The sequence below is a fragment of the Magnolia sinica genome, chromosome 3 (genome assembly GCF_029962835.1).
Source record: "Magnolia sinica isolate HGM2019 chromosome 3, MsV1, whole genome shotgun sequence".
Taxonomy (NCBI): Eukaryota; Viridiplantae; Streptophyta; class Magnoliopsida; order Magnoliales; family Magnoliaceae; genus Magnolia; species Magnolia sinica.
Window position 1 is genome coordinate 12,167,048 of NC_080575.1, and position 70,658 is coordinate 12,237,705.

Here is a 70,658-nt window from a genome sequence, read left to right on the forward strand (position 1 = left end):
TATATATTACAATAAATGGTCTTAAATGTAAATAAATAAATAAAAACAAATCCTCTATATGGTCTACTCCTAGCACGAGTGGCGTCAAAAGGCTGAATGTTCCTAATGAGAAAAGAATACCAAACATAACAGAAAGAAAAAAGACAGAAAACTTGGAAAACTACTCCTTATAGTGAACTATTAATTTATCTGGAATTGTTCTAACAAGTTGGTCAGCTGCAAATTTCCAATCAGCAGCACTGCAAAAGAAAGCAAGAAAAAAAAAAATCCACTGTGAATGGTTAAGAAAAAAGAAGATTGAATTTGTGAAATACCCAAAAATAAAAAATAAAAATAAAAACAAAAATATGAGTTTATAGTTCTTAATTTGGATATTGTGTCTAACCAAGCTCATATAACGTGAAAAAGAAGAAGAAGAAGAAGAAGAAGCAGCAGCAGAAGACGAATGAGGAAAGAAAGAATAAAAAAATAAATAAATAATTGGGGTATGAATGTAAACAATGTTATTGATCTTGTGAAGGCATGCACGCTGCATTTGGATGCCCAAGTGAGCTGAATTGTGAACAATCAGTTTAATCAAGAGGATATGACGAATGCGATTTGTTGTTTTTTTGAATCTGTTGAACCTGATAGTCATCTTATCCAAATTTTAAAAAAAAGAAAAAAAAAAGAAAGTCTTTCAATGCCATATATAACCATCAGATTGTAAAAATCATAGAATTCATGTTTACCTCTGCTTTAAATTCTTTTCAACTACAAAATCAAATTAAAAGACCAGCTCTTCCAGTATGAATCGGAATACAACACTGTCTTGAACTCCAGATTGATGTTGACTCAAAATTGATGTTGGCCATGAGATGGTTGAGGAATTAGTTACTTGCATATTGACAAGGAGAATTACAGAACCACTCCATCTGTACAAAGTACATGAACGGCAGAGATCTCAAACATGTCACCAAGTGGTGGGACATAAGAGGTAACTCCCCACAACGCAGAATTCCAAACAATGCCAATTATAGAAAACCAAACCAAACTAATTATGTTTGAGAACCAATAGCAGTGATGTTGTAGAGATAGGGCCAAAAACAGAAAACTACACCTGAGTTGTTGAAGGATGAAGCGAAAGGTTAAGTACAGGATCAACAAATGGCCAGGATACAGCCATGAGCTACTGGAAACATCCTCATCATCTTCATCATTTACTTCAAACTTCGACTTGTCAGATTCTTCCTCATCATCTTCATCTTCTTCATCAGCTTTAGCTTTTGCTTTGGATTTAGTTACTATTACATCTGACTGAAGAATAATATATTCAGATGCAATAGTATTTTCTGTTTACTGCATTCAGATAAACAGAAGTCCAAGACTCATGTCAGAACCTTCATTGAAGAGGAAGCCAAGTAAGACAGTGATTGGATGATGATTTAAGAAAAGCATCTTCTTTTCTTTCTTTCTTTTAATTTGAAGTAACTTGGAAAATGGGAGAATAAGTATTCAGTTCATGGAGGCCTGACTTATTGTTGTTTCCATGGATCACCATCTGCAATCTGCAATATGAGGAGATTAACTGGTTTGTTCTGCCTGAACGGATGCAAAGACCTGCAAGGGAGAAAAACAACTTAAGTTGTACTGGAAGGGAGATCCCCATCTGAATTATTGAATAATGACAAGAGTACAACATTTACAAAAGCTATACAAATTTATACTGAAAAATATATGGCAGATCCATGCTGAAGCTTGGTAGATCCCCATTTGAATTATTCAATAATGAAAAATATAGCACATCCATGGATATGTATAATACTCTACATGTGGGACCTACAAACTCATCTGAATGAAAAATACAACAATGAAATTAAAATTCCAAATGAAATCAGAATTCCAAAGAAAACCCTATTCAGCTACAAATTATACGAGTGAAGCACTTAAGAAGCTCATTCACACCATTAGTGGAAGATACACCTCCTTTAATGCTAGGAGCAATAGTAGGCTTAGTTAGCTGGAATTTTTCCAATTCATCACTTGCAATGGATAACTCATGATCTGCAGCTTGAGATTCAAGGACTTCCTTGCAAATGCTACTCCCAGTCCCAGGAGCCATGCTGACTAATTCACAATCTCAATTTCACACAACCCAGACAAACAATGGCCAATGCTATGTTATAACATTCCAACTCCTTCCTACAGCTGCACCTATCCGGTGCAACAACCTAAGAAAATCTTTGCTCTCACATAAAATAAAATACATGATTAATGCCAATCCATTCACTGCTGCAGTGGCAAGAACTGTTGCAGTTGCTAAGCCTTGTGCCACTTGGCTAGGATATGCACAGTTTCACAATCCTGTTTGTCAAGCACCTAAGGAAAAATAAAATAAAAAAGCAGATTTGAGTCCTCTATGATGCACTAATCACAATTACTGGACTATAATTTTCTTACCAACCAAATGATGTAGTTGCAGTAAAAACAATAGCAAGCCTATTGAACTGAAACCATAACATTATTTGTACGAAACTGTTCATAATATAGAAAATTGATATTTATTTGTTGATAGATAGTCTTTAGCAAATCACATCCATATAAGAATACTCAGCTTTTGATATCACTGTTCTCTCACATAAACTTGTATAAATTTAGCTCAGTCACCCTTCTCATGCCAAAATGGAAATTAATAATCACCACGACCTAAACTTAAATAAAAAGAAACCAGAGACATACATCACTGCCATACAATTCCAATCCAATCCCGATTCATGAATTAAAGGAAATTATTCAAATTTCACACTTACATTAGGAATAACTCACTGAAATTCAACTGATTAGAGGCTTTTCGAACTCATATATATAGAAACTCTGCTGTACTCATAAACCTAATCGACAACAAAGATCCAAACAAACAAAGGACCCCATTTCTCAGGAACAGTCACAAGCCTAACGCATAACAAAATCAGATTTTAAAAAAATAAAATAAAATAAAAAATCTGCAATTTCTACTGTCCTCTTCTACAGCTAAACCTTCCCTTTGATAAGAAAAGAGAAAAACCAAAACAAGAAGCCCATTCTACATATCAAAAAAATAAAAATAAAAACTAAAAGTAGATGCAAATTTAACAGAATCTGATTAAAATATTCAACAGTTTAAACCATTCCTAAAATTTTAAACTGGTAAAAGTCAAATTCAAAGCTGTTGAATATTTTAATCAGATCAAACACAAAGAATAGGATCTTTTGGGTTTGCAGAGACAACAATTGTTGCTCATTTAGCAATCATAAGTAATAGGATCTTTTGGGCCTGCAGAGACAGTTGTTATGACTAATAATAACGAATGTTAACCATAAGGGAAAAAAATGAGGCGAACAATTCATATAATCCAAGGCACCTATTATGCAATATATAACCCAATATATGCAAGCAGGCCCTGCTTCACTGATTTAGAGCATCGATCTGATGGGTCCACCAATGAAGGGGATGCTCCAAAAGTATCCAACTAGAAGACTATACTCTTCTAATCAGCAGCCCACAAATAGATGGTTAAGGAAAAAAATGCAGCAACAGTCTAGAAAAAAGGCCAATGATTGAAGGGTAGGGGTTTACCCCGATCAGGAATACTCTTGAAGGGTGGGGCACATTAGATTAACGGTCTGGATCACTGAACCATGGGTCCCACATACAGACTGGATGAATCAGGATGTAATACATGTCAGAACACCAAAATCTCTTCTTCTTCTTTACTTTTTATTTTTACATATAATGAATTTTATGCAGAGATGCAATGAAGCAAGAAGTCATCTGCAGAGATAATTTGAAGGAAGAATTCGCCTAGATTTCATGAGAAAGAAATCAGAACAGGAGAATATTATGCTCGAAAGCTAAGAGAATATAACAGAAACTCAAAATAGTAAACAAAAAACAGGAATCCAAAAATACAGTGAGTATCCTGTTTAACACAAGCCAATCAGCTCTAACCACCAAAGATGAAAGGAACCTCTTTTCAACCAATATGTCAATCGACCCAAGAAACAGATGGCAGACTAGAGCCACTCACATCAATGGGACAATAGATGTTCAGCTGAAACACCAGATCGATATATACATAATTCTTCACAGACACAGCCCTGTTGAGTGGTTAAGGATCTTTCCAATAACTGACAACTTCAAAATCTAAAACTACGGTTCTTTCCATAGAGATTGACACAATTCAATATTCTCAAATGATATATATATATATAAAAAAAAAAAAAAAAAAAAAAAAAAAAAAAAAAAAAACGAAAATGGAGAAAAGAGAAACCTCAGAAACTGACTCCCTTCCGGATCACTGCCACCTACCATGGCAAAATCCAAAGCATAAAGTCCCAAATGAAAAAATCAGTAGAATTCAAACTGATAACTCTTCCCTGAAATCCTCGAAGCATCAGATAAGAACCTAATCGGATCGGAATCAAACACAGCAGAAATAACGGAAATCTAAACCGAGTATTTATAAAAATAAAATAAATAAATAAACACCTGAAAATTCTGACTACATAATCGAGTGCAGAAAACACTCCACCCGTCACGAAATCCAACAAAATTCAGATCGAAAAACTGCAAATCGAAGTATCGAACAAATCAGAACTGTATCACACAACAAATCGTTTCTATGTATTCGCATCAAACAACATAGAAAAATTCCTAATTAGGATTTCAACATTGAATTAGGGTTTTCACATAGAAAATCCCTAATTAGGATTTCAACATAGTAAATCCCTAATTAGGGTTTCAACATTGTAAATCCCTAATTAGGAAATCACTAAGGTTGAAATTGATGAAATCTAGACTCTTACCTGTTTCAGATCTTCATCTAAGCCTTGAAATTAATGGCAGCTCGCACACGCGCGCGCGCGCGCGCGAGAGAGAGAGAGAGAGAGAGAGAGAGAGAGAGAGAGAGTCGTGGTAGGCAGAAGCTGAGAGTCGCGCGAGAGAGAGAGAGAGTCGGGGGTAGGAAGAAGCTGAGAGTCGGGAGAGAGAGAGAGAGAGTCGTCGGGAGAGGTAGAGAGAGGGAGAGTCGGGAGAGGGACAGGGAGAGAGAGAGTCGTCGGGAGAGAGAGAGAGAGAGAGTCAGGAGCGAAATGAAAATCGCCTGTTGTTTTTATTTTTATATAGAAACATCCGTGGCCCGCTTTTAAATAGCGCCGCTGCATGGTGCAGCCAAAGTGCCGATTTTACCCATTTTTGTTGTAGTGCGAATGAGTAGAAGTGAGTCTAGTCATCTCCATGAATGTAAGAGCAAGGATGAAAAAGAAAAAAGTATCATGATTGAGATTTGGAGCATGAAGAAATGGCAAGAGAGAAACCTAGTTGCTACTGGAAAGAGAGACACACTCCTATTGAAAATTAAGTTGCTATTGGAAAGAGAGACAACAGATCCACACTTCATCATCAGTGTTAGGGACGCATGCTCGTCAAAAATTTAACAAAGTACTGGCACAATAGAGCAAAAATTGCTACCTCGAGTATCAAAGACTTCTGTTTTTCAAAAAGAAAAAGATTTTATTTTATTTTTTTAAAGAAAAAAAATCCAAATTCTGTCTAAATCACATCGCAACTTGCAATGGCCCCATCAATTTGGATGTCCTTAAAAGATATGGTATCATAAACAAGTTAAGAATGAAAATTACATCTCACAGACATTTTCTACTAGTGCTTTGACAAGTGATCGCTGCCCAATTTTATTAGGTACATTAAAACCAGTCCATCCAATCCATTTTGCCTCAAGCTCTTTCACACGTATGACAAAATGTGAGAAAATGAACTGATGCTCTAAGACAAAATGTTTCCTAGTGTTTGCATAATGCATTTACTGAAACCAAATAGTCTATCACATTACTGCTCATGAGAGATCTAAAAATCTCTAAAACAACATCTCACTAAAACGCCAATTAAGTGACGGGAAGAACATTAAATTAGTAAGTACATGTAGACACATGTATGCATGAATGCATGGATGTGTACTACCAATACCATTCACTCACCCACAAAGTCAAACAGTATGAATTCGTACATGCATATACATGTATGAAATTATGAAGTACAGAACATTAGTGATCTTTTTCCTTAATGAAATCGCCTTTTTTCAATTTTAAAAAAAACTAGAAATTTCTGTCCATTTTGGTGTTCCACTGTAGTGGATTTCCCAATCCTAAGTGGAATAACAAAACTTAAGTGCTTTTGGATGCTCAATTCAAATGGATTGCAGTTCATTGAATGTGAACTGATCCAATTACTACTGCTCTTCTTTGCATATTCTTTACAACAAAGTGGAAAATGAAAATTTATAAAGACCTGCTTGACATGTATGTTACATCTAATTCTTTCTGGACGAAAAATATGTCAAATCCAATTGAAAGGTGAGTCAATCCATAAAAAATAATGTAAATCATTCAAAATATTCCAACTCATGTGGGCCTTCTGATGATGTGATTAACCTGATTTTTGTCACGTTATCGTCATGGTGTGGTGCTTACATTTAATGGGTTGAATGTTACACACATATCAGGTAGGACCCACAAGTCTTGAGTTTCATTACTTTATAATAAAAAAAAATACATTTTTTATAATTTCAAAACTGAAAAGCACCTCCGCCCAATTTCTAATCTTGGAGCAATTGTTTGGTAAAACATAGATTCATCGGGAATTTTGTATGGATTTTTATGGGAAAATTCTCCCATCTATAATTCCTAAGGAATCAATGTTCTACCAAATAATGCCAAATAGGTTTTCTTGAGGGATGAAACTTAAGACTTGCAAACGGTCGAATGCATGTACCATGCTAAGGTGATATCATGATAAAAAATGCAAGTCAATCAGATTATTAGATGGGCTACAATTAAATTGAGATACTTCGAATGGTGTACATTATTTTTTATAGAATGGCTTAACTTATGATTTGATCCTTCATATTTTTATTCATCTGATTTGATCCTTCATATTTTTATTCATCTGATAATAATGTTGGTGTGCATTTATTGGATAGGTTGGACGTGAGACACATCCCTCTTGGGCCCTACAACTTTTCAATTTTCAAGCAAAGGGTAGAAATGTAATTTCTCCTCTTAAAAAGCAATGTTAAATCCAATTTCCTAAGGAATTTTGTGGTAAAATTTTCTTAAAAAATGTTATTATAAATTAATAAACAATCCTATACCAATTTAAATATATTCTTAATAATTATTTCAATGAAAATTTCAAAATTTTCATGTTAATTCAAGGATATTACTTGGTGCAAGAAGAGACATGATGAGGCCGATCAACATCTTCCTCAAAGGATAACTACAAATCCACAAAGTTCTTTAAACTCCTCGGAGGATCTTTGAATCCACGAAATGTAAAAGTAAGAATAATTCTTAATAATTCAAAATAGATTGATTGATGATATATATATATATATATATATATATATATATATATATATATATATATATATATATATATATATATATATATATATATATAACACTCTTTAGACAAGGAATTCAAACCTAAGGTAGAGTTTTAAACTTACACTCTAACTCAAGCACCCTAAAAATGTGAGTTACTATACATAGTAAACTAGTAAACTAACTATTTATAAACTACCTCTGTTCCTACTAAACTTCATGGTTTTCATCCAAAATAGTAAATGTCCAATTTGGCCTAACTACGTTATTCTTGTAACTTTTCTAAGTCATTTTCATGTTGAGCATGACTTCTACAACTCAAAGGATCAAAAGTTATATTCAATATTAATACCTACTATTTATAATAAAAACAAAACTAAATAAGACTTTTAACTGTCGATTTGATGAAATCTCGCAAATTCAACATGGGCAACCCGACATGGCAGGTTGGTTGGCTTAAGTAGGTCATCCTAGCCCGAAATCATACATGATATTAAGTCGAAAAACTCATTTCGATTTATGAGATACAACTGATTTAATGTTTTGAAAGTCCGGATCGTTTCCTCCGGCAATCATGCATTCTCTGGTCCATTTTTGCCATGAAAGTATCCCGCTCTACCTCAATACCCCATAAAATTGCAAAAAATTGAAAACCACGTGCATTTTGAAAATATTTTGACATCATCCAATAATATCATTTCATATTTTTCATAAAAATAAAGCAAAATCTAAGTTATATTCGTTGCATTGGCGTGATTTGTTTGTCACATGACTCTTTACAAGTGATGTGGGCCCATCCGTTTTGTGTGTGATATCCAACCCGTTCAGCAGGTACACCTAATTATAATGATCAGATGAACTAAAAATCACAAATCCAATATCAGGTAGGCTGCATGCATGTGAATTTTTAGTTTTCGGTATGATGTAATTTTTTATTTTTTATTTTTATGTAGTCCATCAGTGACTGGATCACCTTGATTTTGTTCATCTGATCATAATAGTGTTGTACACCTGTTAGAAGGATTAGATGTCATACAAGCAACAAGTGGACCCTACAACCATGAACTCTGTTATTCTTTTGAAGAAAATGTGGACCGGGACGTTTTGATCATTTCAACCTCTAAAAAGCAGTTATGACATTTCAAAAAATATAGGCACTTTTTGGTAAAATTATAATTTTTGAGGAACTCGATGGTAAAATTTAAAATTTAAAATTATTTTATTAATTTTAATATATTTTATATTTTATTTTATGGTAGTTTCTCTCGCATGCACTACCTTGGAAATTCCCATGTTGGGAAATTGCCAAGAGCTAGATATGGCACTATGGTCAATGCCTCTATAATTGTCAGAAATGAGCCCATGTTTGTAATTTTTGACATTATTCTATAGTTGGATTCTACTAAAAAGAAGAAAGGTAATGAGACATGGACGTATCTCTGTCTTTTCAAACAAGATGATTTAGATTGACGGTGGCTCGTTTTGTTACACCCAAGTGAAGAAAATTGATGGCTCAGATTATCTGATAAGTATGATTTTCGAAACATAGACCATCTGTGATAATTATCACTCGATGGATGGTCCTGATTGATAAATCAACGGTCCATGTATGTTTTAAAGAAATGGCTCTACAATATTCTGGTTCTACCATGTACTATACGATGGACTTAGAGCGGATTGCAAATTCGAGCGCATAGATATACTAATGTGCGGGGATGTGTGGGCTCCACATAGATGTCCATGGAAAATCCTCTCCGTCCATCTGTTTTTAAAGACCATAATAGGATAGATTTCTAAAAATAAGGCATATCCAAACTCAAATGGACCACTACAAAGAAAACAGAAGGAAAGGAAACACCAACCGTCGAAACCTTCCTGGAGCTGACCATGTTGTTTATATACCATCCAAACCATTCATTTGTTTATTACCAATCAGATAAACTGGATGAATAAATATCATTCTAATTGAAAACTTCCGTCACTCCAGTCATTCAATCCCTACTGTTTCATGTGGTATGGCCCACATGAGTTTTGGATATAACTGATTTTTAAACTCGTATCTAATGTGGTCTTTAAAAACAGATGGACGGAGTGGATTTGTCATGGATTCTCTGTAGACCCCACAAAGCCCTGGCACATGAATATCTTTTTGCCAGGGAACACATGCAATCCGTTCTCCAGTTTGCTCAGGTTTTCCGGATTGTAAGGCCTATGGTTCTACCATCTCTCTACATGACACGTGGCAGGATAACTATCGATACGGTCCACCCTTCAGGTAGATTACATTCCAAAAATTATATATTGCCGTATTGACGTTTTCAATAGAGTTTAATTCATTGTAAATATGATTAGATTTTTTTTTTTTTTGTTTTCTACCGTCACTTTAGATGTATCCATGGATCAGAAGTATAAGATTATCCAATAGGTTTTTTTTTTCAGTAGAATTCTATCCATACGATATCCTAAGATATGGACCGACCAGATGCCCACATCACTTTGTTATATGAACTGTAGATAGATGTCTATACCATAATCTGGTTGTTCCGGCTCTAACGTATCATCATCTCCTGAATTGACATGCATGCATGCATCATATATTTCCTCGATTTGCTTTCTAGGAATGCTAATGCATGATGCCTATCTTCAAGCGCTAATCACAAACGCTCAGTACATGCCTAAAATGACAACGTTATGTTAGATCCGGGACGTTCATTCAATAGTGCAAATAGATATTGTTTTCTATTTATAGAATCCATCTGTAATTTTAATTAGGTGGACCACGCAATGAATGTAAAAATGGATGGTTAAAAAAAGATAGCAGAATGTCTACATTCAATATGCATGTGTCGCTCACCCGCTTAGGTAGTTGCTTGGAATTTTCGAATAAGACTTCCACACTGAGGGGCCCACATGATGAATGTCTCAGGGCCTGCACACGTATCATATATTGGTACATGTGGGGGCGTCAACTGTTAGCGCTTGAGGATGATGGGCGTCTGGAATTAGCGTCAGATGCGGAAACGCTTATTGCCTACTGACAAGAAATCGGAGGACGTACTACCCTTGCCCGTCCCTAGCTCCTAAAGGGCAGTTCTGTGGTGGGGCCCACCGTAATTTATCTGTAAATTCAAACCGTCTATCCATTTTCTCGTATTATTTTAAGTATAAAAATAAAAATGAGGTAGATCCAACCCTCAAGTGGACCACGCCACTGATGACTCTTGCATTGAATGCAAATGACATTTAATGCTTTGTTCATTTTAATGCAACTAGGCTTATTATTTGACGTGGTCCACTTGAGCGTTGTATATGCCTTTTTTATGTTCTTGCATTAAAATAATCTAAGAAAATAGATTTACGGTTTGGATGTACAGATAAATCGCTGTGGGGCCTGCCAACCGAACTTCCCGTTCGGAGTTAGGGACGGGCGGGGGTAGTACGCAATCCGCGTCCGAAATGGAATTGCGTACACGATACACACTGCAGTGCCAGTGTGCCACTAGCGACTCGGGGCGCGGATTGGCTACTGACAGGTGGAGTAGCGGGACTGCTATTGAAGTGACGTCACCAAGTTCTGTTGGCCTCACCATGATGTATGTTCTGATCCACGCCGTCCATCCATCCGAGATATCATTTTAGCGTGACATCCAGAGAATGAGTCACATCTAAAGCTCTAGTGGAGCCCACCACAGAAAAAAGTGGGGAGAGTGACACTACCGTTAAAAACTCCTAAAGGCTACAAAAGTTTTCAATCAAGTTGATATTTGTGTTTTCCCTTCTTTTATATCTTTTTTAACTTTTGAACAGGTTGGATTTTGAAAAAAACATCATGGTGGGCTTTAAAAAGGTTTTAACAGTGTGCATCAATCTTCCCTCAGTTTTCTGTGGTGGGATCCACTAAGCTTTGGATCTGCCTTGTTCTCTGGTTCATGCCTTAAAATAATATCTCCAATTGAATGGACGTTGGGATACAACACGTGCATCATAGTGAGGTCCACAGAACTTGGTGACGTCACTTCAGTAGTGAGTCTCGCTACTCAACCCCTCGGTATCTAATCAACGTCCAGCGGTGCTCTGTGGGCCCACCATGATTTATGTATTTAATCCACACGGTCCTTCCATTTTGAAAACTCATTTTAGGCCATGAAGATCCAAATCTTAGGCGGACCAGGGTTCTCACCTGATCTGCTCCCAGCGGGCAAGGGTACCGCGAGCTGTGGCATTGTACCTGGGGCTGAAAGTCAGGTGGGTTAGACCCGGTAACTTAAGGTTTCCATATCTCAACCCTAATCCAACCCAATCCCATCTCCACTTGGGAATTCTCAACCCAATCCCAACTCCAGCGGGCTTCATCAGGTTGGTCGGATGGATACATGCTAATCATTTTATTATTAAATTAATCTATTATATTTCAATACACATTTTATTTTTTATCTATAATTTTATTAATTATATATAATTATTTATAGTAAAAAACTTTATTTTTTCTAAACAAACATGCTAAAATATATGACAACTACTCTTTTAAAAGTCTAACTTATTTTGTTAGATTGAGTCATTGGAAATGACATGACCAATGTGACCCGACATCACTGAAATTTCCTATATCTTCTACCTAGATGATTGACACTCAATTATAATTTATAACTTATATATATCAATCAGGTTGGGTCAGGCAACCTGAGACTTATACCCGATCCCAATCTAAGTTTCATCAGGTTGGTGTTTGTATAGCCCAAGCCTAAGGCCGAAACCAATACATCCTGCCCAAGTCCAACCCAATGTTGGGTGGGGTTGAACCCGCCCGACTTTTAGCCCTAATTGTACCATCTTTAATATACATGTACAAGGCATCGATACTATAAAAACTGTAGGCCCAAATCACTGAGACAAAAATTAGGCTGGTGGTAGATCAATCTGTTTTTTGAGAAGGATGATCTTCACCAACATGGATAGGGTACAACCGCCGTCTGTCTCGATTGATTTAACGTACATAAAATCCATACTGTCCATCAAGTGCACCACCCTTTGTTAGGTCTTGATCCAAAAAATCTGGATGATTCAACTATCAGGTGGGCCACTAAAAGAAATTTCTACCTAAAACTTCTAAATCCTTGAAGCATGACCTCCTGAATTTTAAAATACAGACCTTCAATAATTCTTTCGTGAACATCATGATGTAAATGGATTTGATAATGTACAAACACCACAACGAATATTACACCAAATCAGTCGGATGTGGACATTTCTTCCCCCTATATATATATTTTTTAAATGGTGCGGCTTACTTAAGTTTTGAAAGATGATGATCTTTTGAATTGAATGGTTAAAATGAGGTGTACCAGATGGATGGGTTGGATCTGATGAAAGGTGGACCTAAATTGGGTACTGCTGTCGTTGCCACATGAATGATATTGGTGGTATTCGACCGTCCGACTATTATCAATGGTAAGACCCACACGTAACATGTTTGAAAGTTGTTTGGTCTTTTATGCATTCGCATACCCTTATCTTTAATGCTGACTAGCTATCATCAAATTCTCCCCCACATGGCTTAGCTCCAAATACCAGGTAGGAATCTTTTCCTGGAAGAGAATGGGACACCTGCAAGTGATCCGTTCTCATCGAACTATACTTGTCTGCATGGCTGGCCTTTTCAATCATGTCAAAGATCAGCATATGTGGAGCCTACCAAGGTCGCAACTCCTCTTTGTAACAGTGATACCTTGTGTATGGGATACTTAATAGGGTCCATTTCTGGGAATCCAAGTTCTGTTTGTATCTTTGCATCCTGCACTGCAGGCCCACCTGATAAATGACCAAATTTCGTTTCCTTTAATAAAAATATTGATAATTGACTGACCATGATTCTCTATATCTCAAATTAAACTGTCCAAGAAGCCTTTGGAGATTGTTTATAACCCTATAAACTGTTAGGAACTTTGATCTAAAATAGAAACAAAAAAACAGCCCACTTAGCGGAAATAAAGCCAAGTGGTAACAGAAACTTGGAACAATTTAAATACACATAAATATTCCTAAAGACTAGGACTTTATTCTAACAGAAAAACAGCAGTAAACTCCTTCATAAACACATTGAATATGTTGTTTGTACTCAGCTTATCATGGGCAGATCAGATGACCTAAAAGATACATGTGATAGTCATGTAAACCTTGATGTGAAGTTGAACTTTAAAGCTAATACGTTAGATGTGTATCTATATTAGAAAACATTAAATGCTAGAAGAGCAAACATTAGAGGTGAAGATGTTGTTTATACTGGGCTTATCATGGGCAGATCAGATGACTTAAAAGATACATGTGATAGTCATGTAAACCTTGAGGTGAAGATGAACTTTAAAGCTAATACGTTAGATGTGTATCTATATTAGAAAACATTATATGCTAGAGTTTAAGAAGAGCAAACATTAGAAAAAAGTCTTACCAAAAGCAACCATCTGACAAACTGTCTTCATGTAACTTGTTGAGAAAATAGTAACAGGAGAAACCAAAATCAAATAAAACAAAAGGATTGAACTTCGAACAAGGCTTGAAGTACATATCAGAAACACTTTTCTTAAAACTTAATTTCCCCATCTCGTCAATATGTGATCATTATCGGGGTTTTTAGTGAACCGCATTCAGTATATGGCAAGTCTTGGTGGGGTTCTGAGTGCAACAATCGCGAAAATACTACAAGAGGAACTTAGTATACAGTTTTACAATTATGGCAGACACTGAATTGTGAAAAATAGAGAACCCACTGCACATGCTTACGAAGAGATCGAACAACAAAGATTCTAATAAAGAATTTTCATCACTGAAAGAGCAATGAAATATGTGATTGTTGTATTATGTTGTCGATTTACATAGAATTTCATAGTGTATGAAAAGCCATGCATTTCTACAAAGAGATGGTTTTGAAAAAGCTATTCCAAAACCACTTAAAACGATCATGCCTTTTATAGAGCAACCATTTCTCATGACCAAAACACATAATTGTCGGATTCTACAAGCTAAAACTTCGAAACGGTCAAATTATGTTGGCTAATTGGCATGACATACTATATGTACTAGACTAGACGATTGGCACTCGCGAAACGATGCACACATGTGAAGTACACCACTAGTACCTCTACAGCCCCACTGCCCACACCCATGCCGCACATACTTAAGCGTCAACACGTGTTTCAGTGTTCTACACTGGAACACACAAGCTAGCCTTCTTCTCTCTCTAGTAACCAAGTAAGAATGCCTAATAACTCAAAATTTATAAACCTTCTAGTTTGTTCTCTTTAAATGATGTAGATTAAAGATTTTTAGAAATTTTATTTTTTTCAAATAAAATTTGGAAGGAAAATAAAATTTAAAATTATTTGAATAGGTTTAATGATAAAGTGCTCTAACATTTCTATTATCTAATTTAACCAATCACAATTGAGATAAATCTCAACATCTTATGGCAAGACAAAAATGACCATAAATAAATTAATGACTTAGGGAAGTGTGCACAATCATATGACTTGATAAAGAATGTCTTTTCAATAGCTTAGGAAAGTGTGCAAAGTCATGTAACCTACCGAAAAAAGTATTCTCCTTATGATATAATCACGTTGTTTGTTGAAAACATAATTTCTCTTACACATGTGGGCTAATGCAATAGACTACACTTATGTAAAAGTTCAAGAAGATTTACATAACCAATTAGCCCAACTTCTCACACTCTCAAAGACTACTCAAGGTCACCACCACTCTAAGTATATAAAAACAACTAAGAACAAAGAGCACATGGCCCTCGCCAACACAAATCCATAATGTACATCTATCCTTTTATTATATTCCAATTTAGCTCCCCATCACTCTTTTGGTGCAACACTACTCAGAGCATGGAGCCATAGTTTTTATTCTTAGGTTATCTCTTCACCTTTTATCTATGGCATCATGTTGACTCACAAGGACGGCCGCTTGGTTCGAATGGAAGATTGTAGAGCTCTTTTGCTATGTGTTAGGTGATTTCGCAGTCCATCTCGCTACGAAGTTTAGTGTTATGCTCCAATTTTAATTTCTAGCACCCATTCACCGTAGATTGAATCTGGTGTTGACAACCTCCGTCGTATCCTGATTTTATCTCCTAGCCTACGACAAGTTCTAAAAATGGAATCCCACAAGGAGGATTTTAGAATAAATTATAACTCCAAGCATAATCCAAAAAACACCATAAATAATATACGTATCCATAATCAACCATTTAAGGTACAATGTTGATAAGGTAAATATAAAATAACCCATAACATAAATAAGGAGCATGCTCTAGCATTGACAACAATAGTCTTTTCCCATAACCTACAGATTAAACAACGTGCTAAGCTTTTTATGAAGCTTAGTAGGAAGCATGCATATATGTGCATGCAGTGCTTGTGATAGCTATATTGCATCAACATATCAATATCAGAGTAAGCAAAAATGATGGAAGTTAGTCATATAACTAACCATACCAGGGCTATACAATATATGCTAGATAATAAAGTGAATGTCGTATGTTATCATAATAGACATGATACCAAAACACAATATCACATACTAAATAATCGAGTCATGGTGACTAGTATCGTGCACCAGTAGGGGTCTCGCACCCTAGGCTACAACCCATATTCATCACATACCTATCATGTGAAGTGACACCAACATGATATACTCATGATCCCGAATAGTCGCATACCTATTAGGTATCGTAGTCAACAATATGTATGTTACTTAAATTGGATTTACGTATCTATAATCCTAAGTGTATAAATGTCAATCTTGACATTTAATCCACATCTCAGTGCGGTTCTCTTTTAGACATCATTGGCGTCTCGTACACTTTTGACCCTGAGTGCCGCCCCATCACACCTATAACCAAACGAATGAAAGAGACCTCACTATCCGTATCGTTAGTAGTATGTCAAAATCCACTTGGCTCGGCGATATCAAACCTATGTCGGAGCTGGTCAGATTCAACCTAGCATATGCCACTTTTCACCAAGACGAGTTAGGTTACACCTCCTTCAAACTGACCCTGACATAGTGGCAGATGTGACTTAATGGTATTTGACCCTCGCGTGCTCATAATTCTACTCAGTGTAGATACTAGAGTATCACATGATCTTTGTTTTTAGGGCCTTTCACGCAAGGACATCCTTAGCGCATAATATGTCGTAATCAAATTTTCGGTGTCCACTCTCACAACATCCAACCATAATAATCTCATAACGGCCACAACCCTAATGTCTATAGGTTATGCATTCAAATGCACTATACAAATGTGTGAATGCAAGATTTCATAATCTAAGTCATGCAACCATGTCATGTAAATCGTGCATATATACATGTAAGACAGCCCCATCTTATGAGGGTCCCCTAAAAAGTAATGATCGTAAAGTTATCAATACAGTTTTATCATACACAAGCAAACCAACACCCATGGCCTAAGTACCAACCACAATCCCATAGTGTACATTATGATACGTTCACATCCATAGTCAGGCATATATACATATGACACATAGGAGTATGAGCATATGAATAAGCATGATATGCATTACACCAAGCATATTATCTGTGTTTACCCTATCAAGCTAGGTATACCATCATATTACCAATCATGACGCATCTATACATATCTTCATTTACACATACCCTGTGTATGCACAACACATTTAGTGATCCAATATAAAGAGAGCATCATATCAATGTTAAAAAAGTGCTATAGCAACCATTAGCTTAAACAACACACTAATCATAAACTATAACGCCACCTTAATTATTAAGGAAGTCATTAATCATCACGAAAGTGCCATATCATTACAAATTATATAAGTACCAAGATACAGTAACGCATCATTTATAATATTTGGGGCCCATTTGAAGCAGCCCAAGAGATAGGTTGGCTGCCAAAATAAACATTACAGTGGGCCTTATTGGTGAGCATTAAATAAAATAAAATAAAAGGAACCAATGTTATCATGTGTGGCCCACCTAAATGATTGGTGCCATACCTTAAGTGATCTGTCCAAAATGAATGGACAGCATGATAAAAACACATACATCACAGTGAGAATCACTACCCAGGCATCTTTACTGGAGACGTTGGATCTGACTCAGTTTGGGTGGCCCCCAGTGGGTCCTACTGACCCGAAGGTACCCCTAGATGGGCCCAACACCGGTGGGCCCCACTGAGGTCCACTAAAAATGGATGGACAGATTACATGTAACACATGCATCACGGTTGCTTTAGGAAGTCTGTCAAAGACTTCAATCCTGGCCTCTGGATAGGTGCCACAGGATGGAAAATAAAACAACACAGGGCCTTAAGACGATTTCAATAGTGGTCGTTATTTTCCTAACTGTCTCCCATGGTGCGGCCCACCTGAGACTTGGATATGTTTCATTTTTTCTCTCACTGCCTAAAATGACCTGGAAAAATAAGTGGACGGTGTGGATTAAACACATACTGGAAAAATAAGTGGACGATGTGGATTAAACACACGCTAGAAAAATAAGGGGACGGTGGGAATTAAAAACATACATCAAGGTGGGTCATAGGAAAGGTTCAATGGTGGACGTCACTATCCCCACTGTTTTCTGTGGTGTGATCCACCTGAGATTTATATATTGGAAATAGGTGGACGGCGTAGATTAAACACATACATCAAAGTGGGTCCCACTAAGCCCACGCGCAAAAGAGCTTCAGCCCACACTTCTCACGCTGGACTGCAGTGTACTCTGAAGTTCCATCAACTTTTTTTTAAAGTGACTTTTCCGCCTAACTTTTGGAAGCGGATTGCGTACTGAGTAAACTCTGTGGGGTCCACTGTGATTTACATATTTTATCTACTCCGTCCATCCATTTTAAAAAATAATTTTATGGCTTCTTCCCAAAAATAAGATATATCCAAATCTCAAGTGGACCTCACCACGGGAAATAGTGTGAATTGAAATTCTACCGTTGAAAATTTCTTGGGGCCCACAGAAGTTTTGGATCAAGCTGATATTTTTGTTTTCCCTTCATCTGTGTCTGTGTAATCTTATGAACAGGTTGGATGACAAATAAACATCACTGTGGGCCCTAGCAAGGTTTCAACGGTGGAAGCCATTATTCGCATTGTTTCCTTAAGTGTGGTCCACTTGAGCTTTAGGAATACTTATATTTTATATTCAACCAATAAAATGATATGGAAAAACAGATGGACGGTGTGGATAACCCACATACATTCATAGTAGGCCCAACTGAGTTTACTCAGTAGGATAAAAGCGTACTGAGTAACTCGTTACGCATTCCTATTTCCTCACTTTTTAGAAACCATCCGATTTTAAACTATTTCTCAAAAGCCGACTACCCATTTAATATACATCTTAGCCGTTTATAATAATATAAGCGCCCAAAGTAAGGGTCACCATCTTGGATGGGGCCGGGCCGTACCTAATCTGCTCTCCCACTAAGAGATTCAAATAGTCTCCATCAATTATTTCATGTCTTGATGGATAGGAGATTGTATGAGAATGCAGGTCCAACGGTTCATATTAGGGCTGAAAGTCGGCCGGGTTGGGCCGGGTTGGTGCTCAACCCTAACCCAACCCAAGGTTCCTATACCTCAACCCTAACCCAACCGAACCCAACCCAACCCTGGGTTGGGAATTCTCAACCCAAGCGGGCTTGGTTGGGTTGATCGGGTTGGTCGGGTGTATATGTGCTAATATTTTTGTTATTACATTAGTTTATTATATTTCAATATAGGACTTATTTTTTGTATCTATGATTTTATTAATTATATATGTGATTATTCATCATAAAGAACTATTTTGGGAGAGAAAAATCTGACATATTTTGTTAGCTTGAGTCCTTAGAAATGACGTGGACAAATGAGACCCGACATCACTTGTGTGCCTTCGACACAAACGATCCACGCTCAATTATAATTTATAAGTAACTTATATATTGATAAGGTTCGGGTTGGGTCTAGCAACCCGAGACCTCAACCCGAGCCCAACCCAAGTTTTATCGAGTTAGTGTTTGTATAGCCCAAGCTTGAGATCGGACCCGATATATCCTACCCGATCCCAACCCAATGTCGGGTCGGTCACGGGTCGGTCGGGTTGAACCCACCCAACTTTCAGCCCTAATTCATATAGTCATTATAAGTTTATGACAAATCCACTCCGTCCATTTGTTTTTACAGCTCAGTTTAGAGAATGGGCCCACAAATGAGACAAACCTGAATATCAAGTAAGCCACACAACAAAAAAAAAAAAAAGTGAGATTGAAAGGCTGTTGTTGAGATATCTTGGGGCCATCGTAAGGCTCATTTTCAGCTCATGATCTTTCTCAATTTTGGGTTCACGCCCTAAAATGAGCTGGAAAAACAACTGGACTAGGTGAATTTCCAAAAACCATCAATCGTAGTCCCATACACAGTCGGAATTGGATTGGCACCACAATCATCGTCTATCAATGTAAGACTTCTGAGGTTTGTTGAACATTTAAGTCGAGGGGGTGACGGTTGCTTAACTTAGGTGGAACCCACCATGATGTTTGTGACAAATCTGTTTAACCACCTCAATTTCCAGCATGGGCCCAAATATTCTGCCTATCCAAATCCAAGTGGGACAAATGAACATGAAAAGGTGGGAATTAAATGGCTTGACCAAAATCCCTATTTAAGAACAGTTGAAAACCGTTCCTAAACCCTTTAAAGCATTCAAAAAGTTTCTTTAAAATATTATATTCACCAGCTCTTATTCATGTATGTACTGGCAAGCATAAAATATTTGAAACGGGTTTAAGCCATATCAAGTTTGGATTAGATGCTATCGTTCCAGAACCAAAGATGCACCCATTCCTAAATTAAGATTTTAGTGTAGTGCCATTGAAACATTCATGGAGCCATGTCATATTTTTTTAATTTTTTTTACAAATCTAACCGTCCTTTTGTTTTTTACGATCATTTTATGACATGAACCCAAAAAGGAAATTAATACCAAGCTCCAATGGATTATATGACAGGAAAGAGTGAGATGAAAGGGCCACCATTGAAACATCTTTTGGCCTTCTTGTCACCACTTTTAACATGTGATCTGCCTTAGTTTTAGACCCATGCCCTAAAATGAGTTGAGAAAACAAATGGACAGGGTGATTTCTAACAACATAAAAGGGGCCCCTTGTACGTTCAAGGATAGGTTTGCACAACAATCAACACCAATCAATGCGAGAGCAGGTGGACATTAGGTACATGGATGAGAGTTGATCGATCATTGATGGGCCACAATTTTTTATGAAAAATCCATTGTCCATCTATTTTGCTACCTTATTTTAAAGCTTTGGACAAAAAATAATACTAATCGAGTGCATAAGCGGTCCAAACGAACATAAAACATTGGGAATTGAATACCTGCTATTGAAATATTCATGGAGCTATAGGATGTTTGTAAAAAATCTATCATATCCATCTGTTTTTTCATATTATTTTATAGATTTGGCCCAAAAATGAGGCTAATACCTATGTAACACCCGGCCCATCTAAAACAGTGTCTTGAGGCGTCCACGTGGGAATTGTCGCAGGACCGCTCGATTAAACCACTCTTGTGAGAGATACCACCAACAAATTAACTCAAGTTATCCCATTAATGCGGGTAAGTTCAATTATGGTTGGACCGAGTGCGGGCCGTAAAGCCGGTTCACCTGATTGTACTTGGCAACTGTCTGTGCAGGCCATGCAACGACCAAGGAATGGCAGAAAAATCTAAAACTTGGGGAGACCGTGGACCTCGCTGGGCTTATGGTCTGACATGAATTACAGACCCAGAGGGCGCCTAGAAATGAAATATCCGTACTACCCAGTCGGTACTTGCCAAGTTTGACTCGCCCTAGCCTTAGCTTAAAGTCTAAATTTTAAATCAATGACCATTTCGCTTGAATTAAAGAAATGGGACATTTCAGCCGTCGGATCTTTTCTAAATTTACACCGAAGACTGAAAATATTTCTTTGTGCCCATCCACAAAATCTGAACCCTGATTGTGGAACGGTGACTGTTGATCGCAAATCGGCCCTTTGCAATAAAACTCCACATCCGTTTGCCTTCAAACATTGCACGGCCCTTCATCGGGCCATGAGGCACCTACCTTACAAATTTCATGGCCAGGGGGCCATCAGGGCAGCCCCAACAGCCAGAAATGGACCCCATAGGGCCATTTGAAGGTCGGACCCGTACAATAAAACCTCGCATTTATTTGCCTTCAAAATTTGCACGGCCCTTCATCGGGCCATGGGGCACCTACCTTACAAATTTCATGGCCAGGAGGCCATCAGGACAGCCCCAACAACCAAAAATGGACCCCACAGGGCCATTTGAATGTCAGACCCGTACGATAAAACTCCGCATCCGTTTGCCTTCAAACTTTGTACGGCCCTTCATCGGGCCACGTGGCACGTATCTTAGAAATTTCATAGCCAAAGGGCCATCAGGGCAGCCCCAACAACCAGAAATGGACCCCACAGGGCCATTTGAAGGTCGGACCCGTACGATAAAACCCCGTATCCGTTTGCCTTCAAACTTTACACGGTCCTTCATTGAGCCATGGGGCACCTATCCTACAAATTTCATGGCTAGGGGGCCATCATGGCTGCCCCAATAGCCAGAACTGGGTCCTATAGGGCCATTTGAGGGGAAATAATAGAACTCATGGCCATTTGGCCCAAAAATCCAGGATATAAGATCTTAAACTCCCTCTCTCACTCATTTTCATAGCAAGTTCCAGCAGCTGAGAGAGGGAGTGAAGAGAGAAAGGAGAAAGAGAAGAGGGAAAGAAGGGAGAGAAGGGGGTTTTAATTGAAGGTGGGGCCCAAGAGAGGTATAGCCTTGCAGCTCCTCTCCCTTTTTCTCAAGGAAATCCCTCATCCACAACTACAAGAACAATTCTCAACTGATTAGGGAGGTAACCACTCTTCTTCTCTAAAAACTCATTGTGTTAAGTTAGACCTTGCATGTATACTAACATGCAAGTGCATTTAACTCCGGACCTCAGCAAATCGACCCGCAAATTCGGCGCCCCTAGGACGATTCCGCAAGATCTCAGCGACCCATAGATGCGGACCATTATCCTTAGGTGGCCAAGTACCAATTTTAGAATAAATTTAATGATTGTGGATGCTAGATTGATGTGCATGCGTAATTTAAAGAAAAATCTAGTTAGGAACCTATATGATATGTCTACCCAACATGCATGAAATGATAAATTGATGTTTGATTGGTCTTCAAATCGTTTGGACATGAAATTTGTGTTGCATATTCATTCTTGCATCTGATTTTTTACATATTCTTCCCTGTTGTATGCATGATTGTATTTTCTTGCACTATGGATGATGTATGATGTTTTATCTCTTAGATAATCGGGCACCACATGCACACACGTCTAACTTATGCTGTTAAGAGTTGTTGCATTTATTTTTATATTCTGAAATTTGTGTGATGTTTTATGCTTGATGTATTGTACGCCTAATCTTATCTATACTTGAAGATGAAACTCTTAGCTGCTTAGAAGGTTATTGAATACAACCCATTCTCTGGGTTAGTCAGAAATATGTGATTTGTTAGGGTGGTCTCGTTGGTTGGGTAGTCCCGTGACTAGACTGACCGATTTAAGCGGACGTGAATGGGCGACGGTAGTAGGACTACGTGGGTTGCTTGCACCCGATGTCATGCGTTAAGTGCTCACCTGAATTTGGGCGGTCTAGTCCACTGACTGACCAACCATGTCTGCTCACACCTGTTTAGAACCTGTAACACCTCTCACCCACTAACGCTCACTGACAACAGATAGAATTGATCCACAGTCTCATGAGCTAGGCATAGTAGAATGGGACACTATGTCTGAGCTGTCAGCTTGCGCTAGGGTGACGAGCCTCCCCGTAGTGATCCGCAAGCGATCCCGCTTTCCAGCACTCCTCACGTGCTTACAATCGGGGGTGAGGAACCCGATGGGATCAAGGATTACGAGGCCCTGACCTGGCAAAAAGGATGAGGGCATTAATATCGTCAGGGTGTACTAGTTTCCCCAACTTGCTCGATGAACAGAATTAACTAAAAACTCGACTAACATGTTCACGATCGCATTGCATTAGTTAGTTTGGCGACTTGACAGTTGAGGTCGCAATGAGAGAGTGTTGGTCATGCGTGATCGTTTGACGAAGTCGCTCGAGGGAGTGTTGTTGTGAGGTCATACATTATACCATAATTCATACATATGATTAACAAGATTATTTAGAGATGTGTGAATGTATGCTTTTCATTAAATTCATCATAGAATTGATATTTAATGTAACTTATGGCTAATGGCACCCACTGAGTTGATCACTCACTCTCACTCTAGGACGGTGTTTTAAAACACCAACCAGACACTTCATTAGATGCAGGTGATGCAAAGCTCGACGAGCCGAATGGGGTGAGTATAAACGAGGAAGAGGAGCTTTCCTACTTCTAGCTTATGGGCGGGTCGCCATAGACTGAGTGGGCTGACTATGGACTGTTGAGCAGGGGATTTAGCGCATTATTCTTTCGGACGTTTCATATATGTATTTTGTCGGGCGATGCCTTGTATAACCCATTGATATTTTTGTAGACTCGTATACCTTAGCCGCTTTCATTTCAGTAGATTAGTTGTGGTTGTGGTTTATGTTCCAGTCGATTCCATTTCTACTCATTTAAATTGGATTATATGCAAATCACTAAAATTAGGTTATAAGTGATACCCGGGAACTTGGAGGTCGAGTGTTTGCACGACCCCCAAATTTCAGGGCATTACAACCTAGCTCCAATAAGCCAATTGGATGAAAAAAGTGGGGAATGAACACCACCATTGAAAATTCTTGGGGCCATTGGGGGCCCAATTTGTAATTTGAATATGCTTCTTTTTGGATTTCGCACCTAAAGTGAGCTGGAAAAATAGATGAACGACGTGTATTTCTCTGAAACAACAAGGTAGGCCCCACATATGGTCGGGGGTTAAGGGGGCGTGCCTATGAATCCATTGTAATGAAGGGAGATTGAAGGTGCGGTACAGTGATGGTAGTTTTGTCAATATCAAAAAAAGGATCCATTCGTATATGTAACCAACAATTAGCGGTTTAATGCCTAATGATGAAAACTATGGGTGGGTTTTGAGAAATAGTTTAAAAGAGAGTGGTTTTTGGTCCATAGCTTAAAAGGAAGGTAGTCAAATGAAAAAATCACTTTTTTTTAATACTTTGAAATGGGTCCATATGTGGATGATTCAGTTCGTCCATTATTTCGGCTAGCTCATGGTGGGCTTAAGAAGACCTATTTTGGATAGATTTTGTGATGTAGAATGGGTTGTGGACACTTTCATGTCCAAGATGGACCAGAGAAGGTCCGATTGGAGGTGGAAGTGATCTGAACCGTCAGAACCTTTGTAAACTCGAATGAGTTATTTGATGTACTATATATGATTTTGGGGTAAGCGAATCTATTTTAGCCACCCAACCCCTCTATGCCATGTTTCCCACGTAGAATTTGTGAGATACCATCAGATTGACTATTGAAAATCCATTTTATTTTCATTTCTACTATTTAGAGTAACTTTTAGTTTGATTCTAACTCTTCATCCTTTGAGCTTTAAGAGTTGTGTCCAACATGAAATGTGCTTAGAAAAATTAGGAGAATAACATGGTTAAGCCAAATAGGACACTTACTATTTTTGGTCAAAAACCATGAAGTCTAGTAGAAATCAGGACTGTCTATAAATAGTAAGTTTACTATTTATACTTAGTCACAAATTTTTGGGGGTTTGAGTTGGAGTTTGATTCTGAAACTTCTTCCAAAGTTTGGTATCACTATTTAAAGGGTTGCAAAATTTGTTTTTATCATTTATTAATCAATTTTCAAATATCTAGAATTTATTTCTATTTTCTTATTTTCCCTCGTGGACTCGAGGTGTCTCTGTGAGGAGTCCAAAGAAGCTCCGTGGATTTAGAGTAGTTATCTGCTTGAGGAAGATGGTGATCGACCTCATCACATCCATCCCTGCACAAATTTAGTAGCATACGAACGTCATATTGGCCGTGAAACAATTTCCATGGCTGACACTCAATCTCACTATTTTCTATTGTATGGACCACTTAAGATTTGGATGTCTCTTTTTTGGCTTGTGGCCTAAAATGATTTAGCAAGTCGGATGTTCAGCTTGAATGAGACACATCCATTAAGGTGGGTCCAAAAAAATACTAGATGGGCATTAAACAAAAAAAAAAAAGTTTCAACGGTGGGCATGACTGTTTCCTTGGTGGGGTCCACCTAAAATCTAAATCTGACTCATTTTTGGGGCATAGGCCTAAAATGATATAGCAGGATGGATGAATAGTATGGATATAATATGTACATCATGATGGGTCCCACGAGTCGGCCAAAAAAACCCACAAAAATGCTCACAAGACTGCAACATCCAGGATTTTTCACTGTTTTGGATTTCCAAAACTCCTTGAAATTTTCTTCTGTAATTAGCTTATAATATCACTTAATAACCATTAACACTCAATGTTAGTTGTACATGGTTGGTACCACTAAAGAACCACACAAGTCCGATTAATCAACTGTAGGAAGCCAATGAATCTGCCCGGATCTTGACTAATAGACCAAATCAACCCCGTTACTCCTTTAGCCTAAAACCGACGGTTCAGAGTAATCATGACATAATCTCTACTTTCACTAATTATAAATAGGCTACACTATGAACATAATTAATCCAAACCCTAATCATTGCCCACGAGAAATCTCACTACCAAGTTCATTTCAGAAATGCCCCGATTCTCCGAACAAGCTCTAGACTGCTTATTGGTGGGCCACTAGTTCCAAAATTATAGAGTAATGTCCGTCTTACTGGGCTCGACATCCATCATGGGAGTCAGACCTGGGTGATGCTCAGAACCGCTCAACTTGAGTCGAAGGACGAGTGTATGAGAAGTACATACACCCTAAAGAAATGAGCTAAAACTTAAGTGAATTGGGTCGTCCACTCTTATGCAAAGTTGAGAATTTCGAACCGTCGGTTTATGACTAAACTTCACATGTGAAGTAAGGATATTTCCCTACTCATATCCGTATAGCCGCGGCCTGATCGACCATCGGTGACCATTAAACAGACTTCTAATCGTATCCGTTGATTGACACATTCAAATAACAGGCCGATTATATTCATACGTATATCATCATTAGGGCTAACTATCCTACGGTGCATATCAATATGTACACCCCATAGTGGGCCCTAGAAGCTAGAAAAACCCTCCCATAGGGTTAGTATAGTAAAAACCCAACACTTAGGGCCATTTGCACCAAATCTGGCATTATAAAAGGGGCTTCTTTGGGGCACCCATCTCCTCATACGAATTTGCCCTAGAAAAAGGAAAGAGAGAAGGGAGAAAAGGGAGAAAGAAGAAAGGAAGAAGAGAGGAAGGGAGAGTGTAGAAGGGGAGAAAGTGGACCATAAATCGAGGTAGGGCCCAAGGGAGTTCGATTCTTGTAACTCATCACCTCTTCTTCAACAAATCCTTCACCTACAACCGGAAGGACCCCTCTCCACCGATTGAGTAGGTAAATCCCTCATCTCTTAAAAACCCTCATGTTGAGGGTGGATTTACATGAGATTCTAACATGCAAGTACATTGTCTTAGGATCCTAGCCGATTGACACCGAGTTCGGCACTCTTAGGTCATTTTTCAAGCTTTCAACGATCCATAGGTGCAGACTATTATCCTTAAGTGGCCTAGCACCAATTATACTATGAGTCTAATGATTTTGATTACTTGGATGATGTATTTGGAGAATCTAGAGAAAGCCTAGGATTTTGATGTTTGTTTGGGGATTGTATGGGATTGTGTGTTTTGTTTAGTTCTCATATGATGTTGTTTGTGCTTCTCACATGATTAGGTTACAATGAATGATTACATGTTCATGTCTTGTATGATTTTCTCATATGGTGTTGCTTTGTAACATGTATGATCCATTAACTCTTGTGCATTTGATCTACGAGACGTAGGAAGTGCTAAACTTCCTCACTAACTCACACAACACACATGCACCTTTGTTCATCATAATGTTAGCTTTGATCGTTAAAATATTTGAATCGTATGTTGAGAAGTATGAAAACATGATATGGTTTATGCTAGTTGATACATTAATAGTTGGCATGTTATAGATCACCATCAAAATTCTTGGGTTGGTCAGGAACATGAGAAGAGCGAAGGTGGCCCCGTTAGTAGGATTATCCTGAGGCTAAACTCATGGATTTGGGCAGGTGCGTGTAGGTGACAATAGTTAAACTACATGGGTCGCTCATACCCGATGTCGTCTATCACGTACTTGCCTGGACTCGTGCGGTCTAGTCTACTGGCTAACTAACCTTGTTTGTTAACCCTGTTTGCTCACCTATGTATGGAACCTAGAGCACCCTACAACCATTGTAGCCCATTGATAACCAATTGAAGCCGATCCACTGACTTGTGAGCCGGACATGGTGGAATAAGACACTGTGGCTGAGTTGTCGGCCTACACTAGGGTGACGAGCTTCCTCGTAGTGACCGCGAGCGATTCCTTTCTTAGCACTCCCCATGTGCTTGAAGTCGGGGATGGGGAACTCGACGGGATCAAGGATCGCGGTGCCCTGGCCTCGCACGTTGAGGGGCCTTGGCATTACAACCAGTTGAGGGCATTAATATCATGAGGTGTATCAGTTTTCCCAACCTGCTGGATGAATGTAATTAATTAAGAACTTGGCTAACACCACCATCGCATCGCACTAGATAGGTTGGCGACTCAGCAGTCGAGGTCGCAATGAGGGAGTGTTGTTCATATATGATCGTTAGACGAAGTCACTTGAGGGAGTGTTGTAGTGAGGGCATGCATCATTTCATCTATCATGCATATGTAATAACAAGATTAGTTATGTGTTTATGAATGATTGTCTTTCATTAAATCCATAATGTAAAGGATGTTTGTTACAACTTAAGACTAATAGCACCCACTGAGTTGATCAGTTACTCCCATTCTGGGGCGGTGTTTTAAAATACCAACCAGACTCTTCCGTAGATGCAGGTGATGCTGAGTATGAGGAGCCCGACGGTGCGAGTCTCGATGAGGAGGACGAGCTGTCCTACTTCCAGTTAATGAGCGGTTCTCCCTTGGCTTAGTAGGCAGGATTTTGGATCGCTGAGTAATGGACTCAGCCCTATTCTTTTGGTCATGACCTTCTTTTTGTGATTTTATTGGGCAACGCCTTATGCAACCCATTTACATTTTTTTGGACCTGTATGTATATATTTGACCTCTTTTCATTTCAGTAAACTAGTTGTGATTGTGTTTCATGTTCCAAGAAATTTCATGCTGCGCATTTAAACCTGATTAAACGTAAATTAGTAAAATCGGTTATAAGTAATACCTGGGAACTTGGGAGTCAAGTATATGCACGACCCCCAATTTTCAGGGCGTTATAAAGATCCTGACCACTTTATCATCAATATGAGCCATCATAAAACTTTCTAATGCCTAGATCTGCAATATACACGGTTATAAAAAAAGAGAGATACATGGTTAAAATAAGAAATTAAATGAAAAATACTCACATTGTTAATTAAATGGTTGGACGACTTGGATCGTAAAGCCTAACCCTCTTCTTAATATTCATCTCTTTGCCTCGAAATTTGATTACAGAAGCCCCCTTAAATTAAGAGATTTGGGATGACATGTGAAGTTAATGGATAAGACCAACTTCAGCTAAAAATAGATGCCCTTCGCCAGCTTTGGGTGAGCCCAAGCATAAATAAATTGTAAAAATTATGGATTTTTCCTTGTTGCACATCCTGACTTAATCCAACTCAATCTGGCCCGATAGTTGTCTGACCAACATTAGTTTACCTGTGAGAATGTTCTGGTTACGGTTTACCAAAATCTGGAAGTGTCTATAATGGCAGGTGGACCTTTCTAAAGGTTTAGGTAACTATAATTCAAAGTAACATGTGTGCACATCCCATATACAAAATGATCAATGGTTTTCAGTTGTATCCTATGTGCTTCACAATGATCAGTTTAGTTTGATGTTTGGATGGCCCATTTGGCGGATACAAGTACAATAAATGGTCAGATAATTGACAAAAATTAAAGTAATTGGATGGTTAGAACCCTGATCATGTAAACAGATGATTGTACGATCTCTTTTGTAAATGGACAAGCAATGTCTAGGTTTTTGAGGTGATTTGCATATATTGATGAGTTTAAACGACTGTTCGTGTGTACAAGTTACTCAGATCGTTACTCTGAAAGTAGGTTAATTATATTTATAAGTGACGAACAAGATGAATGGATTCAAATTTGAATTTAATATGCAAACAAGTGGATATGTACACTTGTTGGTTGGTTTATTACGATCGGGTGGTCCAAAATCGACGTGAACGGTCGGATATTTTCGTCTAGCAGTGAATAGCTGATTAGACGGTTGGTTTATGATAGACATGGGGGAAGACCAGGGTACAAGTCTCATATTTGGTCTTCATTATATGATGAATGGATAGTCAAATCACAACCGTCTTAGTACGTGCTTGGATTTTCAGTTTTTCACTAACTCTACGAATAGACTATCACCCCACCTGTCATCTCACCACAGAGCTCGATTTTCGACCGAGCGACGACCAAATTATCGAAGATATGTCCTTCATCGGCTATCTTGCCACGAAGCTTGGTTTTTGATCGAGTAACGAACATACGTGCATCCCACACTTCATGATTTTCCTGCTACGAAGCTCAGTCCATATCCGTTTAGGGCAATATATTAAAATATACCTGAGGTGCGTGCTTTCTTGAGTGAAGGGATCATTTTCAGAAAATCCAGAAAATGTTGATGTGTGAAGGGGGTGCGATCCATTGCAGGGTTATTTCCGTCCAAATCAAAGGAGTTTTGCCGAAGTTGAGAGGATGGTGCTATCAAAGGCCGGATGTTTTCGGCATGGCAAGGGTTTTTTGTCTCTTTCTTTGCAGGAACGAAGGGAGGCACAGCGGTGAAAGGGATGCGTTTGAAAAGCAAGGGTATTTTTCATCTTCATAATGTGCGCCTTTACAGCTTGGATTTACATTTGGAAACAAGGTTTTGGAGAGTTAAAAAGAGACGCTAGGTAAAAGGTAGCGCCTACAGTGGTCAATCTCTCTCCGCAGCACTGCTCTCCTCTTTCTCCGCATCCCGAGAAGATGTCAACGTTACTATCTTCGACAGATAAACTTTTATACTCGGGCACATTTAGGTTTTAGATACGCAGGCACTAAGAAATTATGGATGTGGCATCTAGGTAACTGAATTAAACCGTCCAAGTTGTGGACCATAATTTGGATAGATCAAAAACCAAATTTTATAATAATAATAATTTTAATTAGAGGATTGTTTGGCATTTAGTGGACGGTTGACTTGAATAGTCCCTGGTCTAAGTGCAACTAACTAGCGTCCATTAATCAGGATTTTGGACGGTCGTTCATTCCATCTGGTTTTGTGGTGATGACATATCCATTCAAAAATGAAAGGTTTAGCTTGAGTTAATTGGCACCAGGTGTGCAATTTATGAGCACTCGAGTATCAACTGTTGCACTATGCATATATATATATATATATATATACCCCCACCGTCCGAGTAGCTGAAATGCGGCCCGGCGGACGGTACTGCGGTGTCCCATGTTGGGCGCGGATTAGACAGGGAACGGATTGGCTACTCGCCCTGACACCAGCCCCGTGGCTGGTGATCGGTGATCTGTGGGCCCCACCATGATGTATATATTTCATCCAATCCGTTCATCCATTTTTAAAGATCATTTTAGGGTTTTATGCCAAAAATGAAAGGGTTATAAATCTCAGGTGAACCACACCACAGGAAAACAATAGTGATTGGATATCCATCATTTAAATCCTACTAAGGCCCACTGTACTGTTTATTTGACATCCAATCTGTTGATTAGGTCATAAAGACCCAGATGAAGGGAAAAAACAAAGATCAGCTTGATTCAATACTTTTATAGGCCCCAAAAAGTTTATAATGGTTGACGTTGATTCAACACTGTTCGGCATAACGTGGTCCAGTTGAGATTGCGATGTACCTCATTTTTTTGTATAATACCATAAAATGATCTAGAAACATAGATAAACAGCATTGATGAAACACATACATCATGATGGGGCCCACAGAGCACCAACCATCAGGCATTCGCGGGTGGCAGGGGAGTAGCCAATCCGTTTCCGATTAGATATGGCAATGTCAGTTGCCAAATCTACTGAAGTGACTTCACCAGACCCTTTAGACCCCACCATGATGCATGTGTTGTATCCATGCTGTCCGACCATTTGGAGATATTGTTTTATGGCATGAGATATATCTAAAGTTCAAGTGGACCCCACCATAGAAAACAGTGGGGGCAGTGACTTCCACAGTTCAAAACTTCTTAGGGGCCAAAGAAGTTTCAGATCAAGCTTACATTTTCTCTTACACTTCATCTATCTCTATATTAACTTATGAATAGGTTGGATATTAGATCATGGTGAGTCCACTTGAAATTTAGATCTATTTTCTTCTTTTTCTAATGCCTTAAAACGATCTCTAAAAATGGTTGGATGGTATGGATATAGCACATGCATCATGGTGGGGTCCATAGATGTTGGTGATGTCACTTCAGTAGCGATTTGGCTACTGACATTGTCAGTATCTAACCCATGCCCGTGTTCCGGTCCATTGGTCCATTTCATGGGAAGCTAATTGGCTAGGGTGCCACACACAAGCTATATAGCTGTTGTAGGCATGTGTCTTGGGAAGATGAGCACTGATGCTCCTCGAGCTCTGAGTTGTACGACCAGATCAAAGGAGATTGAAGATACATGGACACACAGTGATGTATTTATTATATCTATATTGTTTATCAATTTTTAGAGATCATTTTAAGGTATTATATGAGAAATGAATCATACCCAAAAATATTCTGAAGCAAACCACAAATAACAGCGGAGATGATGGTTTTCACTGTTTAACAATTTGTAGGGTCACAATAATGTTTATTTTCCATCCAATCTGTTTGAAAGGTCACTAAGACCTGAATGAAGAGAAGAAATAAACTCCGTATTGATCCAAAATGCCTGTGACCCAAAAAGGGTTTCAATGGTAGACATTCAATCCCCTATTATTTTTTGTAATGTGGTCCAATTGATAATTATATCGGTCTTATTTTTCGTCTCAAGTCTCAATGCAAGCTCATCAAATGGATGGTCAACCTCGTGATTAAACCCATGGAACTTGCTTAGGCCAATATAACAGCTATATAGCTGGTGTGAAGTACACCAGCCGATCAGCTTCCATTTCATGGGGTGCGGATATCCTGTCAAAGCCTGGGTGGGGCCCAGCGCCACGTTTGTAGGAAATCTACCCGCTTCATCCGTTTGGAGAGCTCATGAAGTGGGGCCCACTGCCATGAAGTGTATCCAAAACTCAAGTGGGCCACACAAGAGGGAAAAGGGGGGAAAGAAATACCTACCGTTGAAAACTCCCCGGGCTCTAACTTGCTGTTTATATGCCATCCAAACCGTTTTAAAGGTCATTAGCACTAGGATGACGTGAAAATACAAAAAATTTACCCTGACACAAAGCTTTTATGGCTAGGGGAATGTTTCAACGGTTCTCACTGTTTCCTCTCGTGTGGCCCACTTAAGTTTTGGATTCACCTAATTTTTGGTCCAATATCCTATAATGATATAAGAAAATGGATGAACGGGGTAGATTTATCACAAACATGCAAATGAGCCCCACCCAGCATCCTTGTGCAGGACCTTCATGCTAAAGGCTTTCCCCGGAAATCCGCGTCCCATTCGATGCCTGCAGATTAATTAATCAAAACCGCTCAGGTTGTGGGCCCCACTCTGGATGGAGTATAGGATAAAATACCGATGATTGGGTGCCATAAATTGTGGCCGTTGCCTAATTCACTATTGGTGACCATTTGTACGGTTAGAATTGAACTTTTAAATGGTCTGGTTTAATGGGAAGATCAGACGGTTAAGATTGTGAAAGATTGCATAGATTGCATACATTTCATCCTATGGTAACTAGCATACGGCCCAGCTGTGTGGGTCCTCCATGGTGTGTGAGTCGAATACAAACCGTTCGTCAGATGAATTCGTGTTAGGCCGGCCTCATCCATGACTCAGGTGGGCCAAACCATATGGAGCAACGGAGGGACATTGAGGAGAGTGATGCCCACCGTAGAAACTTTCAAATGGATTTTGTGGTCCACCGTGTTGTGGATATGCCATCCAAACCCAGCCATGAGATAGGCCCCATCAGGACTAACCGGCACACAAAAATTCAGGCTATTTGAAAATTCAGGTGACCCACAAGAGGTGAATATATATGTTTTAGGCGTGATTGTACATTCCTTCGTGTGGTGTGTCCCACCTAGGGGTGTACGCGAACCGAGTTAGCTCGATCAACTCGCTCGACTGGGCTCGAAAAGGCCCAAATCAGCTCTGTTCGAAGCTGAGTTTGATCAGAGTTGAGCCGATTTTTAGAGCTAGAAAATGAGTTCAAGCCGAGTTTGAGCTGGCCCAGCTCTACTCAACTTGATTCGATATGTAGTTCGAACCCGACTCGACTCGGATAAACTCAGTTAGGTAGGTATAAAAAGTTTTTAAAAAACCCTAGCAATTCCCCCTTTTTATTTTCCCCTTTTGTTTGAAAAAAAGAATTCGCCTGAGCCCGATCAATTCCCTTCCTCCCTCTCTCACTCTCTGCTTGTTCAGTTGTCCTGCCCGACCAGCTCCATGCTCTCCCTCTCTCTCTCTCTCTCTGCTCATCCTGCTCGATGACCAGTGGCTCCCTGCTACCTCCCTCTCTCTGCTCGTCCAGTCATCTCGCCCGACCAGCAGTGACCCGCCGCACCGATCTCTCTCTACTCGTCCAGTCAACTTGCTCGAAAGCTCGAGCTCGAACTTGACTCAAACTAGTCCGATTTGTTGGCAGAGCCGAGTTGAGTTGGAGATGCTGGCTCGATCACCATGTTGAGCCGAGTCTGAGCTAGGTGTGCTTGGCGACCGATCTGAATGGAGCTAACTCAGTTCGACACGATGCACACCCCTAGTCCCACCTGAATTTTCAATCCGCATCATCCCAAGCATATGGTGAAGATATGGAGGCATATAAAATTCAGTGGTTTGGATTCCATGTACAGATCACGGTGGGGCCCAAACAATCAACATATCGTAATTAGCATGTAATCATTCCTCATAACTGTCATTCTCATATCAGTGTGCATGCATGCACGTGTACGGTTCCTAAAGAGAGATTCCGTTTTTTAGGGACGCGGATTGTTGCAGCCGGTTAAAAGGATTCCTGCAGCCCTAAGCTCCGTGGGGGCCATTGTGATGTTATATCTGCTCGGTTCATCCGTTTCCTCACTTCATTTCAGTGTATTAGCCCAAATATGAGGAAAGTCAAAAGCTCAAATGGACCACACCACAGGAATTTGTAAGGGAATGAATAACCACCGTTAAAAACTTTCAAGGGCCAGGTAAATTTTGGATCAAGCTGATATTTGTATTTTCCCTTCATCCAGGGTCGAGTCACCTTATAAACAGGTTGGATAGAAAATAAATATCACAGTTAGCCTTAGGAAGTTTTCAACGGTGTGTGTCATTTTATTCATTATTTTTCAATGGTGTGGCCCGTTTGAAAGTTGGATATACCTCATATTTACGTTCAGACTCTAAAATGAGCATATTAAGCATATGGATGGTTTAGATATTTAAACACATGCATCAGAGTAGCCTCAAAGAGCATCCGTAGGCAATATGCGGCCCATAGACCAGTTGGATGGGTAGAGTTGCCTGCATCGTTAAGAAGCTAGGTGGGGCTTAACCTATGTTTTTATAAGAGTACCGAATCTATGCTTGCAACAAGTAAAGATTTATTGCCCGTCACAATGAGATTAAGCCTCATCACCACTTACTGCATTTTAAGGCAGCAACACCGACAATGTTAATATGATGTGGACCAATCACACTACAGGAAATCATACTTGTGGCATTTTGCCCGTTCATTTTAAGAGGTACGTTAAAAATGAAATAAATCCAAAACTCAAGTGGGCACATGACATGAGATTGTGAGGAATGAACACTCCATGCTGAAACATTCATGGGGCTACTGTAGTTTTGGATCACATGTAATAACATCATTTGCATTTTTAGATCATCCTAATAGTAATGATTAGGGGTGTACACCTAGTTGAACCGAGTCGAGCTACTAGCTTGGCCACTAGCTGACCCCAGCTCGAATTCGGCTCGGCTCGGTCCTTGAGCCTGACTGGCCATCTTGGCTTGGTTTGATCAGCAGCTCGGGCTACTTCGAGCCGAGTTCGAGCCAAAATTGAGCCTCTGTGGTATTTTCATAAACACATGCAATGCACTTTCAATTTGTTATTGTATGTTCAGCAACAACTATTTATAAGTATTTCATCAAACACCTTATAAGCAACATCAAAATCAAAGAAAAATGGTATTTGTTTCATATACATACCTTTCTTGCCTCTAGCCGACACTTCCTCAAGTCATTTCATCAAATACTTGGTGAGCAACATCAATATCAAAGTAACCGAGTCACTGAAGTAGTTCAATTCGAGTTCAATCCAAGTCGGAGTTCGATCCGAGTCAAGTCGAGCTCGGGCAAGCTCGAACTCGGTTCAAAATTTTTTCGAGCTCAAAAAATCAGCTCAGCTCGGCTCAAACTCAGCTTCGAACCGAGTCGAATCGAGCTTTTTCGAGTCGAGTCAAGCAAGCTAACGGAGCTAACTCGGTTCGTATACAATCCTAGTAATGACCTTGTAAATGGTTTGCATGACATGTAAACATTAGAGTGGACCTTGAAAAGTTTTCAGCAGTAAGCATTTTCTCTTTGACACTTTTTTTTTTTTTTGGTTTGATCCATTCATGCCTTAAAATAAGATAGTAAAATGGATGGACGGAATGTATTTCTCACAAGCTAGGATCACGATGGCCACACTTGGGGACCTTTTTGTGGGGGATCACAGCTATGTCTTGATAAAATCCAAAATCTAATATGTTTATCATGTGAACCTTGCATTATTGCCTTTGGGTTTTTTTTGTTTGATTTTTTCTCATTAGTTAAATTCCGTTGATATAGATATGATGTGACAAGATTTGAAAGATAATATTTCCAAACTCCCAAGCGTGTTTTTCGTGGGCTCTTGTTAACAGAGGCATGCTATCCGGTCAAAATTTTAGATTCGACTTCTACCCGTGTTGGTACTGGAATGATAGTACCAATGTCTTATTCTAAGTTTTGAATGATCTTACTGATTAGATGCATCTTTGTATGGATGGTTTTTGTATACAAGACAAGGTGGGTCCCGGGTGCAATCCTTTTGTGTGGAAAATGATCCTTCTATGTGGCCCACTTGAGTTTTAGATTAGCCTTTTTTTTTTCTTTTTTCTTTTTTTCATTCAACCATAAAACAAGGGGACCCACATTATTGATGAATTGGTTGTCATTTACACAACACGGGTGGGTCCTTCAAAGCTTGCAATGGGTTTGGCATCTAGCCGTCCATTGTTCCCATGAAGGGGACTACTATGTATAGTTGGGCTGATGGTTTGATGATCCACACCATTGACATGGTTTTCATGCATGAATATATATATATATATATATATATATATATATATATATATATATATATATATATATATATATATATGTGTGTGTGTGTGTGTGTGTGAAATGGTACTATGAGGTTGACCTCATGGGAGCTTCCCATGAGGTTGAGCTATGTGGGCCCCTCCGTGATGTGTGTCGAATACCAACATTGTGCATTTGATGGGTCCCCTTTAGGCTATGGGATATCTCAAAAATCAGCCGTATATGGAACTCAGGTAGGCCATACCATATAAAATTATATAAAGACATGCCTAAAACATATAAAAGTACTTGGTGGGGCCCGCTTGAGTTTTGGATGCAGCTAAAACTTGGTCCAACCCCTTATCCAAGTGGGACACACATAATGGATGGGCTGGATTTGTGAACCACATCTCGGTGGGTTCAATAAACGATTGTGAATGTTTTAATGGGAGGGTAACCCCTCTCAACTGTTGTATATGGTGTGGCCCACCCAAGTCATGGATTGATTTGATTTTTAATCCCGTGGCCTACCATGAAATGGTGCATCACAATGGGGCCCACATAGCTTGACCTCATGGGAAACCGCGTAGTACCATTTCATATATATATACAGAGAGAGAGAGAGAGAGAGAGAGAGAGAGAGAGAGAGAGAGAGAGGAGAATGCTCACCTGCACACACGGGTCATGGGCATAGAATTTGAATGGTCTAAGTGATGTGGCACCCTTTGAAACTTTCAACCCGATACAAAACTCTGGTTGGCTATGGCAAAAGGAAACAATTTCCTCCCTTGATTTGCACTTCTCTTTGCTATGAACGACTAGAGTTTTGGATCAGGCTGAAAATTGGGCCAATTTCAAGGGTGCCACATCACATGGACTGTTCATATTCTATGCCCATAATGCAAAGATATGCATGGATGCTCAAGTAAGAAGGTACGTAGGTGAGCATTCACCTACGCACCTTCCTAGGTGGTAGACTCTTAGGAGTTTCGACTCCCGGTCAAGGGTTCGAGTGCCCATAGGCGGTGAAATTCCACTAGTGTGTGTGTGGGGTGTGTGTGCGTGTGAAAAAAAAAAAACGGGAAAACAACTTCAATGCATGACAATAAATTAAAAAAAAATAAAAATAAAAATTAGACATCCAAATCTTAGATGGATCTACCAAAGGAAATCAAGGGTGATAGAATGACCACCACTAAAAACTTCCAAAGCCCTATGATGTTAATTTTACAACACCATAAGGGCATGTTTGTTCTGTGGAATTGAATGGTATTGAATTGTATTAGATGGGATTAACATCATTATTACATAGTAATTGCATGTCTGAAAATACCATAGTATTGTAACCATCCAATCCCACGTTAGGGATAAAAAAATTTCTATGGAAAAACACAAGATTAAGCAAAATCATGTTTGGTAGACCATGGAATTCACAATAGATGTCATTCACTCGTACACATTTATAACTAGAATGTGACAGTGTATATAATGGATAATGTGGGGCCCACATGTGTAGTGGATTTCAAAATCCCAATAAATCTTGCATGGACCAAATGCAATTCCACCATACTAAATGCAATTCCATCCCTCACCTAATCCCATCATTTCCCATCCCCTCCAAATGATGAATGGAATTGCACCCGACTAAATGCAATTCTATCCCACCTAACCCCATCTAATACCTGCCCCAAACGCCCTCTAAAATAACACGGGGTTTCAAGGGTTTCAAATTCCGTCAATCAATCATGGGTTTGAAATCCAAGGTGAGACCTTGGTTTACATCTAAAATCATTCCCATCCTTGTATGTCACTAGACTATTAATTGATTAGACACATGGCCCACTAATGATATCCTAAAATATTTAGATTATCAATTGCATCACTATAATTACTTCAATACGATGATCAGGACTGTCCAAACATTGTCCACGTAAATCAACGGTTAAAAATCGTTGGTTAGTCAATCGGACATGGTCTTGTGCTTGTGGCCCATCCAAGACTTGGAATTTCATCATTTTTTGGCAAAGTATATATTTCAGAATGCTTATTATGACCATTGTGTCAAAAATTACTTAAGTTCACTAATTAGAAATACTAAAGCTGATTTAGCAATTAAATTCAAACCCCAACAAATATACTATAAATAGCTACTTTCGTATTAAAGTTGATTCTCAATCTAGGGTGCCAAACACTACAAGAGGATTTCAAATCTAGCGAGTTTCAAATCCAAGGGCTCCTAGTGGGGTTTCAAATCCACGATCCCAAATCCGGAGGGTTTTCAAATCCAGGGGGTTTCCCCAAGCTGTACAAAGGGAAAATAGAAACATGTAAAACTTATTTGGGCCCAATAAGTTTTGAATGGTGTGCGTTCGATCAACATTGTTTCTTCTAATGTGGTCCACCTTGCATTTAGATCTGCCTCATCTTTCACTATGCTCCATGGGAAGCTCATGAATTAACTGGGCGTAGACAAGTACTGACGCAGATGGTCTCCAGCTGGGAACCGGTAGGAACTTTGAGGGGCCACCGTGATGTATGGGGCTTATCCACACCGTCCATCTTTTTTTCTTTTTTTCTTTTTTTTTTCCGTATCATTTTATGGCATAAATTAAAAATGAGTAAGATTTAAGGCTTAAGTGGACTACACAATGGAGAGTAAACTCTCACAGTAGAAAACTTCTTGGGGGCCAAAGAAGTTTTGAATGGAGCTGATATTTGTGTTTTCTCTATGAAACTTTATGAATAAGTTTGATGGCAAATAAACATTACAGTGGATCCTAAAAATATTTCAACGGTTAGAATCATTATCACCGCTGCTTCCTGTGGTGTAGTCCGCTTGAGCCTCCTATCTGCCTCATTTTTGGGTTATACCTAAAATGATAAGAAAAAATAGATGGACAGTGTGGATAAGACCCATACATCACATTGGCCACTCAAAGCTCCTGTCCATTCCCAGCTGGACTGGTCGGGTAGAACGCAATCGCGTCCCTCCGCAGCAGGTGTTGCACAGGAGTCTGGTTCATCACCATGCATCTGACCCGGATTAGGTACTGAGTTCGGAACAGGCTCGGGGCTACCAGGGACAAACCATGATGGATGGATTTACCAACATGTTCATCTATTTTTCCATATAATTTTAGGATATGATTCCAAAAATGACACAGATCTAAGGCTGAAGTGGGCACACCAGAGTAAGCAGTGTTGTTAATGATGCCCACCGTTGATTTCTTGAGGCACATCGTGATGTTTAATTGACATCTAACTTGTTCATAAGTTCATGTAAATTTAAATGAAAGCAAAATACAAATATTAGCTTGATCCAAAACTTCTGTAGCTACCAAGAAGTAGTTATATGCATTTGATCCCCACCGTGTCGGCTTTATCCATGGATATACTTTATTTTCAAGCTTATATTCTAAAATTATATTAAAACTGTTGGCTTCTCATGGCCTTAGTAAGTTCCAAGCTTGGGACAGACAGGTTAACTAATTGGGGCCTTATAAATTGAACAACGGATTGTGTGGTGTGCGCACACTGACCTCCCCAGTGACAAACTGCTTTGGGGCCCAATATTGTATTGTATGTATTATATTCACATTGTGTATCCATTTTACAAGACCATTTTAGGTCTTGGACCCAAAAATGAGGCAGCTTCAAAGCTAAAGTGAACCACACCACATGTTGCCATCATTAAAACCTTCTTTAAGGCCCACATTGATATGTTTTTTAGCCATACTGTCTTTTCACGAGGTCTCACAAGGATGAAGGGAAAATACAAATACCACCTTTTCTTTGGTTTTAAGAAGTTTTCAACCGTAGGCTTCTTGTCCCAATGCTTTCTGTGGTGTGGTCCACTTGTGTTTTGTATATGCTTCTTTTTCTTCTTTTTTTTATTGTCTCATGCTTTAAAATGAACTTTAAAAACAAATAAAAATAAAAAATAGAAAAAAAATAGACTGACAGTATACATATGACACATACATTATAGTGGAGTCCAGCTGCGCTTCTTTTTCTTCTTTTTTTTATTGTCTCATGCTTTAAAATGAACTTTAAAAAAAAATAAAAATAAAAAATAGAAAAAAAATAGACTGACAGTATACATATGACACATACATTCTAGTGGAGTCCAGCTGCCCATTTCCTTGCCAAGTTCCTGTGCTGGAAACTTAAGTGGAGCCTGATGTGATGTTTGTCAGAAATCTACACGCTCATCCGTTTTGAAAGCTCATTTTAGTATATGGAACCAAAAATGAGTGGATCCAATATTTAAGTGGGCCAAAGACACGAGGATTGAACAACCATGGTTGAAATATTTGTGGGGCCACGGATGTTTTGAATCAGGAAAATATTTGTGCTCTCAGGTCATCCTAGTAGGATTGACTTTACGAAGAGTATGAATGGCATTTAAACATCACTGTCTACTCTAAGGAGGTTTCAACTGTGGAAATTTTCTAACCCATCTTTTCCTTTAGTGCGGCCCACTTGACTCATATCTTGATCACTTTAATCTTGAATCTTAAAATTAGATCACAGAACGGATGGACGGATAATTTTCTCACAAACGTCACTGTGTCCCCCACCTAGTTTTCTAAGGCAGGAACTTCTCGCGGATGGCTTCGGAAGGAAATCCCGTCCGTAGAGGCCATATAAGTTTGCCACGTCAACACACCCATCCAATCCGCTTCAATTCCGAAGAAAATCACTTCCAAGAAAGATTCCACTGCGGACACAAAATTAAGGAGTATCCAAAACTCAAACGGGCCACATGAGAGGAAACAATGGAGATTTAGTGACCACCGTTGAAACATTTATATGGCCAAAAAAGTTTGGTATCGATTTAAGTTCTCAGTGTTTACATTTCATCTCAGTGAAAATGACCTTATAAACGGTTTGGATGGAATATAAACATCAACGTAGAGCCTAGGATCGCTTCAACGGTAGGCATTCCTTTTCCCACTGTTTCATCTCGTATGCCCAACTTAAGTTTTCGATCTTTTGTTCGCATGTCCTGAAATGAAATCAAAAACCGGATGGACGGGTTAGATTTCTCGCAAACATCACAGCGGGCCCCACCTAGAATCCTTGCGCAGGAACTTCCTGCGAAAGGCTTTCGCAGGAAATCCCGTCCGTAGAGGCCATATAAGTTTGCCACGTCAACACACCCATCCAATCCGCTTCAATTCCGAAGAAAATCACTTCCAAGAAAGATTCCACTGCGGACACAAAAGCAATATTGGGATCCTGGCCCCACCGTAATTCCAACACCTATCATAGGGCAGAGTCGTGGTTTCGCTTTCCACATACTAAAATCGAAGTGGATTGTGAATTTCACGTGGAGTTCACCCTTTGGTTTATTCACGCCGTCCATATATTCTGCTAGTTGATTTTAAGACATGATATAATTAAAAAATAATAATAAATAAATAAAATAAAATAAATAGTTAGTGTACACGGACTTTCCCCCATAGACCGTGGGGTCCATGGATCAGCATTTAAAGCATAGGTCTCTTGGGCCTACCTGGTCATGCATTAGAGAATCCTTGTCAGAACAACCTTTTGCACGCATGAATTTTGGGACCTGTGATGGACGGTTAACAGATAAATATAGCAGTGGTCCACATCAACTAAGGAAACGACAAAGATCGAGGATAAAAAAAACTTCCATTATAGTAGATTTTATGGGCGTGGTATATCTACCACAGGACATGTATCAGATCAATGGTCTGGATTTCAGTGCTGTATGGCGTATGGCTGCACATGCAAAATTTAAAACCGGATAAAAGATCCTATCATTCCTCCACAAGTTCAGTTGATAGTCTCCCATGGATGCAAACGTCCACGTGGCATGGTTGTCTGATCATCGAGACCGTCCAAATCGCTGACTAAATTGCGTTTGGTACATTAGTGAAATATTGCAACGAAGAAGATATTAACCATCAGATTTTTCCAATCGAAATGGGATCAATGGTTATTTTACTTTTAACAATCTTTTCAACAGCCATTAATTGGACGGTTAAGATTGCTTAACAAGTGTGATTTTAGATGCTCTATAAACAATGGACGCTCAACTTGGATGGTCAGGATAGCTGTAGACCAATGCCACATGTGAGCAGATGAATCAGTGCTATCTCTTTAAGGGTGCAGAACTAACAAAATATATATTTCAAAATCTGGACATTTTTTTATACTTCCATATGATATGGAGTAACTAATGCGGCTTTAGCATAAAATTATTTTGAAGTTGAAATAATTTTGTTTATGCTATTATATTTAATTTTTAATATTACTTACTAATTATAATAAAATTTTAAAATATTTTATTTCTAGTGGATTTTCCTTATAATATTGTGAGAAAATCAAGGGTTATTTATGAGAAGATAGTTTGACGTCCAATATTTACCAAAATGTTCACCTAGCACTATTGGATATAAAGGTGAAAAGTCTACTTTGTTTTTAACTGGAGAATGATGCTATGAAACCTACTTCTACCTCTCCGCGAGTGAAGTGGGCCCCACCATAATGTGTTTCTGAATTTCACTTGGACCGTTAGTTGCATGACCTATTCCAGGCATAGGGCTGAAAAGCCATCTCATCTGTGATTTAAGTGAACTCCACAATGGGAAAAGGTGTACAAGGTGACATCCAACCTCTAATTATTTTTCTCAGTGTGTGATGGGGATTTTCTCCTTAGGCTTGACCGGTCAAGTACCTCACTCGACCGGTCAAGGATGGTGCTCGACCAGTCGAGGCCTGACTCGACTCAAAGTCCAGCAACCAATTGTGTTAATTCTTCCACGCTGCTTGACCAGTCGAGGAGTCTGCTCGACTGGTCGATAACTCTGCTCGACTAGTCAAGGTTACGCAGATTCAGTATGGATTTGGTGCGGACTGCATGAATTTGAGGCGGTTTCGCAAGAGGTGCGAAAGGGAGTTGCCTAGACTATAAATAAGGGTCCCTAGGGCTTTTCTAGGTAATGCAAGAGAGTTCCCTAAAGCTTTACAAGGGTTTGCTAAAGGGTTTAGGGCTATCAAAGGATGAGAAAAAGAGAAAAAAGAGAGAGAAAGCTTGTGGAATGGAGGTTCTGCTCGTAGAGGTTATCTACTTCGCAGTCGACGTCTTAGCACTTATACGTCCTCGTAATCAATGATATCTCTCTATTTTTCCTTTATTCTCTTATTGTTCATCCACTCCTGCATGAGTGAAGAAGGTTTGATTTAAACGGTGTGTACTTGTGATTAGTTATAATGTTCTACTTCATAGTAAATTGTTGCTTTGGACGAGGTCCCGTGGTTTTTACCTCTTTGAGGGTTTTCCACGTAAAATTATCTTGTGTCATGTGGTTTGTGCTTTGATTTATTTCGTTACTTTATTATCTCATAATTCTAGTGTTTTTGGGAGGCTAGATCCTAAGGTTTTATGAAACGGCCCCCAACAGTGTGCCCTACTTGAATTACATATTATTTTAATTTTTTGACCTTAGGACTAAATTTTTTGTATTTCATCTAATGGTCTAAGTGGATTTCACATAATCATCATGGTAGGATCTATATATATATTAAAAAAAAAAACCAACAGTGCACATCTCGTTCTCAATGGCTGGCTTAAAGTTTTGGCTATAGGCCTAATATGGGATTACATGTTTAATGGTCAGAGTAAATTTCACACATACATTAAGGTGTGCCCCAGCAAAAATTGGGGGCATTGCTCTCGGAGTCCAATTAGTATAGCACACAATACCATTTGGTGCTGAAAAAATTTGTGAGCCCCATTGTGATGTATATGTTTTGTCCACATTGATTTGGTTCAAACGTGTGTTGTATGAATGAGATGAGTGTTGCACAATATTAATGCTTTGATTAAATGAAGCTTAATTGAAGATTGAACAGCTGGATGGACGGTAGTGTCGCAAGGGTTGGGCTAAGAGGCTTGGATCAATATTTGGATGGCTCATGTGATTTGGGACTTCGTTGGACTTAACTAGACCTGGGCTAAACTCTTCCTATAGCTCTTTACTCTCATTGGTGAAGGGGTGGAGTGGCTAGGCTAAGGCTTAAGAGGAGTGGATGCGAGTTTGTGGATAGATGAAATATGAAGGGAATGTGGTATTTATAGCCCCCCAACCTAGTTTTCTAGTAAATCTTGCGAAGCTTGAGGCTAGAAAGGGTTTGGATGGTTGAGATTTGAGGTTGCAATGTGGCAAGATCTCATGGGTTGGATTGATGGTATACAGTGCAGTTTTGGCTCAAGAGAGGGGTATCGGAGTAATTTCATACTTTTTGCATATGCTTGAATTTTGCAAGGGTGTTGCACACTGACGAACAACTCGCAAAACTACCAAAAGTGCTACGTGGCAAGCAGCACCCTAAGAGTCACTCATCCTTTGATAGAGGTCCGCTTCAAAGTGAGGCTTCTCCCACACATGTGAGGAGGCTTGGACAAGCAAGGTTGCTTTACTGTCTTCCTTTGAACTTTTGATTTGGCTTTGGAAAGGGCTTGGAACAAATGGGTTTATGGACTTAGCTTGACAAGGTGAGTTAATTAGGTAGGTTATGTGGGCTTAGGTGAGTTGACTCAATGAGTTGACTTGATAGGTTAGGTTTTTCTAAAGTTTAGATTTAGGGTTAGGTTTTTGATGGGTTTATATAATTGATTTAATTGGTTTTAGGGTTGATTCCTAGGGTTTTAAGGTTTGAATTTAGGGTTTAAGATTTGGATTAGGGTTTTTGGGTATGGATTAGAGTTTTGGGTATGAATAAGGGTTCGAATTGGATTTGAGGGTATGGATAATGGTTTTTGGGTATGGATTAGGGTTTAGGGTATAGCTAAAGGTTCAGATTGGGTTTAAGGGTATGGATACGAGTTTAGATTGGATTTGGGTTATGAATAAGGGTTTGTTCATTCTCAATTAGCTTATCAACATGAGTTGGGGTGTCTACACTTATATATATTATTAATTCGAAAACAAGCCAAACCAAATCGAACTTGAACCTAGTCGAACCAATCCGAGCTCCGAACCAAGTTGATTTGAGCTAGGGTCATCTCGAGTTTGGCTCAAAGATCTTTTGAGCTTAAAACAATGGCTCAACTCAGTTTAAGCCCAACGTTTGATCCGAATTGAGTCGAGCGAGCCAAACGAGCTAGCTTGACTCCTGTCCAGCTCTAAACTATAAGGTATGGACAAACTATGGTAAAGCATAAAAAAGTAATGATTAGGATTATCCGATTTGAGTGAAATTTAAGTTGTTTAGGCCATCCATGATACAACCTTCTATTCAGACAGTATAGAGAGTCTGTCGTAGCCATTGAGGTCCACATGCTGAGTAGTACCATGATCAAAACTGTCCATGTTTTTGTATTCTTTACATAAGCCCATCCTAGGAAATTTAAGTGGAGTAGATTACTTGTTGGTAAATTTACAACCAAAATGTAATGTAATCTTTCAACGGATGACATTCAACTTTAAGAATCAAAGGCTAGGCTCGCCAATAAAGCTTGATGGTTGCATCAGGGCATACTTTGCTACTGAAGAGAATATTAATTGTTTAAATTATCAGATTCTCTCATCATGTAGACCAAGTGGCAAGCGACACACGTTGGAATTTCAGTCGTGATAGAGGAAAAATAACTTGAAACTTCATATTTCAAAATCATGAGGTCCTCGTGCATCATGACGTAAATATAATATAATACTACAGGTGATCCAAACAGTTGATGTGGATGTTGGATCTCCCAAAAATATCCTTGTTGGCACTCGGTTTGGTTTTGGTCACAAGTGGTGTGTGCAGGTGTGCTAGAACCGATTGTGTGGCTCGATTCAAACTGAACGACTTGACCCCAAGCGCCAAGATAGGCGGATACGTCAAATGTGCATGTATATGACTAGGATATGAAAAGATCGGTCACCTATTCAACCACTCATGATAGAATTGTAAAATGATCAGGTGATATTCAAATAATAGGGTTCTTCTTTTGATGATGAGTTGCTTCTTGCCTTCCGTATGAAAGGACTTCAATATATTAGTGCAATCAAACAAAAAAGGAAATACGTATAGTTGGTCGAAGGGAGCAACTGCAAGAAGCCTTTATAAAAGATGAATTTATATTGAGAATGGAAATAGTCCAACGCAAAAGCATAGACTTAGATTACAACTAACAATTAACGTTGTTAGATTATTGCTACTCCTATGATAGAGCTAAGCTATATAAGGAAAGGTAAAGATAATTTGATTAGTTTGTTGGATTGGTATGAGATGACTTGCTTTGTTGAACTTTTTACTATTTATAGATATCTGTTGCAACTTCTCTTTAAGTGTTTATCTTCTTTATTTCAACAGTTATCACAGTTGAGCCGTTCCCACATCAGTCTTCCAGATCCTTTTTTCTTTTTGTGTCCCTCTAATCGTTCTTTTCCACTCGATCACTTTTCACCTCTTGGACTTCTCAGCTGTGCCTTGTCATCAAATGGCGTGTATCATTCAATTCAATGCAAGTTGTATTTTTGTGAAAAGCATTCCAAATATCTTTGAAGATATTTTGCATGACATTTCTTCCCCATGCAATGACACATGTCCTTTCTTCATTGGCTATATCAAGAACGGTCAGAAATATGGTACAATATTGTCACCCCCCCACCCCCCCCAGCGCGTCACATTGCATTTGGTCAAAAAGTGAAAGTAACATTTGGCTCGTTGTTCAATGTAATAAATGTGATTGCTTGATCGGACGAAAACATCAAATTCGACGATCTTGGTTAAACTCGACAATCTCGATAAAAAAAAATCAAATTAAACCATCTTGGTCCAAAAATATCAAATTCGGCCATCTCGGTTGAACTCAGTTATCTTGATCGAAAAACATTAAATTCAACTATCTTCGTCGAAAAACATCAAAGTCACCCATGTTGGTCAAAATCGACCATCTTGGTTGAAAAACATTAAAATCGAACATCTTAGTCGAACTTGGCGATTTTGATCGAAAAATATTAAATTCACCCGTGGTAATGGAGATTGTCAGCCAATCCATTTCAGATAAGGCATATGGTAGATCGAGGTAATAGTACAACCAAGAACTTGGTCTACCTCCTCTTAGACTAGTTGTAAAACTTAGTAGCAATCCAAGTGATAAGGTTGATCGCGGTCAAAATGACGAGGTTTGACCATTAGAGGTGGCTCCAGGCTTACTAAGTATTGTTCCCCATAGTGAGGGATATTCCTAGGAAAGAGTTGTCCCACAAGTATTCCTCGATTCCTGACCTTTGGAATGAAATTCATGTTCTCTCGTTCAAATCGTTTGATCTTAGAAGGGGGAGGAACATTCCGCACTTCCTGTGTTGGAGCAGGATGCATATGCCGTTGTAAAAGAGGCCCTGTCGGTACTGGCTATGATGGCTCCATATTTTCGACAGATCACAATGGTTTGTTGAGGGACCGCAGGCTGAAGCATAATTTGCTGAGGGACAGCGAGCTGATGCACAATTTGTTGAGGGACAGCAACTCAAGGCAAAGTTTGATGAGACACAACATGCAATCTTTCAACAAAACTAACTATCATCTGATTCAAGCTCTCAGTCTGACTGGCCATCCACAGATTGAAAGTTTTAGCCTGATTTTGTGAGTACTTAGCTTGAGCTCATGACTGTTCTGTTATATGTTGAATCCCCATTTGCATATCGCATAGCCCAACTGACATTATTTCAAGAGGATTAGTCCGAGATGAAGATGCCCTGTCCTGATTTGGAGGATTGGGTATCGAGTTCGACAATAACTTCGATGTTGGCTGCACCTGTATCCCCTCCTCTAGTGTAAGAGGTTCATTAGCCTCATAAGTATTATGGCTATTTCTTCGACTCATGCTTTTACAATATTTTTGTACCAGTATGTATACTCAAAATTCTTGGGTCCCATCGGGCATGTAAAAAATTGTTGGCACTCAGTTTGGTTTTAGTCACGTGTGGTGTGTGTGGGCATGCTAAAAATGATTGTGCGACACGATTCAAATTGAATAACTTGACCCCAAGCGCTAAGACAAGCAGATATGTCAAATGTGAGTATGTATGACCGAGATCTAAGAAAATCGGTCTCCTATTCAGCCACTCATGATAGAATTGTAAGATGATCAGACGATATTCAGAGGGTGACGTTCTTCTGATGATGGCTTGCTTCTTGCCTTCCGTACAAAAGGATTTTAATATACTAATGCAATTAAACAAAAAAAGAAAATACTTGCAATCAATTGTAGGGAGCAACTGAAAAAAGCTATTTTAAAAGATGAACTTGCATTGAAAATATAAATAATCCAACGATAAAATATAGACTTAAATTACAGCTAAAGATTACCGTTACAAAATTATTGCCACACTCATAACATGGAGTTAAGTTATGATAAGAAAAGATAAAGATAACTTGAATAGTTTATTAAATTATTAACTATTTATAAATCTTTATTACAACTTCTCTACATACATTTTTTTTCTTTATTTCACTAATTATGATAATAGAATGATTGCCACATTCATCTCCACGATCATCCTATCTTTTCGGTCATTCTTAACCTCTTATTTTTATTTTTATTTTTGTTCGTTGGACTGCTTTTAATGCATCGAACTTTCCAATCTTGCCTCATCAGGCATGTTGCTTCTTCTTTGCAATGACAATGCCTTTTTCTTTTTTCTTTTTTCTTTTTTTATTGTAGGAATTGTTGGAAATAAGGGAAGCGGATTGGCTGGTGGAATACACACTAGCTATATAGCTGTTGTAGGTATGTGTCATGTGAAGACAAGCACTGACACTCCTCGAGCTCTAAGTTGTACAGACGGTTCAAAGGAGATCAAAGTTTTATGAGCCCCACAGTGATGTATTTATTATATCTACACCGTTAAGTTATTTTTAAAGATCACTTTAGAGAATTATCCAAAAAATGAATCATATCCAAAGATCATATGGACCACACAATAAATAGCAATGGAGATAATGATTTTCTCCGTTAAAAAATTTGTAGGGACCACCATAACGTTTATTTTCCATCCAATCTGTTCATAAGGTCATAATGAAGAGGAAAAACAAATTTCATATGGATCCAAAACTTCTGTGACACCAAAAAGGGTTTCAATGGCAGACGTTCAATCCCCCACTGCTTTTTGCAGTGTGGTCCCCTTGATAGTTAGATCTATCTTATTTTTAGTCTCAAGCCTTATTACGAGCTCGCCAAATGGATGGACAGTTTGGATATAACACATATCTCGTGATCAAACCCACAGAACTTGCTGACATCAATACGACAACTGTCTAGTTGGTGTGAGGTACACCAGCCAATCTGCTTTCGAAAATAAGGTACAATCATCTCAAAAAGAAATATTCTAATCATGTGCATCAATTAATTGAATAGACGGTTAAATAAATACACCGATGAGCGAAGCGGATTGGCTGGTGTACCACACACCAGCTATATAGCTGCTGTAGGTGCGTGTCGTGCACTGATGCTCTTCGAGCTCCAAGTTGTACGAATGGTTCAAAGGAGATCAAAGTTATATGGTCCGCACAGTGATATATTTTTATATCTATAATGTTTATCGATTTTTAGAGGTCATCTTAGAGCATTATCCAAAAAAATAATCATATCCAAAGATCATACAAACCATACTACAAATTGCAGTGGGATAATGATTTTCACCTTTAAACAATTCATAGGGCTCACCATAACATTTATTTTTCATCCAATTTGTTCATAAGGTCACAAGGACCTGAATTAAGAGAAAAAACAAATTTTATATTGATCCAGAACTTCTATGACCCCAAAAAAGGGTTTCAATGGTAGACGTTCAATCCCCACTGCTTTTTGCAGTGTGGTCCACTTGATAGTTATATCTATCTTATTTTTCGTCTTAACCCTTAAGATGAGCTAGCCAAATGAATGTACGGTTTGGATATAACACATACCTCATTATTAGACCCTTGGTGACGTGAATATAGCAGATATATGGCTTTTTTTTTTCTTTTTCTTTTCCTGTTAGCTTGTTAGTATACCCCCAATGTCGGTCAACACTTTACTGTTAGCCGCCCCCAATGGGGACCGATTCCAAGGTGTGAGGTACACCAGCCAGACCGCTACCCTAAAAGGGCATGTATCGGGTAGATTATTGTACGGTTGTCCAACAGTAAATGTCATGATCCGTCAGATCAACGGTTCAATCAACAAGCCATGGTCCTCCAATGGTCGTATCAGGTCATGGCCGGTGTATGATGCCGCTAGAATTTCTCCCTCTGACTCGTATATAGAGGCTAGGCGAGTGTGCCCCAGATGATCGAAACCGTTCATTGGAAGGCCCCGCGGCATATTGCCGCATGGAAAATAACATCCATTCATGCTGGAAGCGGATTGGCTGGTGTACCACACACGGCTATATAGCTGGTGTATTCAGCAAGTTCTGTGGGTCCCATCATGAGGTATGTGTTATATCCAAGCCGTCCATCCATTCTGCGAGCTCGTGGTAAAGCTTAATATGAAAAATAACACATATCTAACGATGAGGTGGATCACACTGCAAAAAGTAGCGGGGGACTGAACATCTACCATTGAAACGCTTTTGGGTGATTGGGCCCTACGAAGTTTTTAACGGTAAAAATCATTATCTCTGCTGCTATTTGTGGTGTGGTCCAGATGATCTTTGGATATGATTCATTTTTTGGATAATGCTCTAAAATGATCTCAAAAAATAGGTGAACGGTGTGGATATAATAAATATATCATTGTGGGCCTATGTAAATTTTATCTCGTTTGAACCGTTCGTGCAACTCGGAGCGCGAGGAGCGCTGGTGCTCGTCTTCGAGCTACATATAGGCGGTGTGTGGTACAACAGCCATTCCGCTTCCATTCATGCTAGGGCAAGATAAGCAGATGGCAGTGTTCAATACTCGGCATGCCACGTGGAAAACAGAGATTCGCCCTTCGCTACTCTAAAGTGTGAAAACTTTGATACTCTGGCGGAGTGTGATGCATGATACGCACGCACTCAGAAATTGCATACGCCTCATACAATTCATTCAATTAAACCATTAAAACTATAGATCCAAACTTGTATGCATCGTAAACCAAATTTTATCATCTGACCGTCGAATTAGTGGACATGGACGGTCAAAAATGTAAAAGTATCAAAACGTCCACGAATCAGAATCAACGAATTTGATTTTGGGAATGTGACTTAGAGACAGTGCATCCCATAATTTACTTGGTTTAATTCGAACAATTATATGCCACGTGTAAATTTCTTTAGTACCTGCGTATCAAGCTTCTCGCTCTGCCAGAGCATCAAACAACTCCCATACTAAAAGTCGGGTCACTAACCGGGTATTTGGGTAACAGTGTACAAAACAAATGGACGGCTAGGGTGATATGGCATCTTTTCAGGCAAGCAGATCTACGTATAGCCAAGCCAATGATAAGCTCGAACCTCTAACACGTGTGCAGCACGCTTGCAAGCCTCAAAAGAAGCGGGGATCCGCGTCCAGCTCACCGCTAGTTTAAATAGGTGGAATTGCAGTCATTTGACAGTTCTATGCCAATCCAGACCGTCCAAATTATTAAACCAAGTTGAACCGACTAAATTGTGGAGCCCACTGTCTTGATACCACAATCCCAAAATCAGATTGGTTGAACAATCGGATTATTTCATTTTAATCGTCCAATCTGAAGGTCAGTGTGATTTGACTTTCTTGTAGACTAAATATGAAATTTCTAATTAATTTTTAAGTGGCTGCGTATAATCTATCATCATCCGCCAGAGTATCAAACTTTAGAAATGATCCAGTGCTGTCATAGAGTACTGTAAGTTTTAATGCTCCTACTTGAATATTTTCACTTAGAGAGCACTATCAGCCGATCTTAACCGTTCATTAAGGCTAAAAAGTACTCTATTTTTATTACACAAAAATTACATTGATCATATGATCCAGTCCATTCTTTATTTAGCCTTTTTTTTTTCTTTAACAATCCCTTTCTCAAGCCATGGATTAAATGGCTACGGTTGCCTAATAAAATGATTCTTTAGAATCATAAGAAATCCATTGTGGTCCCTATTAAACATACAGATCAAATTGTTGGTCGAACCTATCTTGTGTAAAAGATCTTGTCTGTCCATAATAAATACTATTGATCGAGTGGTTAATATTTTCCAGACCAGTGTTATATTTTCATGGTGGTACATGAATTATGTTTTCGATCTAATGAACGGTCTAGATCAATCGATTTGGATCTCTAAGTGTCCCAAAGAAACTAGGATAACTCTAATTTACAGTGCTCCGAGAGTACTGGAGCATTTCTCGTCAAAGTTCTTCTCTGTTACAAGCTTTGCTGAGCCCACGCGCGTGTGCAAAAAACCTGATGTACACGCCACACGTATGCCAGAATGGCATGATATGAACAAGATCCAATCCATCTGTTACAACGAAAAATCTATATTTATTACATTAAACAAGAATCAGTTTGATCCAATTTTCAGGTGGGCCACAATTTACAAAAACAAATGAAGAAAAACTTGCCTAAAGCTTTCTAACCTATCCACCTGTTTTCAATATCGGCGCCCACATTCTGAGTGGACCATTTTTTTAAAAAAACGTATAATTTCCGACCATACTGATGTATGGATTGGATATCGCACGTGCGGCCATGTGATGCAGGGCTTAGCCAACCTCTAAAATGGTGGTGAACTAACATTGGATTATTTATTTATTTATTATTTTCCCATAATCTTCATTTTCCTCTCTCCCGCAGACACCGATCTTCCTTCCTTCCTTCCTTCCTTCCTTCTCTCTCTCTCGCCACCGACCGTTTCTTCCCGCGAAAAGATTTTCTACCTTTTCTTCCCAAAAAGCCCCTTCCTTTCATGGGCATTCGTTTCTCTACCCCATGGACTGTTTTGTCAATACTCCAAAACCCATAGCCGGTTTTCTTCTCCTTCTAATCTTCCTTCACACCCTTTTATAACACACGTACACCCAAAAAAACCGGCGGTTTATTTCCAATAAAACCGGGTTTTTAAAATCTTTCTGTTGTAAAACCGGTCTCATGGCGTCTGTGTTTATCTACCATGTGGTTGGCGATCTAACCGTTGGGAAGCCGGAACTTGTTGAGTTCTGCGAGACGGAGACCGTCGCATCGGCGATCCGAACAATAGGGGAGTGTACGGAGTGCGGGATTCCGGTATGGAAGAGGAGGCATCAAAAGGGGTTTATCGAGAACTGCGATTCAAGGCAGCAGAGGTTTGTTGGGATTCTGAATTCGATGGATATCGTTGCGTTCTTGGCGAGGGAAGGGAGCTTGGAGGATCAGGAGCGGGCGATGAGGACGCCTGTGGCGGAGGTCGTTGTGCCGAATAATTCGCTGTTGAAGGAGGTGGATCCGGCGACGAGGTGGGTTTTTGTTTTTTTAATTTTATTGGATTTTTTGAGGTTATTTTTTGGATTTTTTTATCTGGGTTGATTTGTTTTGGTGTTATTGGAATTGGGTTTTGTGGTTTTTTTTTTTTTTTTTAAATTCTTTTTTAGTGGATTTGCTTGGGGTCATCTGTTGTTGGAAATGGATTTTATGTTTTTTATTTTTTGGTATGGTGTTACTTAGAATTGGGGTTTTTCGATTTTTTTTGGTTTGATGTTACTTGGAATTGGATCCTGTAGGTATTTTGATTTTTTTTTTTAATTGGTTTGTTTGAATCGCTTTGGTTTTTTAGATGTTGGATTCTTTCTTTTTGGGTCGATGTGGTTTTAAAAAATTGTTGTATTGGTTTTGTACTTTTGGAAATGCTTTTATTTTCTGTGATTTGGTTCTTTTAGCTCAGAGTTTTTGTGGGATTTGACAATGGGTGTTGTTTGATTATGTATTTTTCTTGTTTGAATCCTTTTTTTTTTTTCCTGTTTCAAAAATATTGGCGTTGTAATAATTTTGTATTTCTGGATATGTTTTTATTTGGGAGGGTGTTATTTCTGGATTTTTATTTTTCAAATTTCAATCAGAAAGATTTATTTTTCGATTTGGGTTCTTAAGTATTTTCTTTTTCTGTCGCTAGCTTTAGTTGGCTGGAATATTGTTTTGAGTATCCATTTTGATTCTCATATTTCTATTCTAGCCTTCATTTGATTGTGTTCCGTTATGGTGATGAGTATTGCTAGCTGTTCTTGATGTTGGATGTGATCCTGATCTTGTTACTGAATCTTGTTGGCTGGTTAGCTTTGGTTTGATGTGTGGTTGTCTATTGTAGTTGATCTAGCTTGTGATATCGGGTCTGATTTTCATTACTGGGTTGCTGTTTGAATCTTTGCAGCTGTTGAATATATTGTATTTCCTGCTCTGATCCTGGTTTTGGTAACTGTTCTGATCTCGGGTGCTTGAGCTTTGATAGTGATTTTGAATTGTGATGTGGTTTTGCAATGTCATTGTTCCATAAATACTGTAACAGTTGCTTAGTAGTGCATTTTGCAATGTCATTGTCAATGGTTTGGGTCACTGAAACAAGGGCTCCCCTTGTATGAACTGAAAACCCAAGCTTACTGTTGGAACTCTTGGCCTAAGCATTGTATAATACCGTCTTTGATACTTATCCTAGTGTGAGGAATTGGCATCTACCATGAAGAATATGCTTGTGTTTTGAAACCTTGCTATTGGAATCCATTCCGAATGACCTTGAAATGATATGCAATGGCAGGCATCGAACAATATGTATGATGTCTCGTGTGTAACATAATGAAATCGTCTCAGTTAGTGTTGTTTGATAGCAATGAGAAAAAACTTTGATACTTAGGTAGAGCGTGAGGGATGATATGCAGGTACTTAGAAAAAAAACTTAGAAATTGGATACATGTTTTAGGTAGGTGTATCATGAACCAATTATCATACTTATTTGATTATCTGCTGATCTGATTGGTGGACATGTATTTGATGGTTAAAAATGAAAAAAATAAAAATAAATCCTAAGATCCTATTTCATCAGCTAAGTGTCCACGACTCTCTGAGGTTAGGATTGTTAAATCAATCTGCTTTTTGGACTGTGACTTGGTGACAGTGGTTCCACAATTTAGTCAGTTTAACTTAAGCTGATGGATGCCATGTGTACAATTTCTGAGTGCCTGCCTATCAAGCATCATCTGCTACTTGAGTATGATAGGGAGCATTTAGTCAGTGTTCGAAATATCAGTATCACGTTACATATCCGTATACCCCTTGGTATACGGATATGTATCGGTTATCCCGTGGGATATATCGGTTGTATCGCGTAATGTATCGTTGTTGTTGGAGTCATGGGGAAACATTAGGAAATTGGTCAAAAGTTTCAATGAAACTTCAGTGATTGTTAAAAATGACATCAATACGCTTATAAATCAAAACATTACAAAAAACGAGTGCACATAATAAGTTTTCTTTGTATGGAAACACAAGCGATACATTCAAAAGCAAAAGAAGAATCACTAAATCAGGTTACATATATGTTTGATTTTATGTTTGGACGCAAAGATTACAACTGATTCGTAAAAAATTGGGAATGTGTGTGTGTGTGTGTGTGTGTGTGTGTGTGTGTGTGTGTGTGTAAATTTTTTTTTTCTATTTTCCACAACTCGGCCGATCTCCTCAAAATCTCGAAATCGAAGTTCCCAAACTATGATTTTTCATTCATGGATTTGTAATAATTTGACACTGATTTAACATGATTTAAAAAAAAAAAAAAAGGATCGAAAATCGAAAATGCTCATTGGATTGAACTTGTGGGATATATTCCACTGCTTGTGCATTTCGTATCTCATAGGTGGGATACAAGATATATTTCGGGATATATTGGCCGACATCATCGATACTTAAAACACTGCGTTTAGTAACATCACTAGAAGCTACTTCCCGCAACTTCTCTTACAAAATAGAAGCTATTCTAAAGTGTAGAATGACTTCTATTTTGAAAGAGAAGCTGCTGCCAAACACACCCATGTTGTGTTTGTGTTATATTGTTAGCACCAAGAATCTTATACAATCCTCCTAGAAGTGGTTAGCATTTCTATTTCATCTGTCTTCTTAGAATGCGAGCTAAGGGTGTGTTTGGTTGCACCAAATATGATGATCTTTGATGATCGATCAGCCTAATTCAGTGCAACCAGATCCACCCTAAAGGAAGAGGAATGCTCCAACCAATCTTGTGCTTAGAGGGAAGAACGACCCAAGGATGTGTTGATTGGTCCACCATAGTGAAGGCAGGGTTGACCAAAAATACCAGAGGTTCTTGCTTACGTGGGTCCCTTTTCAGGTGGACCAATGTGCGTGTCCTTCAGTTGCTTCTTCCCAAGTGCCCATCTTGGCTTTATGTGAAGGAAACTTGAATGTTGGCATCTTGTGGTAGTGTAGAGAAGCCTATTGCCCAATGCTTGGTGATGGCATGAAAAATTGGAGGGGGTTATCTCATGTTTTCTTATGAAGAAATGGATTATTGTTGTTGTGATTTTGGTTAGCAGGCTTTTTTCTTTTCTTTTCTTTTTTTTTTTTTTTTTCCGCTGAAAAGGATTCTAATGGTGAGACCAGTTGTCGATTCACATAATTATGCAGTCATGATTGCGTAGAAAGTCTGTTGTCTTTTTTACATTTGTTCATCCAGTTGTCTTTTTATAGCTAGCTGTGAGTATGTGGGGGGAGTGTAACACCAAATAATTAATGAGAGGAAGTGTAATGCCAAACAATGAAAGAGGTGAATCCCAGCACGTGTTTGTCAACTTATCACATCCTCAATATTGTCACGTGCTGTGATTCACTTCATCCTCAATCTATCCTTGCACAGATCTCATCAGTCACATGAGGATGAATTTAATGACAGCTTACAAGCTATATCAGTAGAGTGGTTTCTACCAAAATTTAAGTTTGGTACTGTCGGTGGATCTGGGTTTTGATTTACCTTGAACACTAATCATGTTCTTGGTTAGTCCATATTTAAATCTTGTTTCTTTACATTAAGACTGATCGGTGATAGCGATATTATTTACTTTTAGAGAATGCTGTGATCCTCATCAATGGTGATGTCCATAGTATTCTTAGGTCAGTTTGTACAAGTGCAGTCCATGGTTTGGTGATGAAGATCGCTGATCTGATGGGCCCACAGTGGGTGGATCGTTGCCTTGAAAAATCTCCTTCATTGGACAAAGAAAATGGTTAAGAAACATAAAATTATGTTCCGCATTTGACTGTTGGATCGCTAGGATCTTCCAACTTGGGAGCTCTTTGCAGTGTAGTCCATCCATGACAGCCCATAGATCAATGGTTCAGATTGCCCGAGGGTACTACTCATATCCTTGGACCTGTCTTGGTTTTGATAACCCATAGAATCCTTGATCTTGTCCTTGTTTCAATCCCTTTTTCTTATACTTCTGACTCTGTTCTGCCTTTCAAGATTGATAGATGCGCTCGAGATGATGAAGCAAGGCGTGAGGCGTCTCCTCGTGCCCAAGAGTGTTGCGTGGAAAGGCATGAGCAAGCGCTTCTCGATCCTCTACAATGGGAAATGGCTAAAAAACCTTGACATCTCAGGCAGCAGCAGTCCCACCTCTGGTGGCAACAGCAGCCGCCCATCCTCTTCCTCCCTCAACAGGTTCTGCTGCCTCTCAAGAGAGGATGTGATCCGCTTCGTCATCGGTTGCCTCGGCGCACTTGCCCCGCTCCCACTCTCCTCCATCTCCTCCCTTGGTGCCATCACCCCTCATTACTTCCACATTGATGTCGCCTCCCCTGCCATCGAAGCCGTCCGGAACCTCCCCCAAGACCCGAGCGCGGTCGCTGTTGTTGAGCTTACTGAAGGCAGAAAACACAAGATAATCGGAGAGATCTCGGCCTCCAGGCTATGGAAATGTGACTACTTAGCCGCTGCATGGGCCCTGGCCAACTTCTCGGCAGGTCAATTCGTAATGGGCGTCGAAGATAACCTGACCCAAACTTCATTTCCGGATTTCTCTATCAGTAACCCAGCGGGGAGCGGCGAGGGCAGGGGGCAGAGGCTGAGGAAGTTCAGTAGTAGGAGTATTGGGTTCTTTAGCAATCCATCGAGCCCGATGGCTGGTGGTGGGAGGAGTATGTATAGAGGGCGGAGTGCCCCACTGACGTGCAAGGTCACAAGCTCGTTGGCAGCCGTGATGGCCCAGATGCTGTCACACAGGGTGACTCACGTGTGGGTGACCGAAGACGAGTCTGAGGATGTTTTGGTTGGGGTGGTGGGTTACACTGATATACTCATTGCTATGACCAAACACCCAGGTGCGGCAGTTCCTACAACTCCTTGATTTTGAGAGGGGGATTTGGAGCTTGAAATTGGGTGTATGTGTTTTCTTTTCCTTTTTTCTTTCCGTCATCGTTGTTGTTGTTGTTGTTGTTGAACCTATATGGACTTCTGGGGTTACAGATTTTGTCAGGAATTTTGAGGTCGGCTGTTTATCTTCGAAAAGGATGATCTGGTGTTTGCTTGGGTTTTTGTATTAGATCTTGGAAATGTAATTGTGTGTTTAGATGGTGTAAGGGAATGGATTATGGTTATCAGTCTAATAAAGTGGAAATGTCCAAATTGGTATTTCCTTTTTTACAATGTGTATTGTGGTTCTAGGCTCCCAATTGCAATTGGATTACTTTCTTGTTGAAAGGAATCACAATGTAAGGGCTTATGAATGCATGGTATATAAATGTTTTCCCCCCATGTTGTTGTTGTCGCGTTTATTTATTTGAAGTTCCATTGGATTTCTGGGGTCTTAGGTTTTGTTAGAATTTTGAGTTGTATGTTTATCTTGGAAAAGGATGATCTGGTGTTTGTTTGGGTTTCGAAGTTTGATCTTTGAAATGTAAGGTGTGTTTGGATGGGTATGGGAATGGATTGTGATTATTGGTCTAATAAAGTTGAAATGTCCAAATTGGTAGTTTCTTTGTTAGAATTTGGATTATGGTTCTGGGCTCCCAATTGCATTTGGATTACTTTCTAGCTGAATGGAATTCCAATTTGTTTGCCTATAAATGCATGTGTATATATGTATTTTTTGTTTTTTTTGTTTTTTCTCTTGTTGCTTCTGTTGTTGACCTGTTTATTATTTGAACCCCTTTCGACTCTTGGCTGGTGTTGGTTTTTTTTTATTAATTACTGTTTATGATTTGTACCCATTTGGTTTCCTGGTGGTGTTGTTTTTTACTTGATCCTGTTTGTTATTTGACCCATTTGGACTCTTGGGGTTGTTGTTGTTGTTGTTGTTTATTTGAAAATCTGAACCCATTTGGGCTCTTGGGTTATTGTTTGTTTGAACCAACTTGGACTCTTAGAGTTGTTGAATAAAACCCCAACAGTCCAAATGGGTTATTCAACAGGAATTAAAAGAAGAAGAAGATCCACAAACCCAACAATTCAAATTGGCTGGTTCAATAAATTAGGACTGTTGGGTTTATGGATGTTTTTGTTGTTGTTGAATAAACCAATTTGGACTATTGTTGTGGTTGTAGTTGCCGCTGTTGAATAAACCAATTTGGACTGTTGGGGTTGTTGATTTGAACCCATTTGGACTCTTGTGGTTATGGATTTTTGCTTCAGTGTTGGAAATTGATATTGGAAATGTGATGGTGTGTTTGGATAGAGTACGGGAATGGATTGTGATTATAATTAAGTGGAAATAGTCTAGATGCCTTTTTATTTTATTTTTCTTTTTAATATTAAGAATTGGAATTGAGGTTCTGGGCTCCCAATGGCCATTGAATTATTTTCTAGCTGAATCGACTCACTCAGAAACTCAGGCCGAAATTCTAGTAGAGTCAAAAACTTGAAAAGTCTTAACAATTTTCTTCAATAATAGTTTAATTCTGAAAAGATTAATTATATTAAATAATGCTAGTGGTACTAACCCTAATCCCTAAACCAGTTTCCTCCAATTCATTTTCAAGTCATTTTCGGGTTTTGACAAGTCATGATTTTTTCTTGTGGGTGGGATGGATGATTATTATGGCTTGATATCGGAGTGTTATTTGATACTCCAGTTGTGTATGACACTTGATAAGCCAGCAGAGAAATTGTACACATTGCATGAATGAACTCAGGTTAAACCATGTACAGTGTTGATCTCTCGTCGTCACAGAATCAAAGTCCATAAATAGGATTCATCCAACAATCCTAGCCTCTACTTCATGAACATTTCTTGAAATAGGAGTATTGGATGTTTTTCGCTTTTTATTATTCGATAAAAGTCCACCAATCCAATAGGAAGATAATTTTTGGGTAATTATGCATCTAAACTAGGACCCATAATTTGGACAGTTTAATTTGAATTGATTGTATTCCAAGTATGCAATTTTTAATAATTTTTAAGTACATGTGTATCATCCATCACATTCTACCAGAGTACCAAAGCTTTTCTAATTAAAAATTGTCTGGGAGCTGTATCTGATTTTTTTCCTCTTGGTGGGCCATTAACATTTCTTCTTAAGATGAGGAATTACATGAATGGGGGCATGAGTGAAGTTTTTCAGATCGGTAGATCCGAGCAGTCAATCGATAGTGGGCCCCACTTATCAGAACAAAACCCATGCAAACAGTGCAAATTTGGGGCCATTCATCATAAATATCTCTACTTTCTTCTGAGATATGGCATTTCGGTACTGAACAGCCCTTCTTCTTTTTTTGGGGTGCATGACGTGGAATCTAATTAGGGAGTTATTTAATACTCGGGCAGCGTATGATACTTCATACACAGACACTCAGCAACCTTACACGTGGCATATATTAACTCAAATTAAACTAAGTTACAGTCCCAAAATCCTATCTGCTGATTCGTCGACAGTTGGTTGTGGAAATGGGCCCATTGGATATTTTCACTTCCAACCGTCCTATAAATGTCCACCAATCCAATGGTCAGGATGATCAAATAAGCATAATTTTTTATGCATAAACTGGTATCAAGATAAACAGTTCAATTTGGATTTATTGTATGATTATTATGTGATTTCTAGAAATTTCTTTGTGCCTGCGTATCATCAATCACAGTCTGTCAGAGTATCGAAGTTTTTTTTTTTTTTTTTCAAATCTAATATTGGGTGGGCCCCACTCCTCTCCATCTCATGATGTAGAAGAAGATAAGACCAAGGGTGCCAAATCATTGAAACCAGCTGTTTTGATTTTCTATTAAAGGATAAACTAGTGCTCCCAAATTCGGTCAATCAGCTGAGGGTTATTTTGGACCGTTCATCTTATCATCCTCATATCATAACATGGTTCATGCCATGCAATCTTGCCCATCAGTTGATCCTAACCGTCCATAGTAGGGAACCCCTGATGGATGGTTAAAAAAGGATATGCAAGAGAGATTACCATTGTGTGTGGTCCACTTGAGCTTTGGATATGCTTCATTTTGGGTTCATTCCCTACAATGTGTAAAAACGGATGGATGGCGTGGATAAAACACATACATCACGGTGGGCCCCCACAGAGTATCCACACCGCACTACAGTATGGTAAGCTCCTCCCTACGCGATCTGCGTCCATTTTCGTCCATATCCTTCATCCAGCTCAGATATCTAGGGATTCTGGATTTCGTCGACACAACATGGTAGGCCCACCAAGAAAATCAAGGGTAGGCATCTCCTCTCAACTTGTCCCCGTGCTGTGGCCCATCTGAGTTTCTATTTGGACTTATTTTTAAGCCCTAAGGGTAACATGAGGCGATGAATCGGATGGACGGTTCAGATGTAGTAAATACCGCACGTATGCGCTACATCTTTGCAGTACCACCATATCTTCCTGTGGTCGCGCGCGGTACCACCGGAGTGCAACCTAAAAAGCACTTGCTATTTGAAAATGGCGATGAGATCATCTGTCAGACTGTCATCAGTTATAGGATAGGATCCGCTATTTCATGCCTTATATTTGTCTATTTCTTGTCTTTATATCTCTACAGTCACGCCGTTGATTATCCATTTATTCCACCAAAGTCCTTGATTTTGGATTACCTGACAAGTGGCTCGGCCTGATTTTTGTACCGGGTGATCTTCATCTTACCCTATAAGCTGGCAATGGACTGGGCCTAAGCCAATCAAAATCAATATCTTCAAAAGCCCATCTTGACTAGTTCAAAATCCAGGCTTAAGGTGGCCCACCCATTCCCAGGCTTAGGCCCACCATTTACATGGTACAATGTTCTACAATAGAATATAACTAATTCAAATTAGAAAAAACATGACAGAATTACTCACAATTAAATGACCAGATGGGTACATATCCACTTAATTTAAAATCTTCTTGGTGACTAATTGAGAGGGTAAAAATGTCAACCAATAAGGGCTACTTTTATGAAAGGTATGGATCATCCTACGCCTTTCGACCTGATCTTAGGCCTGACTCACCCTTCATGGATGAACCTTGTGGAGGAACCTTTAGGTTTTCAAGGCATTGGGTTCTCACCAATGTTTGCATTACTCAAGCTAACATTCTCACTTTCGATTCGTCCACACTTGCTTGCGCCGGAACTTCCCTCTATCCGGAACGCTCTACTACATATGCATTTTTACAAGCACTTAATCATGTGAATATTACCGCTAATTCATTGATAATTGGTTTCGTAAGTTAGAATGAAGGCATAACTATCAAGGGACAGAAAAGATTCAAAAGAAAAAAAAATATTTAGATAGATTAGGTCAACACCCATTTTCCCCCGGCCCATCATATAACAACCCATTTTTTTTTGTGGAAACTAACCCCTTCGTCCGCTTGCGTGTGACCCACCTAAGTTTTGGATCAGTCTCATTTTTGGCCTTACATCTTCTCTTGGCCAGGCCGAGATGATGGATGGAGTAGATTTATATTATCGTTAATGGGACCCACTATATCTTAAAAAAATAATAATAAAATAAAAATAAAAATTATATCTTCCGCACGTCGAGTAAACCACTTTCTCCATTCTTCCTTTCTTTTCGTACTGTAATGAGCGTCGAACCCTCCCACTAAACGAAACCGTCCCATAATCCTCACTCTTCCATTCCATCATGCACCCTTTATTTATTTATTTATTTATTTAAAAAAAAAAAGATAGAGAAAGAAACGAAGGAAACAATCAAATCAAAAATAAACAGGGGAAGAGAGAGAGCTCCATAGATCAAGAGAGAGATTAAAGCGGGGCCGAATCATCAGACTTTTGAGGTAGGTGATCTTATATCAGTTAATTGTTATGCCTATTATTCCAAAATTTTGATAGGAATATTATTGTTAGTTGATTATTATGTTGGGAATCCTACTTATTAATGAATTTCTATTTTATAAATTTCTAATATTTAATGTTGAAATTATATATATATATATATATAAAATAAATTTATAGAAAAAAATAAATAATTTATCTAAGTTTATATTTTAATTTATTAATTCTTAAATTTTTTTGTTAAAACTAAAAATTAAATATGAATTATTCCTAAATTTTTAAAATTAATTAATATGAAAGTAAATCATTAAAAATAGATTAAATTCAAATTAATTTATGAATTTATTTAAATTAATAAATTTGAATTAATTTTAAAAATATTTTTAATTAATGAGTATGTTAGTTATTAAATTTAATCATTTAATTAATCTGAATTTTATATATATATGTGTGTGTGTGTGTGTGTGTGTGTGTGTGTGTGTGTGTGTGTATAATATTTAAAAAATTATAAATAAATATATATATATATATATATATATATATATATATATATATATATATATATATATATATATATATATATATATATATATATAAAATTAAAATTTGAATGTAAAAAAATAATAATAATCCAAAGTCCAAATTAATAACTTCCTTAAACTTATTAAATTTATATATAAAAATAAATAATAATAAAATTCTAAATTTAGATTTAAAATAATTAGATAAATTTTTTTAAGATAGATTAAATTAAATTATTAATTAATAATTTAATTACATTATTAATGTTATATTATAGAAATCAGTGTAATATTTTTATTTCTGTAAAGATTAAAATTTAAATTTTAATTCTAAAATTTTAAAGAGTTAATTAATTTAAATTTAAATGAACTTAAGTTTAAGGAATTTTTCAAAAAATCTAAAATTGAAACTAAAATTTCTTTTACATTATTTCACACTAATTCCTAAATTAAATAATAGTAAAATAATATTTTATTTAAGTATTTGAATTATTAAAGTTTCGACAAAATTATATCTAGTATTAATAATTAGAAATAAAAAATTATATTGTTGATATTTTTTATTGTGAAATAGTGATTCATCTTACATGCATGTCTATCATTCATTGAACATCGATTTTAATATGTTGGATGTAACCTAAGTAAGTAGGGCAATCGTGTCCCTTGGGTGAAATACCCTAAATTAGTAAGTAGGGTAATCATGTCTCTTGGGTGAGAGACCCTAAAGCTAGCAAGTAAGGTAATCGTGTCCCTTGGGTAAAACACCCTAAAACTCACTGGATCCTTTGGAATCTCCTTTGTGTATGGCGTATGAGTACAATTGTGTGCGCGGACATACGTTAAAGGTACAACTGGAGCAATAGTCTGACCAGCTAACGTATAAATGGGTCCATCACCATGAGGTACCAATGCGTGGGCGTTAATGCAACGTAACCATCCACTTGGGTACGGTGTTGTAAGAAATGATATAAATGTTATGAGTATTCGTGGAAATATCACATGCATCGCATTTTTCTAATTCTGTTGTTAAATTTCATTATCTGCATTCTATTTTCCTTCATTGTTATAAAATTAATAATATCTGAACATGTTAAATTTTGGGTAAGAAATGACCCTACTGGGCTGTTATGCTCATCTTACTAAAAAAATTGCATAGGTACAGAGCTGGAATACTACAAGCAGGCGGGCCTCTTCTATTAGCTTTATTTTTTAGAAAATTAGGTTTAGTTTTAATTCAATTCAGTTTTTTTTTTTTGTTATTTAGGTTTAGTTTATGTTCAAATTTCGATGTAGAAAGGATAAACTATTAAAAGAGTTGAATTTAATAAACATTTCAACTGTATTTTTTTTTAGATGACGTTGAGTATTTAGTGAATTTGATTGAATCAACTGGATTGTAATAAATGTTATTATATTATAACTCACGAATCTTGGGATTCGGGTCCCGAAGACCTTATTTGGGTACTCAAATTTTGGGGCGTGACACATCATGTATTACTTTTGGGCCCATACTTTAAAGCCTTGTGATAGACCGGGCCGGTCAATTGGTTGTTAAAAGCTAATTCAACATGAAAGATGATGTATAGGGGTTGTTTGGCAGCATGGACTTGTAGGGATCTACGGAGATTTGCTATTTTTTGGGCGTTTGGTAGCTAGAAATTGGAGGGATTTAGATTTTAAAAAAATCTAAATTCTCCCAAAAGAGTTTTCTTTTTAAACTCTCATCTCAAAGCTCTAATTTCAAATCCACTCGATTCTATATTATAATGCGAGCCTTGATGAGAATTAATGAACTTGGGGTCGTATTTTAGTGCAGTCTGAAATTGAATTGCAATCACAATTCGGAAATCTAAAGAAAACATTTTCCTTCCATGGCACTCATATAGTGCATCCACCATGGCATCCGTGTTGAAAGGAGATATTAATTCGTGGTTACAATCTTCCCATAAGAGGTGTTATTTGATACTATGGAAGAGCGTGATACTTGATATGCAGGCACTCAGAATTCATATACAATGTCATACATATTATCAAATTAAAAGACCATCATCCCAAATGGAATTAATTAATAGGCAAATCATTCTTCTCAAGAAAAAGTACATAGCTGGGAGCAAAAATCAATGTAGTTGGCTCCATGGATTGGGTGGGCAGGATCTCTCAACCATGGAACTTTTGACCACATTCCGTGCAATGCGATGTGGTTCGTTCATTTGGGTGCAGTATATTTTTCATGGGCCACCATGAAAATCTCTTCAGCGTGGTTCTAATCATTCGTTCAGAGGTGTGTAATGAACAGCCATGTTCAAGGAGATTAAGGTTGAGTTTACAATTATGAAAATAGTTACTAAGGGTGGCTAGTTTATGTTTGACCATATTGTTGGAAATTGCATAAGCATTCGTAAATGAATCAAGAAAGTACACACCATCGCACAAACAAGTTCAAACAAAAATGATTCGGATTTTACATGAAAAAATCATTTCAGAAAAAAACAACAACACTAAGTAATGCACTATGAAAACATAAATTGCAATAGATAATAACTTACCGATTCGAACAAGCCTCAAAACTCTTTGACAAGAGATAAATGTTAAGTTTACAATTATAAGAATAGTTACTAAGGGAGGCTAGTTTCCCTTTGACATATTGCATATTGGTTGGGTTCACTTCATGTTTTGTCAACTCCAAATGAGTTGACAGGTATGCATATGGTCTGTCTTTTGCCTCCAAATGTATGTATGATATAAAATTAATTTAAAAATTCAAAACATGGTTAGGATGATTAATTGTAGTTTCAATTGTGGAAGGGTTTGATTTATGTTAATCAATAGTTAGGGATATGTGATTAATATTTTTATATTTTTATACAAAATAATAATATAATTTTTTAATTTAATAGGATAGGTGGGTTGACCCATTTATAGATGAGTTGGGGGTCGAGATTTTCTCATTTAATAAATGAATTAGATTTGGGTTGAACAATATTTATTATGATTCAAACTTGACCCAACCTATTGATAGTACTAATAACTAGATAGCATGACTTAGATAACTTATCTCGAATTGTATGAGTAAAAGAACCTTTGCTGAATACAACTTTGCTTGCATCCAAACAGCCCTTTAAATTTATTTTAGAGATTATCATCAATGATCATGAGCCCAACTAATACATCCAAGTAATCATCTGTGTCGTCAAGACCTAAATGCAGTGCAACGGTTTGCATTTATTCTCTCATAAAGATAATGGCATTTGATCTTGATCACCTCCACATTTTTTTGGTGTAAAAAATTAAAATTTAAGAATTTTATGACCATATATCTTTAGACTAATAAAATGAACTGGTGATGTTCTCCATCAAATTACATATGCTTGGATTCAAGGTCGGACAAATAGAAATATAGAGGCTAGGAGGTTCTCATGGGCATGGGACCCACATTTGGATATTACAGAGCACTGAATGTGGGTCCCAACACAGATTTCATGAGGCCCAAAAATACCGTTGATCAAATGATCTAACCATTTGATAAAGAGACTGCAAAGTGGTTAATTAGACTGAGTTCATTCTATAATTTCAGTCTCTATTCACTAACCTCTATTTGGTAGCAAAATCAAATAATGTCCAAATCCAAATGAAAAAAAAGGTAACATTTGTCTAAAACCATTTTGATTGTCAATGGGTCTAGCCTACGGTTATCCCAAGCCCGGACTTTGACTATTTGTCAGGCCTGTTGGGCTGAACTTATTCAAAATTTCATGTTTGCTAGGTCCAGGCACTAGCCCATGGACAGCCCTAATTGAAAGTATATTAGGTGGAAAGGAATTATAGACACCTATTTAGCACAAGTTTTTGAAAGTGGGCCATGCGAGGCCAACCACGAGTGGACCGTGGACTCCACTTGATGGGAGAATGGGCTAGGTTTATACAAACCAGTTCACCCATTTAGCAATTGAAGTGGTACATCTCTCTCATGTAAATTCCTGCCATCATATCCACCCTTAACTTTGGTGATAATCTCAACCACTTGAATCAAAGGCCCATTTATTATAATATCCATGTGAATTTATCTTGATCATTAATCGCTTTTGTACGTGTTGATGCAGAAAACTGGTTAGCCTTCCTTGGACCTTCGTGTGTCTGCACAAGAAGAAGACAAAAGAGACCTTGGCTAAAGCAGGGGACTCTCCGATGCCAAAGTTAAGTTGAGGAATCTAGGTATCGTCGAGTAAAGGATTTTAGGCTAGAGATTATGCATACATTGCACCATTAGAGGCATCTTTATTTATAGATTAAGAGAGGCGGTGGCATAGGAGGGGTTTCCTTATTTAGTAGGATATCCCGCAGTAGGATTAGATTCTTATTGGGAACCGTGGTTATCGCCCTAGATTCTTAGCTGAGATTTCAAGAGAATTCGTATTGCGATAGGCTTCTTGGATTTTCGGCTAGGATCACGGGCGAAGGAGATCGGATTTCGGTAGGAAGCAGTCTGTGCCGACCTAAAGTGTATCGGCTCGGGATGTGCAGACTTGGGGCCTGCCGACCTGGGTCTTGCCGAGCTGGGATACGCCGAGCTGTCTCCTTAGTCGAGTCTATGGAAGGTTTACGATCCTTCTTGTTGGCGGGATGTCGAGCTCGGGTTTGAAGTTTCTATTATTGCGCGGCTCAACTAAGTGCACAAGGTTCCGACCTGACCTGTTCCCATTGGTCGGTCCATTTTTCCCTGTAGCAGTACGTATGACTGATTTCCGCTTTCAAATTGGTATCAAAGCTCCTTGGTGTATCTCCAACATCTCCTTGTTCATCGAATGCAGTCAAATTGATATCAGTTTTCAAAATCATGATTACATGAACTCATGTCGTTGAGATCATCGATCGGGGTTGACGGCAAGTTGTGGGTCACACCGAATACCATTCATGCTATGTGCATGATTTGCCGCCCAATCAAACCACATTGTGGCATGTTCAGAAGTAATTGAGTACCTTCTCTCATTAATAAAGTTTTGATACCTTGTTCGATGGTTCACGTCAGACAAATGAGATTATATAATATGTGAGCATTTCTTTTCATTATGATTGTATTTTTTGAACATTATTATTATATTTGTATTTATTTTTGTTAATGTACAATTGTAATTAAGATTGTAGATCATCAATATTATCTTTAATTGCATTATAAGTTAATTTTATAAAAATCAGTAAGGTTTTTGACCAACCCTGATACACAAGAGGTGCGTCTAGAGGAGCGAATCATATTACAATATCACGGTAATTCCATGGCTCATAATACCAATTAGGTTGAAAGAGGCAAAGACAAACCAATTCTTACATGAGAAGACCTATATATTAGTATAGTTTTGACATATTCTTAATATTGCCTACTCAATGACATGATTGTAGTCATGTGTTGGGACGTTTAGCTACAATGTTTTGATTCAATCCAATGTCATATTGAATTATGCTACTTTAATGCACGATGATAAAGGTCATGACATTTTGGGACACCACGTACAACAGTACAACAGTCGAGAGAGGTTACCTCCCATTAAAACATTCATAATTATTTATTGGGCCCATCGATACGTGGTTCACAAATCCAGACCATCCATTGTGTGTCTTACTTGGATGAGGGGTTAGACCAAGTTTCAGCTACATCCAAAACTTAGGTAGGGCCCACCAAGTACTTTTATATGTTTTAGATATGTCTTCACGTGGTTTTAGATGGCATGGCCGACTTGAATTCCGTATACAGCTGATTTTTGCGATATCCCATAACTTAAAAGGGACCCTTCAAATGCTTGATGTTCGACACCCATCA

The 70,658-nt window shown here is 38.4% G+C and overlaps 1 protein-coding gene across 1 annotated transcript; it reads left to right on the forward strand.

Annotated features, from left to right (window-relative positions):
- Window positions 1-53,915: 53,915 nt before the first annotated feature.
- Window positions 53,916-59,752, forward strand: LOC131239532 (CBS domain-containing protein CBSX6). Its single transcript, XM_058237279.1, has 2 exons — window positions 53,916-54,566; window positions 58,571-59,752. The coding sequence occupies exons 1-2, from the start codon at window positions 54,223-54,225 to the stop codon at window positions 59,451-59,453; spliced, it is 1,227 nt and encodes a 408-aa protein (XP_058093262.1). The 5' UTR covers window positions 53,916-54,222; the 3' UTR covers window positions 59,454-59,752.
- Window positions 59,753-70,658: the final 10,906 nt, after the last annotated feature.

Bases quoted from the DNA above. Each gene is read 5' to 3' on its own strand.
- LOC131239532 (XM_058237279.1), top strand. From the start codon at position 54,223: ATGGCGTCTGTGTTTATCTACCATGTGGTTGGCGATCTAACCGTTGGG. The intron at 54,567-58,570 runs GTGGGTTTTTGT...CTGCCTTTCAAG, and splicing joins GAGGTGGATCCGGCGACGAG to ATTGATAGATGCGCTCGAGA.